Raw genomic sequence first — 72,089 nt, 5'->3', positions numbered from 1 at the left:
CTGATTAGCGTATCGCTAATCAGCATTGGTACTTTTATAGTATCTGTAAGTGATCAGAACTGATCACAGTCAGATCTATAATAGTATTAGTGTCACCTTAGCTCGCCCTCCACCCAAAACGCAGTGTTTGCCCGATCAGGCCTGATCGGTCGTCCACACGTGCGTTCACCCACGCCCGCCCCGCCGCAGTGACAAAATTATTATTTTTTTTTTATCACTGCACAATCACTTCACAAGCGCTGCGGCGATAAAAAAAATCAGTTTTGATATTTTTTTATCAATCGCATCGGCTTCCTGTACTTCGCTAGCCTCCCATTTGTAAAACAGGCTTGCTTTTTTTCTTGGGTAGTCTCAGGGAATACCCCCTAAATTTAGTTGACCAAATGGCAAATAAGGGGTATTCTTCTGAAGAGGCCTACAGGATTCTGACCCAGTCGGATGAGGAATGGGAACCCTCATCTGACGAATCCAACGGGTCAGAATACAAACCTGTAGAATGCAGTGGCAGTCTGACCCAAAGTTCGGACGATGAGGTTGAGGTCCCTGATACCACCAGGCGTACCCGGCCCCGTGTTGCTAGACCACAGGTTGCGCAGGATCCGCTTCAAGGGCAGCAGAGTGGGGCTGGAGCTGTCGGATTACGTGGTGAGGCATACACCAGCAGCGCAGCCCATCCTGGACCTAGTACCAGCACTGCCATAGAACATGGTGGAGTGGCGAGCACCAGAAGGGCAGTTTAAGCTGGTACGGTGGCACGTGCAGTAGTTCCCCCGTCGCAGCCACCGCACAGACAGGCCCGTAGAGCCCCTAGAGTCCCTGAGGTGCTGGCAAACCCTGATTGGCAGCCCCCAACTTCAGCCGCCCAGTCTGGAGTTCGGGTTGAGACAGCTCAGATCGGATCGGCACTGGGGTTTTTTGAGCTGTTCTTGACTGTGGAGCTCTTGGACTTAGTCGTGGCAGAAACAAATCGGTATGCCACTCAATTTATAGCCGCCAACCCGGGAAGCTTTTATGCCCAGTCTTTCCGGTGGAAACCCGTCCAAGTTTCCGAATTTAAAACTTTTCTGGGCCTTCTCCTCAACATGGGCCTGACAAAAAACATGAATTGCGGTCATATTGGTCCACGAACCCAATTCATCACATGCCCATGTTCTCTGCTGCCATGTCCAGGACAAGATTTGAGACCATCCTGCGTTTCCTGCACTTTAGTGACAACAGCACCTCTCGTCCCAGAGGCCACCCAGCTTTTGACCGGCTCCACAAAATTCGGCCCCTCATAGACCACTTTAACACCAAATTTGCAGATTTGTATACCCCTAAGCAAAACATCTGCATAGACGAGTCCCTGATACATTTTACCGGGCGCCTTGGCTTCAAACAATGCATCCCAAGCAAGCGCGCCCGGTATGAGGTCAAATTGTATAAGCTCTGTGAAAGGGCCACAGGCTATACGCACAAATTTCGAGTCTATGAGGGTAAAGATCAGACCCTGGAGTCGGTCGGTTGCCCTGACTACCTGGGGAGCAGTGGGAAGACAATCTGGGACTTGGTGTCACCCTTATTTGGCAAGGGGTACCACCTTTATGTGGTCAATTTCTACACAAGTGTGCCCCTCTTCAGGCATTTGTTTATAGAACAGATTGGCTGCTGTGGCACTGCGCGACCTAGTCGCCGGGGCTTCCCCCAACGGCTCGTTATCACCCGTCTTGCAAGGGGTGAGAGGGCTGCCTTGTGTAACGAGGAACTGCTTGCGGTGAAATGGAGAGACAAGCGTGACGTTTACATGCTCTCCTCTATTCACGCAGACACGACAATCCAAATAGAACGAGCAACCAGTGTCATTGAAAAGCCCCTCTCGGTCCACGACTATAATTTTCTCATGGTAGGGGTGGACTTCAATGACCAGATGTTGGTTTCTTTTTAGTGTCCCGCCGCACCAGACGCTGGTATAAGAAGGTGTCTGTATATTTATTTCAATTGGCTATGTACAATAGTTTTGTTCTCTACAGTAAGCCTGGGAGAACAGGATCCTTCCTCAAATTTCAGGAAGAGATCATGCAGAACCTCCTGTATCCAGGAGGTTCCGTGGCCCCATCCACCAGTGTAGTGAGCCGTCTACACGAGCGACATTTCCCCAATGTCGTTGCTGGTACCTCAACCCAAGCGCCACCCCGAAAAAGATGTCGTGTCTGTAGCAGGAGTGGAATATGGCGTGACACCCGCTATTTCTGTCCTGACTGCCCTGACCACCCTGCCCTATGCTTAGGGGAGTGTTTCCGGAAGTACCACACACAGGTACACTATTAGCATAGGGATTGCGTGACACAGGGCAGGCACACAGGGGTCTTAGGGCCCTTTCACTCACAGCTGCTGCAAACCTCTCCTTTCACCTGGGACAAAGTGCATAATGTACTTCGCCACATCTCTGGGCGATTTGCGCTTTGCACATTGTCCCATGGGGAAGGAGAGGTTTGTCCTATAAAGGTAAAAAAAAAATCAAAAAAATCACAGGTAAGCAAAAAAGTTAATGTTCCAAAAGTTCAATAAAGGTAAAAAAAATAAAATAATCACAGGTAAGCAAAAAAGTTAATGTTCCAAAAGTTTAATAAAGTTTATAAAAGTTAATGTTCTGTTTCAAATGTTATATAAAGTTAATGTTAATAAATTGATTGCGTTGCGGCCTGTTTTTTTTGTTTTTGTTTAGTTTTTTTACCTTCTAGGTGGACTAACCGATGAACCAGCTGCAGCACTGATGTGCATTCTGACAGAAGCATTGCGCTGCTGTCAGATTGCACAAAAGTCGGTGTATGCGGCGCTGCAAGACGAGATTTCTCCTCTGCAGTAAAAAAGATACGTTTGCCGAGGCTTATGAGCTGAGGGGCGGTGTTCATATGCTTTGGCAAACACTTTGTATATAAAAAAATAAATAAAAAAATCCCGGCAATGATTTATTCATCCACATCGATTGATGTGAATGGAGAAATCGGGTTTGCCAGGGCATACGGGCTGAGTGGGTTTGGATGTTGGGCGGAGCTACTATGTCCTGGCAGACGCCTTTCCCCTCCTTTTTTTTTTTTGGCAGAGATTTTTTCATCCACATTGATTGATGCGAATGAAGAAATCTGTGCCGTTCATTTTTTCTTTCAGCCCAGAGGCTGAATGGAAAAAAAAATCTCATTACCCGTATGCTCAATATAAGGAGAATAGCAGAAACTCCTAATGCTGGCCATACATGTAATGATTGCGGAGACCCTCAAATGCCAGGGAAGTACAAACACCCCACAAATGACCCTATTTTGGAAAGAAGACACCCCAAGGTATTCGCTGAGGGGCATATTGAGTCCATGAAAGATTGAACTTTTTGTCCCAAGTTAGCGGAAAGGGAGACTTTGTGGGAAAATTAAAATAAAAATCAATTTCCGCTAACTTGTGCCCAAAAAAAAAATCTTCTATGAACTCGCCATGCCCCTCACGGAATACCTTGGGGTGTCTTCTTTCCAAAATGGGGTCACATGTGGGGTATTTATACTGCCCTAGCATTTTAGGGGCCCTAAAGCGTGAGAAGAAGTCTGGAATCCAAATGTCTAAAAATGCCCTCCTAAAAGATACTCATTGGAATTTGGGCCCCTTTGCGCACCTAGGCTGCAAAAAAGTGTCACACATGTGGTATCGCCGTACTCAGGAGAAGTTGGTCAATGTGTTTTGGGGTGTCTTTTTACATATACCCATGCTGGGTGAGAGAAATATCTCTGTAAAATTACAACTTTGTATAAAAAATGGGAAAAGTTGTCTTTTACAGAGATATTTCTCTCACCCAGTATGGGTATATGTAAAAATACACCCCAAAACACATTGCCCTACTTCTTCTGAGTACGGCGATACCACATGTGTGACATTTTTTTGCAGCCTAGGTGCGCAAAGGGGCCCAAATTCTAAAGAGCACCTTTAGGATTTCACAGGGCATTTTTTACGCATTTGGATTTCAAACTACTTCTCACGCTTTAGGGCGCCTAAAATGCCAGGGCAGTATAAATACCCCACAAGTGACCCCATTTTGGAAAGAAGACACCCCAAGGTATTTTGTGAGGGGCATGGCGAGTTCATGTAAAATTTTAATTCTTTGTCACAAGTTAGTGGAATATGAGACTTTGTAAGAAAAAAAATTAAAATTAAAAAATCATTTTCCGCTAACTTGTGCCAAAAAAAAAAAAATTCTAGGAACTCGCCATGCCTCTCACGGAATACCTTGGGGTGTCTTCTTTCCAAAATGGGGTCACTTGTGGGGTATTTATACTGCCCTGGCATTTTAGGGGCCCTAAAGCATGAGAAGTAATTTGGAATCCAAATGCATAAAAAATGTCCTGTGAAATCCAAAAGGTACTCTTTAGAATTTGGGCCCCTTTGCGCACCTAGGCTGCAAAAAAGTGTCACACATGTGGTATCAACGTACTCAGGAGAAGTTGGGCAATGTGTTTTGGGGTGTCTTTTTATATATACCCATGCTGGGTGAGAGAAATATCTCTCTAAAATGACATAAAAAAATGGGAAAAGTTGACTTTTACAGAGATATTTCTCTCAGTCAGCATGGGTATATGTAAAAATACACCCCAAAACACATTGCCCTACTTCTTCTGAGTACGGCGATACCACATGTGTGACACTTTTTTGCAGCCTAGGTGCGCAAAGGGGCCCAAATTTCAAAGAGTATCTTTACGATTTCACAGGGCATTTTTTACGCATTTGGATTCCAGACTTCTTCTCACGCTTTAGGGTCCCTAAAATGCAAGGGCAGTATAAATACCCCACAAGTGACCCCATTTTGGAAAGAAGACACCCCAAGGTATTCCGTGAGGGGTATGGTGAGTTCATGTAAAATTTTATTTTTTGTCACAAGTTAGTGGAATCTGAGACTTTGTAAGAAAAAAAAAATCATTTTCCGCTAACTTGTGACAAAAAATAAAAACTTCCATGAACTTACTATGCCCATCAGCGAATACCTTAGGGTGTCTACTCTCCGAAATGGGGTCATTTGTGGGGTGTTTCTACTGTCTGGGCATTGTAGAACCTCAGGAAACATGACAGGTGCTTAGAAAGTCAGAGCTGCTTCAAAATGCGGAAATTCACATTTTTGTACAATAGTTTGTAAACGCTATAACTTTTGCGCAAACCAATAAATATACACTTATTGTATTTTTTTTAATCAAAGACATGTAGAACAATAAATTTAGAGAATTTTTTATAGAAATGTAGTTTTATTTGAAAAATTTTACAACAGAAAGTGAAAAATGTCATTTTTTTGCAAAAATTTCGGTCAATTTCGATTAATAACAAAAAATTTTTAAATGTCAGCAGCAATGAAATACCACCAAATGAAAGCTCTATTAGTGAGAAGAAAAGGAGGTAAAATTATTTTGGGTGGTAAGTTGTATGACCGTGAAAGTAGTGTAGTGCAGAAGTGTAAAAAGTGGTCTGGGGGTTTAAGGGGGTTTAAGCTAGGGGAGCTGAGGTGGTTAATCCCAGCCCAGATCAGCGCTGGGATTAAAGTGTTGCCTGACCGTTTATATATGTACAAATAGGACGTATATATCCAGTGGGCAGTCAGAATGGGGTTAAACACCAATTAACTAACCACATACTCCGCAAAAGCTTTAAAGGGGTTGTTTCACTTCAGCAAATAACATTTATTATGTAAAGTTAATACAAGCCACTTACTAATCTATTGTTATTATCCATATTTCTCCCTTTGCTGGCTGGATTTAATTTTCTATCATGTCATACACTGCTTATTTCCATGGTTACGACCCCCCTTCAATTCATTACTGGTGGCCGTGCTTGCACACTATAGGAAGAAGCACGAGCCTATGTCCACTCCCATGGTCCTGGCTAACAGAGAGGTCAGTGCTTTTTCCTATAATTTGCAAGCATGACCACCACTGATAAATTACAGGGTGGTCGTAACCATGGAAGTGAGCAGTGTATAATTTGATGGAAAAATTAATCCAGCCAACAAAGGAAGCAATATGGATAATAACTATACATTAGTAAGTGGCTTGTGTTAACTTTCTCTAAGTGATAAATGCCACTTGCTGAAATGAGACAACTTCTTTAATTCCTAGACTCTGAAAAGAAAAAGATGTTAAAGATTGGTTTCTGGAATTTTTTCAAAATCCACAACCAATGAGATGGTCTAGGTATAGAAGGTTTATTCTTATCTGAAAATCTGGTACAAATGGATCTTCTTTGCAAACTCACATATATTACTTCAATTTCTTGAATGACACACATGTCGTTTTGATTGTTACGCTACTTTCACACTAGTGTTTTTACTGGATCCGGCAGGGTTCAGCAAAAACGCTTCCGTTACTGATAATACAACCATCTGCATCTGTTATGAATGGATCCGGTTGTATTATCTTTAACATAACCAAGACGGATCCGTCATGAACTCCATTGAAAGTCAATGGGGGACGGATCAGTTTTGTATTGTGTCAGATAGTGTCAGAGAAAACGGATCTGTCTTGCTCTGCATCCCATGACGGAAAGCAAACCACAGCATGCTGCGGTTTGCTCTCCGGTATGGGAACGCAACCAAACAGAACGGAATGCATTTTGGCGCATTCTGCTCTGTTCAGTTACGTTTTGTCACCATTGACAATGAATGGGGACAAAACAGAAGCGTTTTTGTCCGGTATTGAGACCCTATGACGGATCTCAATACCGGAAAATATTAACGCTGGTGTGAAAGTAGCCTTACTAAGATACCTGATATCTGTTTCTATCCCTTTCCTTATTTCGTTCCCTTTCACTCCTTATCCCTGTTGTACAATAAATATGAAGCACCATATTATCCAGTAATGTTGAGATTAAGCATTATAAATTCCTGTAACTGGATATCAACATTTGCCTGGGATAAACCCTATGTATGTTTGTATTAAGTGTAAACAATGACATTTGTATGAGTTGTTTGCTTGAAAAATCTTAAAACAAAAAATGAGACTTTTCGAATGCACTGGAGTTCTTGAGGCATACAAGAATTTTGGTGCCATGTCTTGGCTATCATTATGAGGAGTTTTTCAGACAAAAACTGGTCGTACATCCAAGTATGAGATGGGGCCTCTGGCTCAACCTCATATTGCTACAGAGGTTTCTGCACATATTTAAACAACAACCTGCTAATATGGCATATGGTGGTAATTTTCGTAAAGGTCTATGCCTTGCCTTTAATGATGGCTCTCTAATTGCAAATTCTTATCAAAGAGCATTGATGAAAATGAAGCTCTTAAGCTTTGCTTGTTAGAAATTTATATCAACAAGCTGAAAGCAGAGCTCATTAGGTCTGGCTTTATTCAAGGCTTTTATGTACCTGAGTTTAATGGTTCAGGGTGTACAGTACATGTGTTGTAAATCTATTGATGTGTATGCTGATATCATTAGAAGTAAAATTGATAAGGACCAACCATTTTATAACTAGGCTGTCCCCGTTATCCGAGGTCAAGTATGCTTCTTTTCAATCAGCTGTATTGCTTTAGAGCAGTGATGCCGAACCTACGGCTCGCGGCTGTGTCATATGGCCCGTGGGACTCCCTGGAAAAAGTCTAAGGCGTACCAATATGCCTTAGACTTTTCCCCCACATTCATCAGCGCAGTAAGCACTGTGAACGACACAGGCAGCGCAGCGATAACCAATAGCAGAGCTCCTTACAGCAAGTATGGTTGATATAGGCGAGCGCCGGAGCGATATAGGTCAAGTCAGGCTGGGGAAGGAGGAGGGGCCGGCTCCAGGGGTGGCTGTTGCAAGGAGAGCGGGGCACGCTGTCTGAGGAACTTTGGAAACATAACAGGGCAGCTGGAGAGGTAAGGAGCCGTGGACTCATGTGAATGGTCCCCGGTGACCCTGCTCCCCCCTCCTCCTGTCACCCCACTAGTGACCCTGCTCCCCCGTCCTCCTGTCACCTCACTAGTGACCCTGCGTCCACCTCCTCCTGTCACCCCACTAGTGACCCTGCTCCCCCCTCCTCTTGTCACCTCACTAGTGACCCTGCTCCCCCCTCCTCTTGTCACCCCACTAGTGACCCTGCTCCCCCCTCCTCTTGTCACCCCACTAGTGACCCTGCTCCCTCCTCCTATCACCCCACTAGTGACCCTGCTCCCTCCTCCTATCACCCCACTAGTGACCCTGCTCCCTCCTCCTATCACCCCACTAGTGACCCTGCTCCCCCCTCCTCCTGTCACCCCACTAGTGACCCTGCTCCCCCTTCTCCTTTTACCGCACTAGTGACCCTACTCCCCCTCCTCCTGTCACCCCACTAGTGACCCTGCTCCCCCTCCTCCTGTCACCCCACTAGTGACCCTGCTCCCCCTCCTCCTGTCACCCCACTAGTGACCCTGCTCCCCCTCCTCCTGTCACCCCACTAGTGACCCTGCTCCCCCTCCTCCTGTCACCCCACTAGTGACCCTGCTCCCCCTCCTCCTGTCACCCCACTAGTGACCCTGCTCCCCCTCCTCCTGTCACCTCACTAGTGACCCTGCTCCCCCTTCTCCTTTCACCCCACTAGTGACCCTGCTCCCCCCTCCTCCTGTCACCCCACTAGTGACCCTGCCCCCCCTTCTCCTTTTACCGCACTAGTGACCCTGCTCCCCCTTCTCCTTTTACCGCACTAGTGACACTGCTCCCCCCTTCTCTTGTCACCTCACTAGTGACCCTGCTCCCCCTCCTCCTGTCACCTCACTAGTGACCCTGCTCCCCCCTTCTCTTGTCACCTCACTAGTGACCCTGCTCCCCCCTCCTCCTGTCACCTCACTAGTGACCCTGCTCCCCCTCCTCCTGTCACCTCACTAGTGACCCTGCTCCCCCTTCTCCTTTCACCCCACTAGTGACCCTGCTCCCCCCTCCTCCTGTCACCTCACTAGTGACCCTGCTTCCCCCTCCTCCTGTCACCTCCCTAGTGACCCTGCTCCCCCTTCTCCTTTCATCCCACTAGTGACCCTGCTCCCCCCTCCTCCTGTCACCCCACTAGTGACCCTGCTCCCCCCTCCTCATGTCACCTCACTAGTGACCCTGCTCCCCCTCCTCCTGTCACCCCACTAGTGACCCTGCTTACTCTTCCTCCTGTCACCCCACTAGTGACCCTGCTCCCCCTTCTCCTGTCACCCCACTAGTGACCCTGCTCCCCCCTCCTCATGTCACCTCACTAGTGACCCTGCTCCCCCTCCTCCTGTCACCCCACTAGTGACCCTGCTCCCCCTCCTCCTGTCACCCCACTAGTGACCCTGCTCCCCCTCCTCCTGTCACCCCACTAGTGACCCTGCTCCCCCTCCTCCTGTCACCCCACTAGTGACCCTGCTCCCTCCTCCTATCACCCCACTAGTGACCCTGCTCCCCCCTCCTCCTGTCACCCCACTAGTGACCCTGCTCCCCCTTCTCCTTTTACCGCACTAGTGACCCTGCTCCCCCTCCTCCTGTCACCCCACTAGTGACCCTGCTCCCCCTCCACCTGTCACCTCACTAGTGACCCTGCTCCCCCTTCTCCTTTCACCCCACTAGTGACCCTGCTCCCCCCTCCTCCTGTCACCTCACTAGTGACCTTGCTTCCCCCTCCTCTTGTCACCTCCCTAGTGACCCTGCTCCCCCTTCTCCTTTCACCCCACTAGTGACCCTGCTCCCCCTCCTCCTGTCACCCCACTAGTGACCCTGCTCCCCCTTCTCCTTTTACCGCACTAGTGACCCTGCTCCCCCCTCCTCCTGTTACCCCACAAGTGACCCTGCTCCCCCTCCTCCTGTCACCTCACTAGTGACCCTGCTCCCCCCTTCTCTTGTCACCTCACTAGTGACCCTGCTCCCCCTCCTCCTGTCACCTCACTAGTGACCCTGCTCCCCCTCCTCCTGTCACCTCACTAGTGACCCTGCTTCCCCCTCCTCCTGTCACCTCCCTAGTGACCCTGCTCCCCCTTCTCCTTTCACCCCACTAGTGACCCTGCTCCCCCTCCTCCTGTCACCCCACTAGTTAACCTGCTTTCCCCTTCTCCTGTCACCCCACTAGTGACCCTGCTCCCCCTCCTCCTGTCACCCCACTAGTGACCCTGCTCCCCCTCCTCCTGTCACCTCACTAGTTAACCTGCTTTCCCCTTCTCCTGTCACCTCACTAGTGACCATGCTTCCCCCTCCTCCTGTCACCTCCCTAGTGACCCTGCTCCCCCTTCTCCTTTCACCCCACTAGTGACCCTGCTCCCCCCTCCTCCTGCCACCTCACTAGTGACCCTGCTTCCCCCTCCTCCTGTCACCTTACTAGTGACCCTGCTCCCCCTTCTCCTTTCACCCCACTATTGACCCTGTTCCCCCTCCTCCTGTCACCCCACTAGTTAACCTGCTTTCCCCTTCTCCTGTAGCCCCACTAGTGACCTTGCTCCCTACTCCTGTCACCTCCCTAGTGACCCTGCTCCCCCCTCCTCCTGTCACCTCCCTAGTGACCCTGCTCCCCCTCCTCCTGTCACCCCACTAGTGACCCTGCTCCCCCCTCCTCCTGTCACCTCACTAGTTAACCTGCTTCCCCCTTCTCCTGTCACCCCACTAGTGACCATGCTCCCCCCTCCTCCTGTCATCCCTAAATAGAAGAAGCTGAACAGACTCCACCGACTATGATGGAATCCGTTCAGGTTCCGTTTGGGATCCTGTCTTTTTACCGGACACAAGTGCTGCATACAAGGCTTTTTTGTCTGGTCTTTCGACAGAATCTTCAACAGGGGCTCCAAAAGCAGATTTGAAGGCCTACGTATTATGTATTTTAGTAATGCTCACACGTGCCCCCTCACAGTGTTTGCATTTCTTTCTGGCAAAGCTACCTGGTTCTGGCCCACAAAATTTATACCATGTCCATTGCGGCCCTCAGACGAAAAATGATTGGGCACCACTGCTTTAGAGAGAGTTTGGTCAGAAGCAAAAATCTATGTAAAGTCTGTCTTCAGGATCCTCCGCGTTTCTCCAACAGGGTTTAATTAATTGGGTTTTCAATTTCAAGGAAAATATTTGTTTAATAAGTGTATCCTAATGGGATGCACCCTAAGCTTTTTTTAAGTGTTTTGTGATTTTTATATAGTGGCCATAAAGAACAAGAAGCTCCGGCAGAAGGTATTTTGCACTATTTAGATGACTCTCTTTTTGTCAGGTATGAAGATTCATCTGAATGCCTTTCTATGTTGAACACTTCTTCAGAACTTACTAATTTTTTCAGTTTTCCCTTGGCCAAAGAATAGACAGTTTCCCCAAGCACATGTTTGGAAATTCTTGTATTCGATACTGATGCCTAAAGAGAAATTGGTTAGGGCTCGTTCACATCACCACCGTTATGTATTCTGTTATGGCTTTCCGTTATAACCATGTTAAATCGTTGAAATAACGGAAACCATAAGACGGAAATCAAAACGGAAACCTTTAGAGGCCTTCTGTTTTGATCAGTCATAATAGAAGTATATGGGCAAGCATAACGGATTCATCTAGTTTCTGTTATGCTAGACGGAAAACAAAGCTCTGCACTATCTTGCCGGTCAGCCTGAAGTCAAGGGGGCAGAGGCCTCCTTGCTTTAAGTCAAGGTAAGCATGCCCCCTAACCGCCCCCCCCTTGTGTGTAATTAACATCCTGCATGCGTAAGTCTCATGCATGCACGGTGCGCTCCTTGTTACTGCGCGATCCGGCTCCCGTAGTTAGCTAGGTTTCATCAGCACACAGCACATGCGCGAGACTTGCGCGATCCCACGCTGCACGGCAGGATGTCAATCACACACAAGAGGGGACGGTTAGGGGGCGTGCATATCTTGACTTGAAGCAAGGAGGCCGCTGCCCCCTTGACTTCAGGCTGACCGGCAAAATAGCGCTGATGGCACTTAAAACATAGTTTTTGTCATGTATGGAGCATCAGATTACCGGATCAAACACATGATTAATAACAAACTGGGGGCTACTATAAGGTAATGCTGGCGGTTTTATATTCGTTTTTGAGGTGACAGGTTCCCTTTAAGATATCTCCTCACTCACAATCAGAGCTGCCATCTAAGTAAATATGTTATACTTTAAAATAAAATAAAAAAGAAATAATTAAAAAGTAAAAAAAAAAAAAAAAATTAAATAAAAGAGTCTCAAACCGCGAATGTCTTTTGAGCGCAGCTGGCTCTTGAAGTGGGGTTCTGGTCACACTCAGTCTTAAAATATATAAACGAAACTGCGCAGCTCTGGTACCAGCAGTGAAGATTAGGCCCCTCAAGGCACACAGCAAGTTTTTTTCTGATACGATCGATCACTGGATTACACGTAACCTGGGCTCTAACAAAAGTCACAGTTCTTATCTTCCTAAATGGTAGAGAGAACGGCTCGACATAGTGAAGTACTGCAAGTCCTTAATTCATCAGATTTTTTTTATTGTATACAGGATTCCAAGTAAAACAGTCATATTGAATATAGTTAATCCGTTCATTTGCCCGACCTGGGTTTCGCCTCTGCTTTGTCAGGGGCATCTACATATCCTCCTAAATCACTTCCTTTTGTAGTGATATGGGTGTTACCCCTAAAGGTCTGCTTACAAATAGTGATGAGCGGCAAGGGCAATATTCGAATTTGTGATATTTTGCAAATATTTGGGCGAATATTCGCCATATATTCACGAATTCGAGAATTCGTTATCTCAGTCATTATTTTCTTGATTGCGTAAATCGGCAATTGAAAAATTTGTGATAAAAATTTGCAATCAACACTACTCCTAAAGTCAAAGTAATTGCAGCCTTCTCATTGGCCCACAAGTTAGAAGCAGGGAGGGATCATGTGTACTGTTTAAAAAAAAATCTTAAATATTCGAAATTTAGAATATATATCACTATATTCTAAATATTCACGAATTCTCGAAGTGCCGATATTCGCGATAAAAATTTGCAATTCGAATATTAGTGATCAACACTACTTACAAATACAGCATATAAAATACATGGAAATCAATAAATAAAATATCTCAAATATTACATAATATTACGTAAAAATACAAAGATCCGTATACTTTATACACTTCATCTCATTTTATAAAAGTATTATGTAAAATCCATAATCACCTCTTAGAAACTGTTCCCTTGATTGAATGTTTGGAATTTTGTTTGTGCCACAATTATTTTTGGTTCAGTGGTTGTTTCTATTTACAGTGCACTGGGACGGCGATGGGGGCAAAATTCGCCCCCAGGTTCGCCAATTTATTTATGGCAGTATGGGAAGAGGAATACATAGACCCAATACTTCATACAGGCAATAAGAATGGAGACTTAGTTTTCTGGAAAAGATATATAGATGATTGCCTGCATATTTGGAGAGGAGACCTCTTAGGATTAGAGGGTTTTGTAAAACATCTGAATCAAAATGAATGGAATTTGCATTTTACTGGAACTATTAGCCATGAATCTTTGAACTTTCTATATCTAACTATCTTTTAAGAGGGAGAAAAATTTAAGACCAAAACGTACTTCTAACCCACAGATGTAAACACATATATAGTCAGTTCAAAAGGGTTCACCATAACTGTACTGATTTACAAGATTACGAGGAGCAAAGTGTATTGAGTTAAAAAAGAGAAAGTAAAGAAAGGAAGGGAGAACTTGGAAAATAAATATATCCCCAAGAAAGAGAAAGATTTTAGACTAGCCTTCGTCACACAATATAGCAGTAATGCCGGTTTGATAAAAAATGCTATAATTAAAGTGTAACTGTCATTTTTTTATTTTATTTGCTAGTTTATTATAGCTAGGCATGTATATCTGAGTTAGTCTGTCAATGATTGTCAAAAGATCTGTAATTACCTTATAATAACAGCTTTCATTAATGTCCTCTGTCCTTTTCCACTGCTTCCTTAAAAGACAGTTGCTATTGCATTTCTGTCTCTGGCTAAGAAGACAGGAAGACGGAGGGGCGGTCCTTCACATTGCATGCCTGCATTAGGCTTCAGAGTGAGGAGGTGTGTCTCTCAGTAATCCAATCTGATTGGCTGGCAGGATGCTGCTGGCTACAGCAAGTGTGTATGGGAAGTGAGGGAAAGCAGTTTTGGCCTCAGAGAACTGGCAGAGGAGCCATCTTGAGAAGGTCCTCATATTGTAAATGTTTAAACAGCCGTAACTAAGGGAAAAACCTCAAGGAAAACAGTGGAATGTGAAGAAACTAAAGACTGCTTTATGCATAATGCTGCTGCAGCAGTAAAATATGCTAAAATTTGTGTTTTGGATGAAAACATGACAGTTACCCTTTAAGAATTAGTCTTTTCTCAAAAATGACCCTGTTTTGGGTGAGTTAATACCTGAAAAACCTGGCATTATCTTTAAAAAAGTTCCTAATATTAAAGACAAATTGGTACATAGCCATTTACCTGTGATAAAACAGAAGACTAAGAAGCACCAATTTACATGGTGCGGTTTTTGCATACCATGTAAAAAACACACAAAAAAGAACAAACAAACTAGAACTGAAGAGGTGGTGTCTGAAAGTACTGGAGCACAATGTCAAATAGAAGGAGATCTTACCTGTGAACATATGGGGGTTGTGTCTACATGCTAGAGTGCCCATGAGGCCTCTAGTATGTAGGAAGGACAATGAGGAAATTAAAAACTAGGGTACAGGAGCATATCCGTAATATTAAAAAAGGTTTGGAAACTCATAGTTTATCAGCAGACTTTAAAAAAAAAAAAACACAATAAAAATCCAGAATGTTTGAGCTTTGTGGGATTTGAATTTGTACGCACAAGGTGGAGAGGGGAGGATCCAGTAGCGAAAGTAAACAAAAAGGAAGTGGAATGGATCTATAGGCTAGGCACGTTACAACAAGCCGGAATGAATGTGGAATTTGATATTAAAGCCTGTCTAACATAGAATCAATAGATTGAGTGCTGTTTAGCATAAGGCAGTATGTATATTTACTAGAGTTTATTTACCTATATGAGATGGTTGCGGATGCACACTTAAGGAATTGGTCGCAGGACTGCGAGATCTGAAATGTATGTGATCATTGTCCCATTCATAAATAGAAGAGAAAATGGTGATTGGAGGAACTACACCACGTGATCGTGGGATACTAGGTGCATGAGATTGTTGTTCCATTCATAAATTAGAGAAAGAGTGGTGATTGGAGGGACTACACCATGTGATCGGAAAAGAAATAGAAAAAAGAAAGAAAGAGGTTGGGAGGTTCAGACCGATTATTTGATATCAGAATGAGGAAGAGATATAATTCTATGAATCTCAGTGAAAGATTGGATATGTTAAAGTATAACTTGTTTAAATTTAGTGCAGTATAGTGTGAATATGTTAATTTCTGGGTCTGGAGATCGCTGTTTTAGAGAAGGGTGTGAGAAGTGAATGTTAATTGGAAGAGTCATACCATGTAATGGATGAGTAACGGAACAGTTTCTAAGAGGTATTTTTATGTAATATTATGTGATATTTGAGGTATTTTATTCATTGAATTCCATGTATTTTATATGATGTATTTGTAAGCAGACCTTTAGGGGTAACGCCCATATCACTACAATAGGATGTGATTTAGGAGGATATGTAGATGCCCCTGACAAAGCCGAGGCAAAACCCGGGTCGGGCAAATGAAAGGATTGACTATATTTTATATGACTGTTTTACTTGGAATCCTGTAAGTACAATAAAAAAAAAATCGGATGAATTAGGGACAAGTGATGAGCGGCAGGGCAATATTCGAATTTGCAATATTTTGCGAATATTTGGGCAAATATTCGTCATATATTCGAGAATTCGTGATCTCGTCATTATTTTCTTGATTGCGGAAATCGGAAAAACACTACTCCTAAAGTCAAAGATATTGCAGCCTTCTCATTGGCCCACAAGCAAGAAGCAGTGAGGGATCATGGGAACTGATGAAAAAAAATCTAGAATATTCGCACTTACGAAGATATAGCACTATATTCTAGATATTCTCGATAAAAATTTGCGATTAGAATATTCGCGATCAACACTATTAAGGACTTGCGGTACTTCACTATGTCGAGCTGTTCTCTCTACCATTTAGGAAGATAAGAACTTTGACTTTTGTTGGAGCCCAGGATTAATTTAATCCAGTGATCGATCGTATCAGAAAAAACTTGCTCTGTGCCTTGAGAGGCCTAATCTTCACTGCTGGTACCAGAGCTGCGCGGTTTTGTTTATATATTTTAAGTAGATATTTTATTGATGCAGTAATTCAGCATATTCGAAGCTGGCAATCTAATAGTTTTAAAATTAGGCCTGATTTAACTGTGGTTTGATTTATTTTAGATTCCCAGAAGATGTGCATTTGGACAGTTGAACATTCTAAAGCTATCTCCATTCTCTGCGGCACTCCTCTGGTACGTCTACTGCTGTTTGTTTTCAAACCTCCACTCGTGCTATTGGTAGCATAGCTGGAGGGCAGTCTCACATCCTAGCGTTCTATTCGCTGGGCCGCACTAGTGCCGGGGCACTGCCTCCAGATGTGTGAGGGAGGGGTGCGCGATGTTACCGCTGCATTGCTAACTACGCTCCTATACGTGTTGAACCAATATAGAACCTGAGCAATGAGATAGGCAATGTCTTAGACACATTATCGGCAATAATTGTTACTGTTAGCTCAGTGAATAGAACGCTGGGATCTGAGCAATGTTACCAGTAGCACGAGTGGAAGATCAGCTGGTTAGATCAAACGGACTGTGATTGTTACAGTGTATTTGTCACTCCAATATACATCTCAACCACTCTGAGCTAAATCAATCTAGGCTCCTAATACCCCTTGGTTCAGAGTGTGAAAAATCTGATACCTACATTGGACCTGGTCTAGTGATGCACCATGGTCAACCATTGACGCCATAGACCAGGGATGGCCAACCTGAGGCTCTCCAGCTATTGCAAAACTATAAATTCCATCATGCCCGGACAGTCTACAGCTGCGATCAGCCTACAGCAGGGCATGGTGGGAGTTGTAGTTTTACAACAGCTGGAGAGCCGCAGGTTGGCCATGCCTGCCATAGACGCTTGGATAGCCTAAGGTTTATTATTAAGTGTTGTGGTTTGTGTTGTGGGTTGGAGTATGTGTGTATGCATCGCAACATCAGGAATTTTATGGATTTATGTAGATCCCTCTCCTGGATAGTAATTATTAATTAAGATATTTTCAATAAAGATTTTTTTCTTTTCATTTTTAGAGCCCCTTACAGGCAGTGAATCAATACTAGATAAGACTAAATGTTACTGGTTACCTACACCAGATAAATCCTGGATCAATCTCAAAGAAGAAATTATAGCAACTCCTAACTTAAAGGGAACCTGTCACCGGGATTTTGGGTATAGAGCTGAGGACATGAGTTGCTAGATGGCCGCTAGCACATCCGCAATACCCAGTCCCCATAGCTCTGTGTACTTTTATTGTGAAAAAAAAAAACAGATTTGATACATATGCAAATTAACCTGAAATGAGTCCTGTCCCTGACTCATCTCAGGGACAGGACTCAACTTTATTTGCTTATTGAAATTTATACATGTTTCCGTTTTTTGCGGATACGCAAAAAACGGATGACATACGGATGACATACGGAAACATTTTCAGGAACAACGGATCCGCAAAAAACGGACCGAAAATCGGGATATAGAAAAATACTGACGTGTGAATGTAGCCTTAGTTAAATAAATTCCTGGGTAGATTTTATAGACAGCATAAGGTCCACTTATTGAATGGAGCTTTAAATATATTTAACCCGGAGTTGCAAAGTATTATAGAGAAGGCTGAGGTATATGGGACCATGGCAAGTTTAACGTGCCCTTGCTTGTGGGCTTGTCGCCCATTTAAATATGGGTGGACTGCTTATATTTGTGCTGAGTATTTTAATTGGGCTATTTGGCTTGAGTCTTTTGGACTAAGCCCTTTGCATTTGGTTATTTATTTATTTATTTGAATTATATTGTGATTTTATGATACAGTCAGGACCATAAATATTGGGACATCGACACAATTCTAACATTTTTGGCTCTATACACCACCACAAAGGATTTGAAATAAAAAGAACAAGATGTGCTTTAACTGCCGACTGTCAGCTTTAATTTGAGGGTATTTACATGCAAATCAGGTGAACGGTGTAGGAATTACAACAGTTTGCATATGTGCCTCCCACTTGTTAAGGAACCAAAAGTAATGGGACAGAATAATAATCATAAATCAAACTTTCACTTTTTAATACTTGGTTGCAAATCCTTTACAGTCAATTACAGCCTGAAATCTGGAACGCATAGACATCACCAGATGCTGGGTTTCATCCCTGGTGATGCTCTACCAGGCCTCTACTGCAACTGTCTTCATTTCCTGCTTGTTCTTGGGGCATTTTCCCTTCAGTTTTGTCTTCAGCAAGTGAAATGCATGCTCAATCTGATTCAGGTCAGGTGATTAACTTGGCCATTGCATAACATTCCACTTCTTTCCCTTAAAAAACTCTTTGGTTGCTTTTGCAGTATGCTTTGGGTCATTGTCCATCTGCACTGTGAAGCGCCGTCTAATGAGTTCTGAAGCATTTGGCTGAATATGAGCAGATAATATTGCCCGAAACACTTCAGAATTCATCCTGCTGCTTTTGTGAGCAGTCACATCATCAATAAATACAAGAGAACCAGTTCCATTGGCAGCCATACATGCCCACGCCATGACACTACCACCACTACATGCTTCGCTGACTAGGTGGTATGCTTAGGATCATAAGCAGTTCCTTTTCTTCTCCATACTCTTCTCTTCCCATCACTCTGGTACAAGTTGATCTTGGTCTTATCTGTCCATAGGATGTTCCAGAACTGTGAAGGCTTTTTTAGATGTCGTTTGGCAAACTTTAATCTGGCCTTCCTGTTTTTGAGGCTCACCAATGATTTACATCTTGTGGTGAACCCTCTGTATTCACTCTGGTGAAGTCTTCTCTTGATTGTTGACTTTGACACACATACACCTACCTCCTGGAGAGTGTTCTTGATCTGGCCAACTGTTGTGAAGGGTGTTTTCTTCACCAGGGAAAGAATTCTTTGGTCATCCACCATAGTTGTTTTCCGTGGTCTTCCGGGTCTTTTGGTGTTGCTGACTTGCTGAGCTCACCGGTGCGTTCCTTCTTTTTAAGAATGTTCCAAACAGTTGTTTTGACCACGCCTAATGTTTTTGCTATCTCTCTGATGGGTTTATTTTGTTTTTTCAGCCTAATGATGGCTTGCTTCACTGATAGTGACAGCTCTTTGGATCTCATCTTGAGAGTTGACAGCAACAGATTCCAAATGCAAATAGCACACTTGAAATGAACTCTGGACCTTTTATCTGCTCGTTGTAATTGGGATAATGAGGGAATAACACACACCTGGCCATGGAACAGCTGAGAAGCCAATTGTCCCAATACTTTTGGTTCCTTAACAAGTGGGAGGCATATATGCAAACTGTTGTAATTCCTACACCATCCACCTGATTTGGATGTAAATACCTTCAAATTAAAGCTGACAGTCTGCAGTTAAAGCACATCTTGATCGTTTCATTTCAAATCCATTGTAGTGGTGTATAGAGCCAAAAATGTTACAATTGTGTCGATGTCCCAATATTTGTGGACCTGACTGTATACTTATATTGTTATTGGTGACCCATAATGAATACAGCAGACTTTATAAATTCAAATATTATCTCCCATTTATTGTCACAGTTTATGCATATTCATTATGCATCCTTCAGGTTTGCTCTGTTGGCGGGATGTGTAGCCATAATCTCTGAACAGCTGTCAGGAGTTCACAGGTAAGGGCTACAGATCAAGTCATCAGAACAGCTCCCTGACAGATTCAGGGTGAAGAAAAACTCCATCTGAAAAAATTATTTTAAGCCTAAAATGCAATAATAACAAAAAAAAAAAAAAAAGACCTGTCGCTAAGGGTGTCCCTCTATAGCCTTTAACACTGAACACTGCCCGGACTCAATGAATCCAAACCAAGAGCTAAAGAATAACCTGGGAGAAAGGGATCTGAAATAATTGAGAGGTCTGGCCTGTGGTCTGGATTAATTTTAGGATCTGATTTGGGGTCTGGAATTACTTTGGGCTTTGGTCTGAGGTCTGGATTAATTTTAGGATCTGATTTGGGATCTGAAATTACTTTGGCTTCCACTCTTCAGTTTGCATTCATTTTAGGTTCTATTCTGAGTTTTGGTTCTGTTAGGGTCTGGAGCAATTTTAGGGTGTCAGATTATTTTAAAGGTCTGGCTTGGAGTTTGAATTTATTTGTGTTGCTGTAGAGGCTGGTGTAGGCTATAGAAGGTAGGGGCCATCAATGCCCAGACAGCAAACTCTGCAGTGGTCAACAGAAGTCTTTTTGGTGGTTGTAATAGCAGTTACTGTCTGCTGATGTTCCCCTGCTTACTGCTGCAGTCCGGGGCTCCGTGTTCGGTGGTGATCCGCTGCCATTGTTTCCCCAATCACCACCGCAGTCCTGGGCTCTGTCCTTGCAGGCATTGTCAGTTCTGGAATCCGCTCCTCTGTTTCCTTCCAGCCCTGGGCAAGGCATACTTTCAGCTTGTTCCCTGTAGCACTTCCTTAAGGGCACTCGTCACTTCCTATTAGCACATGTGACCATGCTGATCAATCCTAGTCCTCCTGCACGTATATAAGTGGTTCATCCCCCTTTCCAGGTGCTTGAGCGTCAGGGTCCTTGTGTCCTGCAACGGTTGTTATTATCTCTACTTGTGCTCCTGCTTACCTGATCTGTGCTTGTATTTCTGGACTCCGCTACCAGTTTGATCTTTGTCTGCTTTGCCTCAACTCTCCTGTTGCCAATCTGGATTGCCTGACCTGCGTTTGTGCCACCTGCCCTGACCCATTGCTTCTTTGACTTCACCTCTGCCTCATCCTTCGGTCCTTTGCTCCTGGTTACGACTTGGCCTGCTCACTTTGACTGTACTTCTGGTACCTTGCACTGATACCCCCTGGTTCACCTGGACCAGCTGCCTCATGTGCCAGTCCTCCTCAAGAGGTAGCGTCCTGGTGTTCCCTACGAGGGGTACTGCGAAGAACGAGGAGTTTACTTAGACAACGCCTTTAGAGGAGGTTGGTCACGTGGCACAGTGGGCTGTGCTGGAGAGAGATGTAATGGAAAGAGAAAGCTCCTGAAAAGACATTACCTGTGACTTGCTCGATGTAATTGTTATGTATTCTGCAGTGATAATGTGGCTAAGGCTCACATCAGTGTTCAGCCTTTCCGTTCTACTCCGTTATAGGAATAGAAGAACAGAAATTATGGATTCGGCACATAACTGAGCCAAATGGAGCCTATGGACCACATAGACTATAATGGGGTCTGAGGTTTTCACTCAGAGGTAGATTTTGAAGCAGAGACAAAAGCCGTGCATGCAGGTGCAAGTACATGCCTATACAGTGACACTGGTCAAAGTTAGAGGTATGTCAGGAAATACTCCTAATGTATTCTTCTGATGGAAGGCTTAAATGCAGTGTGTCGTGGTAGCCAGGTCCCCTTACAGAAAACTGGAGGATCTTTTCAGCCGAGTGGTGTGTGTGGCTCCCCATTCTCAGATGGTGGAAGGAATCCACAAAGTGGTGTTTAGTTGACTCACGTGGGTAACAAGATCACGGTTACAATAGTCTTTGACAGACAACAAGCTTAGTGGTTACTGTATCTCAATGAGGGCACAGGATAAATTGGTACACTGTCTCTTTAAGTGCCAACAAATGTTACTTTCCCTCCAAGAAGTAATAACCTACACTCCCTGGGCTTGCATTCTACTCAATTACCCGACATCAACATTCTGGCCCTGATTTATCATACATTAACTCCACAATTCTGGTGACAAAAAGTCACAAAAATAGGGCTTTTGAGACTTTTTGCACTCACTTTCCCAAAAGCTTGTGACATTTTGCATTTTTACACCACCCACTCCAGTTTTGTAAAGTGGGTGGAAAGTGGGCGCAGTTAACTGTGTTAATGAGTTTCACTTCAAATTTATCATTGAGACTTTTTCTTTTTTTTAAACTCGCAATCTCACTCCAGGAGGAAGGTGGAGTAGGAAAACTGGAGTAGCTTCTCTAGATGAAAGTGTTAGGTTTAAGGATAAGACAAATGTATTAATTAACATGTGACACTTGACAAATATAGCATAAAGTACTTCAATGCAGACTCAAGAAAAACTGACTTCGAATTTTCCCCTCATGATAAATCTCCCCCATTGCCTGTAGCCTTTTCAGAGTGGCAGCAATGTATATGGCTTGATCGGCACTTATCACCACGGATACCTTTCCACGTGGTGCAGCATTGCACAACCACTAGCAGGCATTCCCAAGTTGTGGCATCACTAACAAGCACTCCCAGGTTGAGGTATCTCTAACAGGAGCTCCTAAGTTGTGGCATCTCCAAACAGGTGCTCCCAGGTTGTGTTATTTCGCTTTAAAACCACTGCGCACACACTAAACCATCATGTTATCTGTGACTTGTGACACACACAGTCCCAGGTTGCAAAATATCACTTCGGAAATATCGCGCACACGCACACACTTATTTGTTGTGGGTAGCTTTGCTTCATGACAAACAATATTGTACACTGTCTCTGCCATGAAATGGTAGGGAACAGTGCAGCCCTGTGCTCCACCTGTACCACTGTCCCTATCTACTCCCATGATTCGTCCTAAGTGACGGCCCACAACTGGACGTCAGTCCCTTTAAAGCTAACTGAAGGGGCCTGGGAAAAGAATAGTGAGGCAGAAAGATGTGAAAACCAGACAGGCAAAACCAGACTTTCTCTAGTTACACACAGGAATAAACACTGGATCTATCTCCAGCAGCAGCCACCAGCTCACTCTTCCCTGTCTTAACACACTTAACATGGCTGCCAGGCACTGGTATTTATCCTTTCATGCTATGAGCTTCAACTACATACCCAAGTACCTTTATGCAGGGACCCTAGCCAAGACCTATCTTCAGCATGGGACCTTAGATGCTAATTAGGTCAGCTGATGAGAAGGTTCTGCATCATCCTATGTAATTATCCATCTGTGAAGATACAATTGCTCAATAGATGGCAGCAAACCTAAGTGGTGTTCCAAACAGACATGCAGTGGCTGGGTTTGAGGTGGCCCTCAACACTATGCTGGGTCACCTGGACACTCAAGGTGCCACCACTTGTTACAACTCCTTGGAGGGGATGGTAAAGCGTTGTGCACCCCAATAGCAAATATGTCCAGAGAGTCAGGGTTTGCAGTAAATCAGTGTGCTTCTTTACTAGAGGAACTCAAGTGCAAAACAATACAGGCAATGCATTGAGCTGGCCTCTCTAACAGAAACAATGTTGAGGTTCACAGCTGCCATAGATTTATATTGTGCCTCAATACAAGTCAATGGGAATGACTAAGCAGTTTCCAGACATAAACAACCATCTGACAGAGCTAAACCAGGTGGTCAAAAGTTCACTGTCTGTTTTTTCCCTCCAAAACTTAGCTCTGCATAGTACCTTATGGTAACTGTGAAAAATGACAGCTTCTCAGTGCACAGGCTAGAAAGTCCCAAAGTCTCTTAGTATTAGCTAGCTTTGCATTAAATGGGTTATCTGTAACCCTGAATCGCCCAGGTCCCTCATACAGAACATACTTACCTGGTCCCCCACGCCTGCGTCCCACCAGATCCCTGCATGGCCACTGTTGCATTACCCCACCGAAAAATATGTGTGACTTGTCTGTAACTTGCTGTTATGTGGCTATTTTAGAACTGTGATTTGGCAGTGTCGCTCGTGAATTACAGTAAAGTAAATGGAATAAAAGATCTGCTCGACCTGCAACTGGTCTGTATTTTTTACAGCTTGTCACATCATGTCGCACTGCAACACCATTTATAAGTATTATGTTCATTTGCCCGTTTAACCATACCCTTGCAATTAGAGGTGAGGCTGACCGGAAAAAAAATTGCAGAGGTGTGCTACAAGCTCCATGGCTGTTGTGCTTTCAATAGTTAACTTGGGAGGTATGTGTCTAGCCCATTTGGATACCATTTTTTACAATATTGAAAAGATTGGGCTGCTATGTTTAAATAAACAGCAGTAAGCCACATAGGGGGAGATTTATCAAACTGGTGTAAAGTGGAACCTAGCAACCAATCAGATGCTACCTTTCATTTTCAAAAGGAGCTCTGAAAAATGAAAGGTGGAATCTAATTGGTTGCTATTAGCAACTAAGCCACTTCTACTTTACACCAGTTTGATAAATTCCCCCATAAAGTACACATTTCACAATAGAAATCACTGATAGATTGATCCTTGGTATCCAGCTGAAGAAAATAAAATCAAATAAATAAAAACTACTACATCTGAGAATCTCATACAGCTTTCATAATTGATGGTAGATATATTATTTCGATTATTTTTTTTGTATATACACAATCAGAATGTTTATATCCAGTCATTGGAAGTGGAATGCCGACCATCCGCCAGCAGGGGGCGCGGCTGCGCTGTTATATGCCTAGTTGAGAAGCCGCTGAAGTCCTGCAGGCGCTGACCAATCAGGGAGCGCGTTACATGTGAGTTGTGAGCGGCGGCGGGGAGGAAGAGGAGGGCTCGCACTTTGTCACTTGTGGTGTCCAGGGACCGGTGTTCAGTTTTCTATGGCTGCGTCTTTATTTCTGGCCCAAAGCTCCTTGCGGCTCTCGTTTCCTAGAGCATTTAGGTGAGCGCGGACCTGTATGTGGCATATGGGAGTGTGGGAGGAATTCTCCTCAGCCTGCGGACGCCCCCTATTCATTTACATTAGGGAACTGCCCCCCACCAAGTGTGTGACCTTTGTGGGAATGGAGTGTGGAGCCAGTGACAGATAGGACACTTGTCTCTAGGAAAATGGCTGACTTCTGGACTCCAGACATCCCAGTCACTCACTGTCACCCTCTAGTGTCACCTTCCTTCTGTTCTCTGCCTCCATTTTTGCAACTTCTCTCAAAATGTCACATTTCTTAAAAAATAATAACCGACCTCTCTCCTTTTCTCAAACTCGCCATATCTTTTTCCATCCCCCATTATTTATTGGGGTTGCATGTCGGAGGTATAACGCGGGAGGATTTTCTGATGTATTCCCCCCCCCCCCCCCCCCCCCCCCCATGGATCCCACTGTTTTTGTACACGGCATCCATCTTGCCTGACTCCCATTCCGCACAGGGGGTAATTTCTTTTTTAATTTCAGGCGCTATTGTATGGCACATAGATAATGATGCATCTCTGCCTCTGTAGGGTGTATGGGGGGGCCTATGGAGGCGCCCCGTTTTTTGGGGGGAAATTCATTGTGAAGTAGCATTATATAATGTCATGTATCCCTCAGATATTCTCATTGCACTCATCAGTCCCTGTCCCCAGTGGAGCTCACAGTCTCATAGGGACAATCTTGTAAGTTTGTAGTTTACCTCTAAGTCCCCTTGCACACGGGCGTCACTGTTTTTGTCTGGATGCATTGCGGGAAACTCGTGCGAGTAGGCACGCAGTTTCAGTCAGTTTTGTCTGCGATTGCGTTCCGTTGTTCAGTTTTTTCCACGCGAGTGCAATGCGTTTTGCACACGCGTGATAAAAAAACTGAATGTGGTACTCAGACCCCAACTTCTTCACTGAAGTTCGGGTTTGGGTTAGGTGTTCTGTTGATTTTATTATTTTCCCTTCTAACATGGTGCAGCATGCTCTATATTGTGCGTTTTCCACGCAACGCAGGCCCCATAGAAGTGAATGGGACTGCGTAAAAAATCGCAAGCAAGTGGGGATGCGGTGCGATTTTCACGCACGGTTGCTAGGAGACGATCGGGATGGAGACCCGATCATTATTATTTTCCCTTATAACATGGTTATAAGGGAAAATAATAGCATTCTGAATACAGAATGCATAGTAAAATAGCGCTGGAGGGGTTAAAAAAAATTAAAAATAATTTACCTCACCTTAATCCACTTGCTCGCGCAGCCGGCATCTCTTCTGTCTTCATCTTAGCTGTGTGCAGGAACAGGACCTGTGGTGACGTCACTCCGGTCATCACATGATCCATCACCATGGTAAAAGATCATGTGACGGACCATGTGATGACCGGAGTGACGTCACCACAGGTCCTGTTCCTCCACACAGCTAAGATGAAGACAGAAGGAGATGCCGGCTCCACGATCAAGTGGATTAAGGTGAGTTAAACATTTTTTTAATTTTTTTTTAACCCCTCCAGCCCTATTGAACTATGCATTCTGTATTCAGAATGCTATTATTTTCCCTTATAACCATGTTATAAGGGGAAATAATAATGATCGGGTCTCCTAGCAACCGTGCCTGAAAATCGCACCGCATCCGCACTTGCTTGCGGATGCTTGCGATTTTCACGCAACCCCATTTATTTCTATGGGGCCTGCGTTACGTGAAAAACGCACAAAGAGGAGCATGCTGCGATTTTCACGTAACGCACAAGTGATGCGTGAAAATCACTGCTCGTGTGCACAGCCCCATAGAAATGAATGGGTCAGGATTCAGTGCGGGTGGAATGCGTTCACCTCACGCATTGCACCCGCGCGGAATACTCGCCCGTGTGAAAGAGGCCTAACTGTGATATACTGATATCTCTATCAATTTTCCCACCATTTAAAGGGGTTGTCCGGGTTCAGAGCTGAACCCGGGCATACCCATATTTTTACCCAGGCAGCCCCCTGACAAGTTCATGCTCCGATGCACTCCTTTGCCCTGCGCTGAATTGCGCAGGACAAAGGCATTTTGTGGAGTTTTGGTGACGAACCGGGCTCTCCTTCGGGCTGCCAGGCGAAGGCTTCCGCCCAGCAGTGTGTTCGGTGACGTCACCTCACCAGCACTGATGGGCTGGCTTTAACGTTGCCCTAGCCTGTAAAATGGCTAGGGCAGCACTAAAGCCCGCCCATCAGAGCTGGTGACGTCAACTAACACGCTGCTGGGCGGAAGCCTCCGCCCAGCAGTGTGTTATAGTAAATAAAAGAGCCCTTACCCTGCGCGATCCTGTGCAGGGCAAGGGAGAGCATCGGAGCATGAACTGCTCCGATGCTCAAGTCAGAGGGGCTGCCTGGTTGAAATTATGGGTATGTCCGAGTTCAGTCTGAACCCGGACAACCCCTTTAAATTAGCCCCTTAACACCTAAAGCTATACATGTATAGCATTATGTGCAGGGAATTGTATGGTGTGGGCTGCCATAGTGAGCCCACTCCATACACAGCGGGTGCTGGCTGTATATTACAGCAGGCACTCGGCAGCAATGACTGGGAATGGTGCTGGACCCCTTTGTTTAACCCCTCGAATGCTGCAATCAATAATGATTGTGGCATCTGTGAGGTAAGACAGAAGGATGCTGCTCCCTCTGACTTCCGACCAGAGCCCCCAGAGAGAAATATTGGGGCTCTGATCAGTTTCCATGACAGCCTGAGGCCTGCTGGAGGTTGTCAGGACTGTCATAGTAACCTCTCTGCTAATCTGTGCACGAGGCACAGCTCAGCAGTGAGCGCGTCAAAAATCCTATTAACCATAATAGATCTCTAATAGGGTGAATAGGACAAGAGATCAAAAGATCCCAGGTTCTAACCCCCTAGGGGGGTTAAAAGTTACGAAGTTAAAAGTAAAAAAAAAAAAAAGTTTCAATTTAAAATCAAAAATATTACAAATTGAAATCAACCCCCTTTCCAAATTTTAGATATAATAATATATAAACAATAAAAATTAAACATATTAGGTTTCTCCATGTTAAAAAATATTTCAGCTATAAAAAAAATTGCATAAGGCTACTTTCACACCTGCGTTAGGTGCGGATCTGTCTGGTATCTGCACAGATGGATCCGCACCTATAATGCAAACGCTTGTATCCGTTCAGAACGGATCCGTTTGCATTACGTTTTGCGGCGTTTTGGTGTCCGCCTCCAGAGCGGAATGGAGGCTGAACGGAGGCAAACTGATGCATTCTGAACGGATCATTTTCCATTCAGAATGCATTGGGGCTAAACTGATCCGTTTTGGGCCGCTTGTGAGAGCCCTGAAACGAATCTCACAAGCGGACCCAGAAACGCCAGTTTTAAAGGAGCCTAACACTGATCAAAATGCCGTACGTCCCACAAAAGTGGTACCAATAAAAACTACAATTTGTTCTGCAAAAAACAAGCCTACAGCTTTTTTTTTCAAAAGTTTACTTCTTTTTTTTTAAGTAATAAAACAAAATAAAAGATATACACGTTTGGTTTGGCCGTAATCATATTGAGCCACAGAACAGTGAACGCCATGATGTCAAAATCTTGGAGGAATTTTTTTATTTTTTTTTTATTTTTTTTGTACCCCACAAAAAGTTTATTTTTTCCCCATTTTCCAGTACAAGACATGGTGAATGAAAGGGTGCCATTAAAAATGCATCTTGTCCTTGTGAATAGAAAAATAAAAAAAGTTATGGCTATTGGAACGATCAAAATTGGAAAAATCAAAATTGCAAAAATCAAAATAGGTTTGGTCTTTAACCACCCCCATAGCTTAAACACCCTGAAAGACCAGGCCACTTTTTACACTTCTGACCTACCCTAATTTCACCGTTTATTGCTCGGTCATGCAACTTACCACCCAAATGAATTTTACCTCCTTTTCTTCTCACTAATAGAGCTTTCATTTGGTGGTATTTCATTGCTGCTGACATTTTTACTTTTTTTGTTATTAATCGAAATTTAACGATTTTTTTGCAAAAAAAATGACATTTTTCACTTTCAGTTGTAAAATTTTGCAAAAAAAAACGACATCCATATATAAATTTTGCTCTAAATTTATTGTTCTACATGTCTTTGATTAAAAAAAAATGTTTGGGTAAAAAAAAAATGGTTTGGGTAAAAGTTATAGCGTTTACAATCTATGGTACAAAAATGTGAATTTCCGCTTTTTGAAGCAGCTCTGACTTTCTGAGCACCTGTCATGTTTCCTGAGGTTCTACAATGGCCAGACAGTACAAACACCCCACAAATGACCCCATTTCGGAAAGTAGACACCCTAAGGTATTCGCTGATGGGCATAGTGAGTTCATAGAACTTTTTATTTTTTGTCACAAGTTAGTGGAAAATGATTATTTATTTATTTATTTTCTTACAAAGTCTCATATTCCACTAACTTGTGACAAAAAATAAAAACTTCTATGAACTCACTATGCCCATCAGCGAATACCTTGGGGTGTCTTCTTTCCAAAATGGGGTCACTTGTGGGGTAGTTATACTGTCCTGGCATTCTATGGGCCCTAATGTGTGGTAAGTAGTTTGAAATCAAAATGTGTAAAAAATGACCTGTGAAATCCAAAAGGTGCTTTTTGGAATGTGGGCCCCTTTGCCCACCTAGGCTGCAAAAAAGTGCCACACATGTGGTATCGCCGTACTCAGGAGAAGTTGGGGAATGTGTTTTGGGGTGTCATTTTACATATACCCATGCTGGGTGAGATAAATATCTTGGTCAAATGCCAACTTTGTATAAAAAAAATGGGAAAAGTTGTCTTTTGCCAAGATATTTCTCTCACCCAGCATGGGTATATGTAAAATGACACCCCAAAACACATTGCCCAACTTCTCCTGAATACGGAGATACCACATGTGTGACACTTTTTTGCAGCCTAGGTGGGCAAAGGCGCCCATATTCCAAAGAACACCTTTCGGATTTCACCGGCCATTTTTTACACATTTTGATTTCAAACCACTTCTCACGCATTCGGGCCCCTAAAATGCCAGGGCAGTATAACTACCCCACAAGTGACCCCATTTTGGAAAGAAGACACCCCAAGGTATTTCGTGATGGGCATAGTGAGTTCATGGAAGTTTTTATTTTTTGTCACAAGTTAGTGGAATATGAGACTTTGTAAGAAAAAAATAAATAAATAATAAATCATTTTCCGCTAACTTGTGACAAGAAATATAAAATTCTAGGAACTCGCCATGCCCCTCACGGAATACCTTGGGGTGTCTTCTTTCCAAAATGGGGTCACTTGTGGGGTAGTTATACTGCCCTGGCATTTTCCAGGGGCCCTAATGTGTGGTAAGTAGGTAAATGACCTGTGAAATCCTAAAGGTGCTCTTTGGAATGTGGGCCCCTTTGCCCACCTAGGCTGCAAAAAAGTGTCACACATGTGGTATCGCCGTATTCAGGAGAAGTTGGGCAATGTGTTTTGGGGTGTCTTTTTACATATACTCATGCTGGGTGAGAGAAATATCTCGGCAAAAGACAACTTTTCCCATTTTTTTATACAAAGTTGGCATTTGACCAAGATATTTATCTCACCCAGCATGGGTATATGTAAAATGACACCCCAAAACACATTGCCCAACTTCTCCTGAGTACGGCGATACCAGATGTGTGACACTTTTTTGCAGCCTAGATGCGCAAAGGGGACCACATTCCTTTTATGAGGGCATTTTTAGACATTTGGATCCCAGACTTCTTCTCACGCTTTAGGGCCCCTAAAATGCCAGGGCAGTATAAATACCCCACATGTGACCCCATTTTGGAAAGAAGACACCCCAAGGTATTCAATGAGGGGCATGGCGAGTTCATAGAAATTTTTATTTTTTGGCACAAGTTAGCGGAAATTGATTTTATTTATTTTTTTCTCACAAAGTCTCCCTTTCCGCTAACTTGGGACAAAAATTTCAATCTTTCATGGACTCAATATGCCCCTCACGGAATACCTGGGGGTGTCTTCTTTCCGAAATGGGTCACATGTGGGGTATTTATACTGCCCTGGCATTCTAGGGGCCCCAAAGCGTGAGAAGAAGTCTGGAATATAAATGTCTAAAAAATTTTACGCATTTGGATTCCGTGAGGGGTATGGTGAGTTCATGTGAGATTTTATTTTTTGACACAAGTTAGTGGAATATGAGACTTTGTAAGAAAAAAAAAAAAATTCCGCTAACTTGGGCCAAAAAAAATTCTGAATGGAGCCTTACAGGGGGGTGATCAATGACAGGGGGGTGATCAGGGAGTCTATATGGGGTGATCACCCCCCTGTCATTGATCACCCCCCTATAAGGCTCCATTCAGATATCCGTATGTGTTTTGCGGATCCGATCCATGTATCCGTGGATCCGTAAAAATCATACGGACATCTGAATGCAGCCTGACAGGGGGGTGATCAATGACAGGGGGGGTGATCATGGACCTGACAGGGGGGGTGATCAGGGAGTCTATATGGGGTGATCACCCACCCTGGAAGGCTCCAGGGAGACGCCTGTATGTGTTTTGCGGATCCGATCCATCTATCAGTGGATCCGTAAAAATCATGCGGACGTCTGAATGGAGCTTTACAGGGGGGTGATCAATGACAGGGGGGTAATCAATGACAGGGGGGTGATCAGGGAGTCTATATGGGGTGATCACCACAGTCCTTGATCACGCCCCTGTAAGGCTCCATTCAGACGTCCGTATGCGTTTTGCGGATCCGATCCATCTATCAGTGGATCCGGAAAAATCATGCGGACATCTGAATGGAGCTTTACAGGGGGGTGATCAATGACAGGGGGGTGATCAGGGAGTCTATATGGGAAAAAACGCGTATAGCAGCACAACGAAAAATTAAAGTCTTATCTTGTGGTGGTGCCAGCCGTGTTGGGAGCCAGTCAGAAGTTCCCCCTTGGATGCGTCATATAGAAGAAACCGCAGCACTCTCCTGTCTTCAATTCAGTGGAATTTATTTCACCAGCAAAAAAATGCATTTTTTTGCTGGTGAAATAAATTCCACTGAATTGAAGACAGGAGAGTGCTGCGGTTTCTTCTATAGGAGTCTATATGGGGTGATCACCACAGTCATTGATCACGCCCCTGTAAGGCTCCATTCAGACGTCCGTATGCGTTTTGCGGATCCGATCCATCTATCAGTGGATCCGTAAAAATCATGCGGACATCTGAATGGAGCTTTACAGGGGGGTGATCAATGACAGGGGGGTGATCAGGGAGTCTATATGGGGTGATCAGGGGCTAATAAGGGGTTAATAAGTGACGGGGGGGTGTAGTGTAGTGTAGTGGTGTTTGGTGCTACTTTACTGAGCTGCCTGTGTCCTCTGGTGGTCGATCCAAACAAAGGGGACCACCAGAGGACCAGGTAGCAGGTATATTAGACGCTGTTATCAAAACAGCATCTAATATACCTGTTAGGGGTTAAAAAAATCACATCTCCAGCCTGCCAGCGAACGATCGCCGCTGGCAGGCTGGAGATCCACTCGCTTACCTTCCGATCCTGTGAACGCGCGCGCGTTCACAGAAAATCTTGCGTCTCGCGAGATGACGCATATATGCGTGACTCTGCGCAGGGCTGCCGCCTCCGGAACGCGATCCTGCGTTAGGCGGTCCGGAGGCGGTTAAGGGCAGCCTTGGTGCCAACAACCCCTTTGATCCAGACCTGTGCCCCGTACTCCAATCCCTGGAAGCATGTTTTACACAGAAAGTGACTTAGACCCAATAATACAGCTGCAGCCTCTGCCCCACAGTTCGATGCATTAGAATCACGCAGGATCTTGGTGTTGTGGCCACATTGGAATAATCATAAGAAAAGTGAAAAATCATGGAGAAATGTCTCATTTACTTGATCTAGAAGAAAATGTATAACCTACACGTGCAGAATTATTAGGCAAATGAGTATTTTGACCACATCATCCTCTTTATGCATGTTGTCTTACTCCAAGCTGTATAGGCTCGAAAGCCTACTACCAATTAAGCATATTAGGTGATGTGCATCTCTGTAATGAGAAGGGGTGTGGTCTAATGACATCAACACCCTATATCAGGTGTGCATAATTATTAGGCAAAATGGGTCAAAAGAAGGACTTGACAGGCTCAGAAAAGTCAAAAATAGTGAGATATCTTGCAGAGGGATGCAGCACCCTTAAAATTGCAAAGCTTCTGAAGCGTGATCATCGAACAATCAAGCGTTTCATTCAAAATAGTCAACAGGGTCGCAAGAAGCGTGTGGAAAAACCAAGGCGCAAAATAACTGCCCATGAACTGAGAAAAGTCAAGCGTGCAGCTGCCAAGATGCCACTTGCCACCAGTTTGGCCATATTTCAGAGCTGCAACATCACTGGAGTGCCCAAAAGCACAAGGTGTGCAATACTCAGAGACATGGCCAAGGTAAGAAAGGCTGAAAGACGACCACCACTGAACAAGACACACAAGCTGAAATGTCAAGACTCGGCCAAGAAATATCTCAAGACTGATTTTTCTAAGGTTTTATGGACTAATGAAATGAGAGTGAGTCTTGATGGGCCAGATGGATGGGCCCGTGGCTGGATTGGTAAATGGCAGAGAGCTCCAGTCCGACTCAGACGCCAGCAAGGTGGAGGTGGAGTACTGGTTTGGGCTGGTATCATCAAAGATGAGCTTGTGGGGCCTTTTCGGGTTGAGGATGGAGTCAAGCTCAACTCCCAGTCCTACTGCCAGTTTCTGGAAGACACCTTCTTTAAGCAGTGGTACAGGAAGAAGTCTGCATCCTTCAAGAAAAACATGATTTTCATGCAGGACAATGCTCCATCACACGCGTCCAAGTACTCCACAGCGTGGCTGGCAAGAAAGGGTATAAAAGAAGAAAATCTAATGACATGGCCTCCTTGTTCACCTGATCTGAACCCCATTGAGAACCTGTGGTCCATCATCAAATGTGAGATTTACAAGGAGGGAAAACAGTACACCTCTCTGAACAGTGTCTGGGAGGCTGTGGTTGCTGCTGCACGCAATGTTGATGGTGAACAGATCAAAACACTGACAGAATCCATGGATGGCAGGCTTTTGAGTGTCCTTGCAAAGAAAGGTGGCTATATTGGTCACTGATTTGTTTTTGTTTTGTTTTTGAATGTCAGAAATGTATATTTGTGAATGTTGAGATGTTATATTGGTTTCACTGGTAAAATTAAATAATTGAAATGGGTATATATTTGTTTTTTGTTAAGTTGCCTAATAATTATGCACAGTAATAGTCACCTGCACACACAGATATCCCCCTAAAATAGCTAAAACTAAAAACAAACTAAAAACTACTTCCAAAAATATTCAGCTTTGATATTAATGAGTTTTTTGGGTTCATTGAGAACATGGTTGTTGTTCAATAATAAAATTAATCCTCAAAAATACAACTTGCCTAATAATTCTGCACTCCCTGTATAAAGAAGATAATACTGTAAAAATGAAATAAAGCAAGCGAAACTGGAGAGATGGTCGTAATATATCGTATGTACTATAATATAGTTTTATTGTAAATGCCTGCCTATTCTGTGTAGAAATCTAGTGACCAGTGTAGGGTATGGTCTGGTGTAGGGTTGTCACGATACCAAAATTTTGATTCCATTTCGATACCATAAAAAAGTATTGCGATACTCGACACCATTTGATACCACGCAAAAAAAATTAAACACCAAAAAAGCTGTGTGCATTCTGCATTTTATGGAACATCCAGCCCATAATAGAACAGTCCTATCTTATTTTTTGGCGGGACAAGGTAGCTAAAAATGGCGAATCGCGCAGTTACGGCATTCACCACATAAGAAATATTTTTTTATATTTCAATAGTTTGCACTTTTTCGGGTGTGGCGATATCTAATAATTTTATTATTATTATTACTTTTTTTTTTATATATATATATATATATATATATATATATATATATATATAAAAAAAAAGTATATATATATTTTTTTTTTTTTATTTGCCATTATAGGATGAGCCCTTAGTGGTGCTCCATGTCATCTTGTGTGCTCTCTATTCACCATCATATTGTTTTCTATGTATATTTTACCGCTTTTTGTCTCGTATGGAGACGCTAATAAAGTTTATATATAATATTACTGTGTGCTAGCCCTGTCTTTCTTTTTTGGTGTATAACTGTACGTGTTGGCTTTGCACGGGTACTCGCTACTGTGAGTCATTTACTATTGGTGTTTATTACATTAATTCAAGTGTAGGCAGCGGGTGCCGGCGGCGGTATCGCATACCTGGCCTCAATAACAGGACACGGCGATCCACCGAACTGCATCAGTTAACCCCTCAGGTGCGGTACCCTAGGGGTTAATTGCAGTGGATCGCCCTGTCCTGTCATAGAGGCCTGGTATGTGATACTGCTGCTGGCCTCCGCTCTCTCCTCTGCAGTGCTATCTCCCCATTGGTGGCAGCGGCAGCCGTGTCACAGTGGGGAGGGACTCCACTGTGCTGCTAAGGGAACATGGAGCGGTCTGAGAGCGGATTGCCATCTTCTCTAATTGATACTAGGCTGCGCAGCCTAGTATCGTTAAATAGTAAGACCTGTTATCGTATCGATTGGGTATCGATACCTCATGCAGCTCTAGTCTGATGTCAATATTATGTACCATTATCATTATGCCCCTGTTTATAAAGATTGTGCTGGCACAGGCATGTATGCCAGTCTTCATAAACCTGCCCCAAACTGTGGAGAAGAGCAAAGCCAGGCAGAAGATGTTGCCTAGCAGTAGTGCAGCCGCGAATATCTTCATACAGTGCTAGTAAAATCAGGTCTGACAGATATCTGCAATATGATTTAAATGCACGCTACATGTCAATTTATGTGCGGATTCTGATGCAGATACTCTCTGTTCAGATTTGTTAAGATGTCATCCACTCTGATACTACTGTAAATGCTGCTGAATTTATGCTCCATGTGGCCATATTCTAATTGTACACAAAAGGACCTTTTCCATATTGGGGTACTTTCACACTAGCGTTTTTCTTTTCCGGTGTTGCGTTCCGTCCTCTGGGCTCAATACCGGAAAAAAAAACTGATCAGTTCTATCCTAATGCATTCTGAATGGAGAGCATTCCGTTCAGGATCCATCAGTTCAGTCCCTCTTACGTTTTTTGGCCGGAGAAAATATCGCAGCATGCTGCAGTTTTTTTTCTGGCCAAAAATCCTGAACACTGCCTGCCGGAATCCTCTGCCGCAAGTGTGAAAGTACCCTTACATTTTGTAAGCCTTCTTTGAAGAAAAGCAGCAGATATACCCGGTCCTAAAATGTGACTGTTTGCTATAGAATCATAACCTTTATGTAATGAATAACTTTCATTTAACTAACTAGGAAATGTATCTTGTTGATGTCTGTGCTCTAGAACCGGTAAATGGTGTCGCGTTCCAGCGCCTGGTATGCACACAACAGCAGCAGCACGTAGTCAAGTCAATCAGCAAGACTTTGAAAAGGCACAGAATGACTTGAAGACTCTGAAAAAGGACCCCGGCAATGACATAAAATTGAAACTGTATGCACTGTTTAAGCAGGTAATAGAGTGCTAAATGTATTAAAGGTGCCGTCTGTTTTTTTTTTATATTTGATATGTCGTCAATATCAGATCGGCCGGGGGCCAACTCCCAGTACTCTTGCCATCTAGCTGTTTGAATAGAAAGGAGCTGCCTCATTGAAGTGAATGGGGACGGCTGAGATGTAATTACACTTGCTCACTGCTGCAGCTAAACAATGAAGAAAAGGCAGCACTCGTACAAGCGCTGCGGTCTCTTCAAACAACTGATCGGCAGGGGTGCCAGGATTCAGCCTCTGCCGATCTGAAATTGGATAGGTCATCAATCTAGAAAGTGAACAACTCCTTTAATGTTATACATACAAGGCTGTCACTTTAGTAAGACTACGTCTACGAATTTGCATGCGCTGCTATACAAGTTCCAGCACATAATTTGCACATGCGCTGATACTGGCAGTAATAGCGCATGCACAAGATTATCATGCTGCACGAGATGTGCGACCCTGTTAATCCGCCAGCAGAGAAGGGAATCACCTGTAGAGGGACAGTCCCTCACAGACGGAGAATTCGCTCAGATGAATGAACTGATTCGCTCATGACTAGATCAGATCCCTTAGGCCTCTTTCACACGGGCGTCATGTTTTTGATAAGATGCGTGTGCGTCACGGGAAAATGTGCGATTTTTCTGCGCGAGTGCAAAACATTTTAATGCGTTTTGAAAGCGCGTGAGAAAAATCGGCATGTTTGGTACCCGAACTTCTTCACAGAAGTTCGGGTTTGGGTTAGGTGTTGTGTAGATTGTATTATTTTCCCTTATAACATAGTTAGAAGGGAAAATAATAGCATTCTTAATACAGAATGCATAGTACAATAGGGCTGGAGGGGGTTAAAAATGAATAAATAAATAATTTAACTCTAATCCACTTGTTCGCGCAGCCCGGCTTCTCTTCTGCCTTCATCTGTGAGGAAAAGGACCGGTGGTGACGTTACTGCTCTCATCACATGATCCATCATGGGGCTGGATCATGTGATGGACCATGTGATTAGCGCAGTGACGTCACCACAGGTCCTTTTCCTCACAGATGAAGGCAGAAGAGAAGTCGGGCTGCGCGAACAAGTGGATTAAGGTGAGTTAAATTTTTATTTTTTAACCCCTCCAGCCCTATTGTACTATGCATTCTGTTTTAAGAATGCTATTTTCCCTTATAACCATGTTATAAGGGAAAATAATAATGATCGGGTCCCCATCCCGATCGTCTCCTAGCAACCGTGCGTGAAAATCGCACCGCATCCGCACTTGCTTGCAGATGCTTGCGATTTTCACGCTGCCCCATTCACTTCTATGGGGCCTGCGTTGCGTGAAAAATGCACAAAATAGAGCTTGCTGCGATTTTCACGCAACGCACAAGTGATGCGTGAAAATCGCCGCTCTTGTGCACAGCCCCTTGCACCCACGGATTCAGTGTGGGTGCAAGGGGTTCACCTCACGCATTGCACCAGCGCGGAAAACTCGCCCGTGTGAAAGGAGCCTTAAGGTATGATCACACAGGGCAGAAATTCCTTTGTGGGTTTGCCACCTTTCCGCAAGTGGGTATGCTGTGGATTTCACCCGATGGATACACACAGCATAAATTAGCATACTGCAGGTTTTAAAATCTGAGTTGTATGTCAATTCACGCTACAGATGGTTTTTTTTTCACAGCATGTGGATGAGGTAAATCCACAGCGTAAGGCTGCGTTCACACGGGCGAGATTTCCGCGCGGGTGCAATGCGGTAGGTGAACGTATTGCACCCGCACTGAATCCCGACCAATTCATTTCAATGGGGCTGTTCAGATGAGCGGTGATTTTCAGGCATCACTTGTGCGTTGCGTGAAAATCACAGCATGCTCTATATTCTGCGTTTTTCTGCGTGTATGGGGTTGCGTGAAAATCGCAAGCATCCGCAAGCAAGTGCAGATGCGGTGCGATTTTCACGCATGGTTGCTAGGAGACAGTCTATTCATAATAGCATTCTGAAAACAGAATGCTTAGTAGGTGATCAATTGAGGGTTAAAAAAAATTAAATAATTAACTCACCTTCTCCTCTTGATCGCGTAGTTGCCGGTCTCTTCTTTACTTTAATGATGAGCTGTGGGCTAAAGGATCTGTGGTGACGTCAGATCACATGCTCCAATCACATGGTCCATCACTGTGGTGATGGACCATGTGATTGGAGCATGTGATCTGACGTCACCACAGGTCCTTTAGCCCACAGCTCATCATTAAAGAAGAGACCGGCAACTACGCGATCAAGAGGAGAAGGTGAGTTAATTATTTTTTTTTTTTTAAACCCTCAATTGATCACCTACTAAGCATTCTGTTTTCAGAATGCTATTATTTTCCCTTATAACCATGTTATAAGGGAAAATAATACAATCTACACTACAACTAACCCAAACCTGAACTTCTGTGAAGAAGTTCGGGTCTTGGTACCACAGTCGGTTTTTTATCACGCGCGTGCAAAACACATTGCACCCGCCCGATAAAAACTGAACATCGGAACGCAATCGCAGTCAAAACTGACTGCAATTGCGTTCCTACTCGCGCGGGTTTGCCGCAATACACCGGGACGCATCCGGACACGCTCATGTGAACCCAGCCTAACTCATGTTTATGAACATATTCTAAATGTAAGGGACTCTTTCATATAATAGTGAGACAGCATTGTTACTTTTTTTTTTTTCTCCCAATAAATACAGTTATAGGCATGGGGAAAATCGAAATGATTTAATTATTTTTAGCTAGCTAAAATCAAAAACTGCATTGTGAATGTATGTTTGTGTGCCTGCACCCTGAGAGAAATCTAAGGGTCCATTCACACGTCCGTAGTGTATTGCGGATCTGCAATACACCCAGCCGGCACCCCCATAGAACTGCCTATTCTTGTCCGCAATTGCGGACAAGAATAGGACATGTTCATTTTTTTTCCGGACTTCACATCCGGGCCATTTGCCCCCCTCCCAACCAGGCCTAATTTTGCAAATCTGACGTGAGTCACTTTGTGGTAATAATTTTGAAATGCTTTTACTTATCCAAGCCATTCTGAGATTGTTTTCTTGTGACACATTGTACTTCATGACAGTGGTAAATTTGAGTCGATCTATTTCACCTCTTTTTAAAAAATAATCCAAAATTGACCAAACATTTTGAAAAACTCGCAATTTTCACAATTTCAATTTCTCTGCTTTTAAAACATAAAGTGATACCTCATAAAATATTTATTACTTAACATTCCCCATATGTCTACTTTATGTTGGCATCATTTTGTAAATGTCATTTTATTTTTTTAGGTCATTAGAAGGCTTAGAATTTTAGAAGCAATTCTTAAAAAAATTTTTAAAAAATCTAAAACCCACTTTTTAAGGACCAGTTCAGGTCTGAAGTCACTTTGTGGGGCTTACATAGTAGAAATCCCCCATAAATGACCCCATTGTAGAAACTATACCCCTCAAGTTACTCAAAACTAATTTTACAAACTTTGTTAACCCTTTAGGTGTTCCACAAGAATTAAAGAAAAATTGAGATGACATTTCTAAATTTTCACTTTTTTGGCATATTTTCCATTTTAATAAATTTTTTTCTTTAACACATCGAGGGTTAACAGCCAAACAAAACTCCATATTTATTACTCTGATTCTGCAGTTTATCCCACATGTGGTCGTAAACTGATATAAGGGCACATGGCATGGCGCAGAAGAAAAGGAACGCCATATGGTTTTTGGAAGGCAGATTTTGCTGGACTGGTTTTTAGATGCCATGACCCATTTGAAGCCCCCCTGATGCACTCTTACAGTAGAAACTCCCAAAAAGTGACCCCATTTTGGAAACTATGGGATAAGGTGCCAGTTTTATTGGTACTATTTTGGGGTACATATGATTTTTAATTGCTCAATATTCCGTTTTTTGTGAGGCAAGGAAAAAAGAAATGGCTGTTTTGGCACTGTTTATTTTTAATTTTTTTACAACATTCATCTGACAGGGTAAATCGTGTGCTATTTTTATAGAGCAGGTTGTTACGGACGCAATATTATCAAATATGTCTACTTTCTTTGTTTCAGTTTTACATAATAAAGCATTTAAAAAAAAATATATGTTTTTGTGTCTCCATTTTCTGAACGCTATATTTATTTTTTCTGCCGATCGTCTTGTGCAGTGGCTCTTTTTTTTCAGGAAGAGTTGACGTTGTTATTGGTACCGTTTTTCAGGACATATGATTTTTTGATCATTCATTATTACACTTTATAGGGCAAGGTGACCAAATAATTGGTTGTTTTAGCACAGTTTTTATTTATTTATTTTTACAGCATTCACCTGAGGGGTGAGGTCATGTGACATTTTCATAGAGCAGATCGTTACGGACGTGGCAATAGCCAATATGTATACTTTTTCTTATTTATTTAAGTTTTACACAATAATAGCATTTTTTAAACCAAAAAAGATGTTTTAGTGTCTCCATAGTCTGAGAGCCATAGCTTTTTAATTTTTTTGACCGATTGTCTTAGTTAGGTTCTAATTTTTTGCAGTATGAGGTGACGGTTTGATTGGTACTATATTGGGGGGCATATGTCTTTTTGATCGCTTGGTGTTGCACTTTATGTGATGTTAGGTGACAAAAAATAGTTTTTTTGGCACTGTTTTATTTTAATTTTTTTACGGTGTTCACCTGAGGGCTTAGGTCATGTGATATTTTTATAGATCTGGTTGTTACGGATGCGGCGATACCTAATATGTCTACTTTTATTTATTTCACTTTAACTCAATAATAGCAGTTTTGAAGCAAAAAAAAAACATATTTCCGTGTCTCCATTGTCTGAGAGTCAGTTTTTTTTTTTTGTTTTTTTTTACCGATTGTCTTAGTTCGGATCTCATTTTTTGCGGGATGAGGTTACGGCTTGATTGGTACTATTTTGGGGGTATACACCTTTTTGATCGCTTGGTGTTAAAAATAACTTTTTTGGGCACGGTTTTTGTTTTTTTGTTTTTTATGGTGTTTAGCGGACAGGGTGGATCATGTGATATATTTATAGAGCCGGTCGTTACGGATGCGGCAATACCAAATATGTCTATTTTATATATATATATTTTTTTCTATTTTTAACAATTTTATTTTATTACTTACTTGGGGAATATAATTTTTTTTTTTACATGTGAAACTTTTATTTTATTTTTTTAAACACTTTATTTTATTTTTTATTTTTCACTTTGCGTCCCCCATAAGGTCATACAAGACCTCTGGGGGACATTTAACTTCACTTTTTTTTCACTATTGATTTCTCCTGTAACTGGGGCTGACAGAGAGGCTGTACAGCAGAATACAACGCTGTACAGCCTCAGTGCAGAGCTGATCGTGGTATATGGAAGACCCGACAGCCACATGACCACCGGGCTTGCGCTTCATGATCTGTATACACATCGCTCGTTGAGCGCTGTGTTTACAGCTATCTAGAAGGCAGGGACACCCGCTCGGCAGATGCACAACTAGCGTGCAACTGCCATCTCTGAATGGACATTCCAGAACGTCCATTCAGAGATAAACATCCACCCATAGGACATTTATATTCTATGGGTGGATGTGAGGCAGTTAATAAACTGTATAAATATACCACAGTGGGATAGTCTTATGATGTTGTTCAATGACTGTACACATTTTTCCTAGGCAACACAAGGGTCTTGCAGTACTCCTAAGCCTGGCATGCTGGACTTTGTGAATAAGGCAAAGTGGGATGCGTGGAAGTCACTTGAAAGTTTATCAAAGGTAAGAAATGTCTTCAGCATCAGACCCAGTCCCTGTGGATCCATACTACAGAGCCCTAGGCACTCACCTTGCCGCAATATGGTGATTAGTGTACCTTTTGAGTTAAGAGTTTGAGTGCTAACCCTGCTACATCTGCAGCTCTGTATTAGGCTCCATTCACACGTCTGCAATTCCGTTCCGCATTTTGCGGAACGGAATTGCGGACCCATTCATTTCTATGGGGCCGCACAATGTGCGGCCCGGATCCGGAAATGCAGACCCGCAATTCCGGGTCCGCAATTCCGATCCAGAAAAAAATAGAACATGTCCTATTCTTGTCCGCAATTGCGGACAAGAATAGGCATTTTCTATTAAGTGCCGGCGATATGCGGTCCGCAAAATGCGGAACGCACATTGCCGGTGTCCATGTTTGGCGGATCCGCAAAACACACACACGGATGTGTGAATGGACCCTTACACGTTATTTATCCCCTGAACCACTGTTTTATAAGGAATCCAACAGAAGAAAACCTCTACATGCCTCAGAGGGAAATGTCCTCATATGACTTATAGACTCGGCTTGTCTTGCAAGCCATTAATGAATTTTTTCTAAAAATGATTTTTTTTTATCTTCATTAAATAATGAGGATTGTTCACACCCCAGTTAAGCCCTTAGACCTAAGAACTGAGGCTTTGAAAAACTCTGAAGAATTGTTTATAGAAAATTCTAGGATGAGCGTTAATTCCTCCTGCAAGTTGAAAGTCTACAGCAGCTCCAGTTTCTTGAGGCCATTGTTTAATTATTATGGGTGCTATGCCATGGATGAGAAACTCAGTTTTTAATAAGCTTAAGTATTGTTGATAGAATATTAAGTCCAGAAATTACTGACATAATACTTAAATTGTATCATTAACTTAATATAATATTGTCAGATGAATGATTCCAGGTTTTACACTGTGTGGTAATCTTTATTAACGCATTCATCATAGTTTTTGTTTCAATTGGGCAATGTCTTGTATAATCTTTGCAATTCTTAGAGATTCTGCCACCATAAAATTCACTGTTAGACCAGGTACAATGCCTTGTAGGGCTATTTAACCTGAATGCAATGATGTCTTTCACTTATCAATCCTTGAAAAAAGAATACTTTTAATAATTATGCAAATTGGCAGTTAAGTGCACTGAGGGCAGACCCAAGCCACTCTGTGCACCTTGGCTCCTCCTGCTTCCTCTGCCAGCCCCTCCCTGTCCTCTTTGATTGACGGGTTTCTGCAAAGTCACTTTGTATGGCTCTGTTAAAAGGCGAGGGGCTGGTTGAGGAAGTGCACGGTTGCTTACAGTGGTTTAGGTGCACCGAGGGCGGACCCAAAACAGGTTTTGCATTTGGATAAAAAAAAAAAAAAAAAATTCTCCCAAATGAATCATCATGTGAAAGGTATCACTACATTCAACTGAGCTAGCCCTACAAGGCATTGTGCCTGATTTAAAAGTGAATTTCCTGGTGACAGGCTGACTACACAATAAACAAAAATCATATTCATAGCAATTCATAGTTTATTGTTTGAAAAAAGACCTAAGTCCATCCAGTTCATCAGTTTATCTAGAGGAGGACCCAAATCGCCATAATGACCCTGTTGGCAACTGGACAGATCTTTTATCAACATTCTACATTACTACCAGTAAGCTTGTATATTGTCTTTCACAAGGAAGATGCTTACCTTTTTAAAGGCTACAGACATTTTTTACATGAAAAAATAATTTATATATATCAGGTCTGACAATTTTAGGGTATGGCGATGGGTAGTGTATCTGAGGAAATCCACAGCAGTAAATTCTGCATCAGATAGTAGTAGGTTTTGCTGTGGTTTTTCAAGTGCAGAAATACTGCAGATTTGACAGTGATTTCACTCTTTGCATTGGAGATATCTGCAATAAGATTTAAAATGCACACTACAAGTTGTGTGGATTCTGATGCAGATACTCTCCGTAGTGTGTGGTTCAGATTTGTTCATATCTCATACACTCTGATACTACTAATAAACGAATTCCCTACTGGGATTATCTCTACAGCAAGTAGTTGAGGAGCCAACCCGGAAGGAGGCCATTTTAGATTTAGTATTCACAAATGGGAATTTGGTATATGATATTACTGTAGGGGAAAGCTTGGGATCTAGTGATCACCAGTCAGTGTGGTTTACTTATAAGTACAGTGACTAAGTCACACCACACAAAAACAAAAGTTTTAGATTTTAGAAAAACTGACTTTTCTAAAATTAGATTAGTGGTATATGAATCCCTATCAGATTGGAACAGTTTCAATGGAGTCCAGGAGAAATGGGACTACTTAAAAGTGGCACTATTGAAGGCAACAGAAAATTGCATTAGGCTTGTCAGTAAAAGGAAAAAAAGGAAGAGACCACTGTGGTACTCAGCAGAAGTGGCCAAAATCATTAAAAACAAAAAGATAGCATTTAGGAATTATAAAAAAAACTAAACGAGGATGACAGGCAAATTTATAAGATTAGGCAGAGAGAGGCCAAACAAGTTCTAAGAGCTTCTAAAGCACAGGCAGAAGAGAAATTAGCTCAGTCAGGGAAAAAAGGCGATAAGGCATTCTTCAGATACATAAATGAAAAAAGGAAACTAAAACGAGGAATTACCAAATTAAAAACAAAAGAAGAAAGGTATATGGAAGAAGATAAAGAACTAGCTGACTGCCTCAATGAATACTTCTGTTCAGTTTTTACAAAGGAAAATGAAGGAAAGGGACCTCAGTTAGGAAAGAAGACTAATGAATCTTTTGATGCATGTGTCTTTACAGAGGAAGAGGTTCTAAGTCAGCTGTCTAAAATTAATACAAATAAGTCACAGGGGCCTGATGGGATACACCAAAAGCTATTAAAAGAGCTCAGCGGTGAACTAGCAAAACCATTAACAGATTTATTTAACCAATCACTGGCAACAGGAGTCGTCACAGAGGATTGGAAATTGGCAAATTTTGTGCCCATACACAAGAAAGGTAGTAGGGAGGAATCGGGCAACTATAGGCCAGTAAGCCTGACATCAATAGTGGGGAAACTAATGGAAACCATACTCAAGGAGAGGATTGTGGAACATCTAAAATCTCATGGATTGAAAGATGAAAAACAGCATGGGTTTACTTCAGGGAGATCATGTCAAACTAATCTTATTGATTTTTTTGATTGGGTGACTAAAATAATAGATGGAGGAGGTGCAGTAGACATAGCTTATCTAGACTTTAGTAAGGCTTTTGATACTGTCCCACATAGAAGGCTTATCAATAAATTGCAGTCTTTGGGCTTGGACTCCCATATTGTTGAATGGATTAGGCAGTGGCTGAGGGACAGGCAACAGAGGGTTGTAGTCAATGGAGTATATTCAGACCATGGTCTTGTTACCAGTGGGGTACCTCAGGGATCTGTTCTGGGACCCATATTGTTTAATATCTTTATCAGCGAAATTGCAGAAGGCCTCGATGGTAAGGTGACACAAAGATTTGTAACAGGGTTGATGTTCCTGGAGGGATACACCAAATGGAAAAGGATTTAGGAAAACTAGAGGAATGGTCAAAAATCTGGCAACTAAAATTTAATGTTGATAAGTGCAAGATAATGCACCTGGGGTGTAAAAACCCAAGAGCAGAATATAAAATCAGTGATACCGTCCTAACCTCAGTATCTGAGGAAAGGGATTTAGGGATCATTATTTCAGAAGAATTAAAGGTAGGCAGACAATGTCACAGAGCAGCAGGAAATGCTAGCAGAATGCTTGGGTGTATAGGGAGAGGCATTACCAGTAGAAAGAGGGAGGTGCTCATGCCGCTCTACAGAGCACTAGTGAGACCTCATTTGGAGTATTGTGCTTAGTACTGGAGACCATATCTCCAGAAGGATATTGATACTTTGGAGAGAGTTCAGAGAAGAGCTACTAAACTGGTACAAAGGACCTTAACATGTATAGCTTGGAAGAAAGACGAGACAGAGGGGATATGATAGAAACTTTTAAATACATAAAGGGAATCAACAAGGTAAAAGAGGAGAGAATATTTAAAAGAAGAAAAACTGCTACAAGAGGACATAGTTTTAAATTAGAGGGGCAAAGGTTTAAAAGTAATATCAGGAAGTATTACTTTACTGAGAGAGTAGTGGAAGCATGGAATAGCCTTCCTGCAGAAGTGGTAGCTGCAAATACAGTGAAGGGGTTTAAGCATGCATGGGATAGGCATAAGGCCATCCTTCATATAAGATAGGGCCAGGGGCTATCCATAGTATACAGTATATTGGGCAGACTAGATGGGCCAAATGGTTCTTATCTGCCGACACATTCTATGTTTCTATGTTACTCTAAATGCTGCAGAATTTTGCATGCAGTTCTCAGAATTTGTTCCTTGTGGCCATACTCTAAATGTACTATACATGAAAGGACCTTCTCCATATTACATTTTGTAGGCCTTCTTTGAAGAAAAGCAGGAGATATACCCGTCCTAAAATGTGACTGTTCGCTATTAAATCACAATCTTTATGTAATGAATAACTTTCATTTAACTAACTAGGAAATGTATCTTGTTGATGTCTGTGCTCTAGAACCGGTAAATGGTGTCGCGTTCCAGCGCCTGGTATGCACACAACAGCAGCACGTAGTCAAGTCAATCAGCAAGACTTTGAAAAGGCACAGATGACTTGAAGACCCTAAAAAAGGACCCTGGCAATAAAATAAAATTTCATTGCCATGGGTACCTGCTTTAAAAATTAATTTCCTGGTGACAGGCTTACTTTAAAAATGCTGACTACACAATGAACAAAATCTAAGTCATAGCAATTCATAGTTTGTTGTTTGAAAAAAGACCTAAGTTCATCAGTTTATCTAGAGTGGGCAAAAATTAATCCTTAACCCCTTAACGTATAATGACTTACATTTGCGTCATTATATGCCTGAAATTGTATGGAGTGGGCTGCTGCGGTGAGCCTGCTCCATACATGGTGGGTGCCGGCTGTATCGTACAGCAGACACCTGGTGCAATGATGCCTTAACCCCTCTAATGCCTCGATCAACACTTTAACGGCATCTGTGAGGTAAAACCTCTGCCTTCTGATCGGAGCCCCCACAGTGAAATCCCGGGGCTCCGATCGGTTACCATGGCAGCCTGGATGCTTCTGAAGCTTACCAGGCCTGCCATGGTAAGCTCCCTGCTGCGTTGTGCACAAGACGCAGCTTAGCAAGGAGTGTCAGAATCCTCTTCCCCCTACTAAATCTTTATTAGGGTAAATAGGAGAAGGGATCAAAAGATTCTAGCCCCCTAAGGGGGCTAATAGTTATTAAATAATAATAATTAAAAAAATATATTTTTTTTTTAAAGAGGACCTGTCACCGCTCCTGACATGTCTGTTTTAATAGCTTCATGCATTCCCCATGTAATAACAGTTCTGGAACATCTATTCTTATGGCTCTATGTTGTGTCATTCCTTTATTATTTCTACTAGTAGTTGTGAATTACTAGCAGTCTGCAATAAGGGTACAGAGGGGAGGTAACCAGTTGGGGGGGGGGGGTGTACCTGCACAGACTCACTCTATCCAATCAGTGCTGCCAAGTTGTACTCTCTTGCTCTTTCTGGTTTTTTTTTTGTGTGTATTTTCAGGATGAAGCCAGAAAATCCTATGTAGAACTTGTTAGCAGTTTGATCTCTTCTGAAGCTCCTGTAAAAGATTCTGCATCATTAAGCAGTGGTCAGAAATATGATACTTTACAAGTTGTTAATGAAGATAATATCACAAAGATATTCCTAAACAGACCAGAAAAGAAAAATGCCATCACGTTACAGGTGCCAAAAATGATTTGCTTGTGTCACAATTTTTTTTTAAACGTTTTTATGTCTCTCTATGTGTATTAAAGTGAAAGAGGGTGTTCTAAGATTGAAAGCTGTGACTAAGGGCTCATGCACATGAACGTATTTTCTTTCCGTGTCAGTTCCTTTTTTTTGCGGACCGTATGTGGAACCATTTCAATGGGTCAGCAAAAAAAAGGTACTCTGTGTGCATTCCGTTTCTGCATGTCCATATTTCCGTTCCGCAAAATAATAGAACATATCCTATTATTGTCCGCATTACGGACAAGGATAGTACTGTTCTATTAGGGGCCAGCTGTTCTGTTCCGCAAAATATGGAATGCACACGGACGTGATCCGTATTTTTTGCGGACCGTAAAATTCATACGGTCATGTGCATGAGGCCTTAGTGGTAAGTGTGTGATCGGTGGCGTACAAGTGCTAGGACTGCTTCCGATCACAACAACGGGGTAGGTCATATGTCCCCTGTTTGAATGGATGGGTGATTAATCGCACGCACTACCGCTCCATTCTTACTCTATGGGATTGCCAGAGTGAGCCAGCAGTCCAATTAGATTTTGAATTAATCTGGTATCTATCAGCAGGTTTGTACCTGTGAAACTGGCTGACATGTTGCATGTGCGCTTGGCAGCTGAAGGCATCTGAGTTGGTCCCATGTTTATATGTGCCCGTATTGCTGAGAAAAATTATGTTTTAAAATTTGCAAATGAGCCTCTAGGAGCAAAGGGGGCGTTGCAGTTACTCCTAGAGACTCTTTGACAGGGCTAACAATGGTGGTTGGTCAACCCTTTTTCAGATTGTGAGTCTGCCTTATGAAAGGTCACTAGCAGCTGTAAGTTTTACGTATATGCTCATTTTTCCTACAGCTTCACTGCATGAAAAATGAGGCATTTTTATTGGCCCAAAAGAATTGAAAATAAGGCTATAAAATGTATTGTCTTTTAAGTACTACGTCATTCATTTGCACTGGCCTGATTACACAAGCCGATGCAAACTTTGAATGAGGGAGGAATGATTGCTACAGCAGTCATTTCTCCTTCATTCTTTTCTATAAGTGATGGGTAACTCATCCCTGATTACTCATTAAAGATGGCCATAAGCCTGTGAACGAGCAAATGCTTGTTCATTGGCTGCACAATTGCACGGGCCATTTTTTAGGAAGGAGCATTCGTATTCCCAATAATTGGCCCCAAATTATGCAGTCTTATAGGGCCTTTACCCTGCCACGATTGGTCTCATCTTGGTAATTACCCCCTACCTCATTCTAAGCTACACCAATGCTTTTTTTTGTGGTTGATAATTTGTATTTTTTTTAAACATTTGATAAACCTTTAATAGACCTATCATTTTAGCAAGCTTTTGACTTTACATCCTTTGATTAAAACGTCTGACGTCAAGAGTTTGTTTTTATGTTAGGTACACTTAACTATTGTAGGTCTCTAATTCATTTTATTAAAATTTTTGCAGATGTACAAGGAAGTCGGTCTGGCTTTAGATGAAGCTGCCAACGATGACTCTGTTATTACTGTATTGAGCGGTATGTTCATCCCTCCTTATTGAATTTGTTTAACCCGTATTTCAGTATCAGTAGTGTTGAGTAGTAAAACAGAAATGTTTTCATAGGCTTAACATTACTCCTCTTTTTATGTGTGTTAACTTTTGGTCTTTAGTGTCAATAGGTGACTACTACTATAAGGGTTCTTTCACACCTGCGTTCTTTTCTTCCGGCATAGAGTTCCGTCGTCGGGGCTCTATGCCGGAAAAATCCTGATCAGTTTTATCCTAATGCATTCTGAATGGAGAGAAATCCGTTCAGGATGCATCAGGATGTCTTCAGTTTCGGAACGGAACGTTTTTTTGGCCGGAGAAAATACCGCAGCATGCTGCGCTTTTTGCTCCGGCCAAAAATCCTGAAGACTTGCCGCAAGGCCGGATCTGGAATTAATGCCCATTGAAAGGCATTGATCTGGATCCGGCCTTAAGCTAAACGTCGTTTCGGCGCATTGCCGGACCCGACATTTAGCTTTTTCAGAGTGGTTACCATGGCTGCCGGGACGCTAAAGTCCTGGCAGCCATGGTAAAGGGGAGCGGGGGAGCAGCATGCTTACCGTCCGTGCGGCTCCCCAGGCGCTCCAGAGTGACGTCAGGGCGCCCCAAGAGCATGGATCACATGATCACATGGATCACGTCATCCATGCGCATGGGGCGCTCTGACGTCATTCTGGAGCGCCCCGGGAGCCGCACGGACTGTAAGTATACTGCTTCCCCGCTCCTACTATGGCAACCAGGACTTTAATAGCGTCCTGGCTGCCATAGTAACACTGAAAGCATTTTGAAGACGGCTCCGTCTTCAAATGCTTTCAGTACACTTGCGTTTTTCCGGATACCGCGGGCACCTCCGGCAACGGAAGTGCACACCGGATCCCAACAACGCAAGTGTGAAAGAGGCCTAAATCAAAGAAATAAAAGTCCTTTTATTTTCTTCACTACAATACAAAATGTTGACTTTTTTAGTGCGTGTCCTCCAGAGCAAGAGTGGCCTCTTTCCAGTAGCTGTATGCTTTAGCTAACCTCTGTATATAATTTCAGTGTACGATAAGTATGAAACTGTCTTGTTTTCCTCTTTTAGCTGGTTTCTCCCCCCTGTTATGAAAACTATTCTCTGAATTTTGTAATGAATCCATCTTCTTTAAACCAAGACAGGCTCGCTGATGGATCAGATCACATCATCCCATAGAATTATCACATCATCCCATAGAATTCTTTGGAGAGGACAGGGGAAGGTACAGGGAGTAGCAGCATGAGACTGACACAGCTCAGGCATGATTTAGCAGCAAATAATTTTAGATGTAATATCTCAAGTGCTTTTTCCATTTCGTCCACCATGACGGCTTAACCATGAGAGATTGACCCCTTGACCTCTGTAGGGGCAGGAACACATAGAGTTTAAAAGGCCACCACCCACTCTCACCCTCAGTGTTTCCTGTCCCTTGGGGCACCTCACGGAGAGACCTCCTGTGGGAGGTGAAGATTTTTTTAATTTTAATACCTGTGTGAAGGTCTTTTCCCTTTTTCCTCTGCCCTCCTGCGGTCTATTCTAAAGCTAAGCAGAGGAGGACATTCTGGGGTAGATCTCTTCCCTGTACAGCAGGGCCTGTTATCTCTCCGCATGCGCAGGGTCCTCCTTCCCCTTCTCGGTGGAGGCTGACCACGCAATACAGAACAACGCTGCACGTCGATCTCAGCGCGAAGCCGCAGCGCTGTACTCTGTTCTTGGCCTGCAGGGGGGGGGCGGAGCCTGGTACCCACGTGCGCTGATGACGTCAGACGCGGCGCCGGCTGTAAAAGTGGCAGATTCAAACAAGACACCGCTGCTTCCTGAGTGGTGTTCCTCCTACAGAATTAGATGTCAGCTCCTGATTCCCCTGCAGTCCAGATGGATCCTACAGACACCCCCTCGGCGACTCCAACCGTGAGTTCCCCTCTGGAGAGAATATGTATCACTCTGACATGCTTTATGTGTATGGTCTCCTGATACCTGGTTGCTCCTCTCTTATAGGGAGTGAAAGAGTCCAGAATTAAACCCAAAGTCTCTAGATGTGCAACTTGTACCAAGAGACTTCCTGAAAATCATAAAAAGAAGCTCTGTCAATCTTGCATTAATGAGCTTGTAAAAGAAGAGCAACCATCGATCCTTATGGGAGTTAAATCCATGATCCAGAACGAGATAAAATCCTCCCTGGCCTCCCTCAAATTCGTTCCTCCTGCTCCACCTGCGAAAAGGTCTAAGATGTCCGTTCCATCCTTCTCTGAAGCAGAGGACATGGACGAGGAGACTTCCACCTCTAGACAGAACATTGATATTGATGTTCTATCAGAGGAAGAAATTGCGGAAGATAGTAAAAAATATTTTTTCTCTTCTGAGGATATGGAGGAATTATTGGGAGCTGTGAGAACTACCATGGGCATTGAGGACATACAAAAGTCCTGGTTAGTCCAGGATGAGATGTTTGGTGGACTTAGAACAAAGAAATCCAAAGTGTTCCCAGTAAATTAAAATATTAAAGAGATGATTCTGGACGAGTGGACGATTAGGTGTCTCTAGGGAGTTTAGGAACAGACTGCTGTTTGATCAAGCTGAAGTAAAGATCTTTAATGAAACATCAAAGATTGATGTCCAGGTTGCAAAGGTTGTCAAAAAGACCTCCCTTCCTTTCGAGGATTCCTCTCAACTAGAGGATCCAATGGAAAGAAAGGCTGATGCTCTACTGAAAAAATCCTGGGAAGCATCCATGTTTGGAATAAAAACGAACATAGCGGCAACATCAGTGGCTAGATCCATGTATTTTTGCATCATTAGAAAACCATATTAAAAACAGGACTCCTAGAGAGGAAATCCTAAACTCTATTCCCCTTCTCAGGTCAGCCACAGCATTTTTGGCGGATGCCTCAGCTGAATCCGTTAGGTTCGCCGCAAAAGATGCATCTCTCTTTAATTCAGCGAGAAGAGCATTGTGGATGAAGGCCTGGGGGGGAGATAGAACATCTAAAGCTAAGTTATGCTCTATTGCTTTTTCTGGAGAATACGTGTTCAGTCCGGTCTTAGACTCTATTCTCGAAAAAGCAGCTGATAAAAAGAAAGGGTTCCCTAAAGAGAGTAAAAAGAAGCCCTTTCGTGCCTTTAACCCTCAGTCTAGATCCTACAGCAGCAAAGGGAAATCGAGGAGGTGGAGCTATGAAAAAGGGGGGAAGGGCAGGGGTTTCCGCCTCAATCCCCAAAATAAACAGTCCGATAAACAATGACGCCAAGGTTGGGGGAAGGTTGAGAAGTTTTCTATCCCAGTGGAAATCCATGACCCGGAACCCCTGGGCCTTGGACATCATAGAAAACTGTTACAGGATAGAATTCTCCTCAACTCCTGCAAAGAAATTCCAGGTAACCTCACACAGCCAGAGCGTGTTAGGAAAAATTTGGCAGGGAGTCTTGGATTTAATAGACTCAAAAGTGGTAACCGAAGTCCCCGTACTAGAAAAGGGAAAAGGTTATTATTCAAACCTTTTTCTAGTCCAAAAACCAGATGGGTCTTCCCGTACCATTATAAATCTAAAAGAGTTAAACAAAGCCATTACCTACAGAAAATTCTAAATTGAGTCTATTTCTTCCATTATCCCTTTAATCAAAAACTGAGCCTTCATGACATCCATAGATCTAAAGGAGGCCTATTACCACGTCCCCATACACAAAAATTCACAAAGATACCTCAGATTTGCATTAATAGACAACGCCGGTGTGGTAAATCATTTTCAGTTCTCTGCTCTACCCTTCGGGATATCTTCCGCCCCAAGGGTCTTCACAAAATTGGTGGTGGAAATGATCTCCCCTCTCAGGTCAGAGGGATTAAAAATGTTTCCATACCTAGATGACTTCCTTATTATAGGCAACTTAGAACTAGAAACATCCAGTCAGACAGATTACCTGATTCACAAATTTACAGATTTGGGCTGGTTAATAAATGTGAAAAAATCTTGTCTAGCACCATCTACTCAAATGAAATTCCTAGGGGTGATGCTAAATTCTATTACCCAGATGTCATCTTTACCACAAGACAAGTTGGTATCATTCAAGGGAAAGATAAAGAGTTTCCAATCCCAAAGTCTGTGTTCTATCAGGAGTGCCATGAGCCTCCTGGGAATAATGGCCTCGTGCATCACTGCAGTGGCATGGTGCCAGGCCCATACCAGGATAACTCAATACTAGATATTAGGGAAGTGGGACAGAAAACAGTCTTCCCTAGAGAAAAAGATAGCGTCCGTCCTTCGCATAAAATCAGTTTTAAACTGGTGGACGGAAAAGCAGAATCTGTCGAGGGGCGTAACCTGGTTGAGAAATCCAGAAGTCCAGATCATTACAGATGCAAGCGTTATGGGATGGGGAGCAAAGATACACTCCTCAAACTACCAAGGAAGATGGTCAAACGAGTTAAGACAAAGATCATCAAACTACTGAGAATTGAGAGCTGTCTGGGAGACTCTAAAAGTATCCCAAGAACTATTGTCAGGAAAACATCTAAAAATATTCTCCGACAATCTTAACAGCTGTGGCCTACCTAAAACACCAGGGGGGCACAAGATCTCCAATCCTAAGGGGTCTGGCGGAAACCATATTCTTCTAGGCTGAAAGAAATGTACTTTCAGTCACAGCGACCAATCTAAAAGGTTCAGAAAACATAGAAGCCAACTACCTCAGCAGAAAAATTTTAGACCCAGGGGAGTGGTCCCTAAATCAAGAAATTTTTCTGAGAATTTCCAAAAGATGGTGAGTTCCTCAAATGGACCTATTCGCGTAAAAAAACAACGCAAAAGTGGGGCGTTTTTGTTCTCTAAACCCCAGATAAGAGCCATGGGCAGTCGACTCCTTTCAGTCAGGTGGACCTGGAACCTCGCTTACGCTTTTCCTCCCTGGGCCCTAATCCCTCGGGTACTGCAGAAAATAATAACCGATTCTGTAACAGTAATACTGGTGGTTCCCTATTGGCCGAAGAGAAATTGATTCCCCGTCCTGAAAGAGTTTCTACCACCAGAAATACTGTTATGTAGCTGACTGACATTAGCGATGCGCTAATGTCAGCACTACATAACAGTATGTTTCTAACGTTAGTCCCTGTAGCCGTTTTTGTTAAAAAAAAAACACTTTTATTATATGCTAATGAGCCTCTAGGTGCTATGTGGGCGTAAAATCAGCACCTAGAGGCTCCGTCCACTCACCCTTTATGCTGCCCAGGTCCAGTGTTGTGCCCGCCCAGCTCCTCTTGATTGATGGCACGGTCCGCCGGCCTCGCTGCCGAAATCCCGCGCCTGCGCCGTTCACTTCTGTCTTCGGCGCAGGCGCAGTGAGTGAAGGCCGCTCTCCTGATGCTTGCTTCCTCACTGTGACGTAGTCGGCGCAGTTAGGAATCCGACACCAGGATCGCACAGCGTGCAGCAATCTTCTTACTGTCTAAGCTGTGTAAACCACAATGGAACCCTAATGGACCCCATTGTTATTGGCTCCATGGTGCGCTATTGGCATCAAAGGACAGATCGGCACTGCATTGTGGCCTCTATTATCAATGGGATCCAAGACCTATATGTAGTCAGAACTGATGGCTGCTAAATTATAGAGGTTCATGCTCAGGTGGACTTGGCACAACCATGTACTATTACATGGTCACCCATTTATTTCATGTGTTCGGGTGAAACCTGCACTGGGATAACAGCTGATTGGGCAGCAGTCCAGGGACCTTTGTGTTTGGAGAACAGGAAGTTGTCCTGACAAGACAACCCCTCTAAATTCAATTAGTTTTTTTTATTTACCTTTTTAGGGTATGGTGATTACTTTTGCAGTGGTAATGACTTGAATAATTTTACGAATATTCCACCTGAAGGGAAAGAGAAAATGGCGAGTGATTCTGCAGTAATTTTAGAGTGAGTAGAAACGTATCACTTGCCTTGTTTTAGTGTAACAGTCATTTAATTTTTTAGGTTTAGAGACAGTCATGTTATGTATAGTTTGTAATGCACTTTATTAGGGAAAAGGTACACTTTTTATTAGAAAACTGTCAGTAACTGAGCATTGCTAATGTAATGAAATTTTTAGTGTCTACTGGACGACAAACATAGCAAACTACAACTTTGTAAGCCAGGGTGCTCACTAAGGCCTCTTTCACACGGGCGTCATGTTTTTTGCCCGGATAAGATGCGGGTGCGTTGTGGGAAAATGCGCGATTTTTCCACGCGAGTGCAAAACATTGTAATGCGTTTTGCACGCGCGTGAGAAAAATCAGCATGTTTGGTACCCAGACCCGAACTTCTTCACAGAAGTTCGGGTTTGGGTTAGGTGTTCTGTAGATTGTATTATTTTCCCTTATAACATGGTTATAAGGGAAAATAATAGCATTCTTAATACAGAATGCATAGTACAATAGGGCTGGAGGGGTTAAAAAAATAAAAATAAAATTTAACTCTTCTCTTCTGTCTTCTTTCTTCAGGACCTGGGTAAAGGACCTGTGATGATGTCACTGCGCTCATCACATGGTCCATCACATGATCTTTTACCATGGTGATTGGATCATGTGACGGACCATGTGATGAGCGCAGTGACGTCATCACAGGTCCTTTACCCAGGTCCTGAAGAAAGACAGAAGAGAAGCCGGGCTGCGCGATCAAGTGGATTAAGGTGAGTTAAAAATTATTATTTTTTAACCCCTCCAGCCCTATTGTACTATGCATTCTGTATTAAGAATGCTATTATTTTCCCTTATAACCATATTATAAGGGAAAATAATACTGATCGGGTCCCCATCCCGATAGTCTCCTAGCAACCGTGCGTGAAAATCGCACCGCATCCGCACTTGCTTGCGGATGCTTGCGATTTTCACGCAGTCCCATTCACTTCTATGGGGCCTGCGTTGCGTGATAAACGCACAAAATAGAGTTTGCTGCGATTTTCACGCAACGCACAAGTGATGCGTGAAAATCACCGCTCATGTGCACAGCCCCATAGAAATGAATAGGTCCGGATTCAGTGCGGGTGCAATGCGTTCACCTCACGCATTGCACCTGCGCGGAAAACTCGCCCGTGTGAAAGGGGCCTAAATAAGCAGGGAAGCACTGGGCAGATAGAGGAGAATGGAGACGCAACTATCAGCTCTGGTAGCAAGACAGATAGGCAGAGAACTTTGTAAAATAGTTAAATTTTTTACAATAATGTATCATGGTCACAAGTAGGGAGGCAGGGACTGGGGCACTGAGAGCAGAGGCAAGCTGACAATCCTGCCTCTGCATCTCTCTGCACCGTTTTCAAGATGTAATAAAATGCTAAAGACTGATTCTTCTTAGCAACACTCAGGGGGTTGCAAAAGGGATTTTTACTGACAGTTTTCTAATAAAAGTGTGAATTTTTCCCTAATAAAATTACAAAAACACTTAACATCACTGTGTGTACACACAAATAAAAATGTGATACAGAATAGTTATGCTTTCAAAATGTTAATGTTCAGAGTGAATTGCATAAAGAAATGACACTAGCAAATAACAGTATATGTTGTCTCAACAATTTCTAGAATACATTTTGTTAGAAGTTTGTTAACAGTTTCCAAACCACCCATAGACTATAAACATTCCGGGGGTCGGGATTTACCTTTTGAATGGACGTTTTAGATTGTGCAGCTGCTGAGCTGGGGGTCTGCTTTCAGTGACAGCAGGGCACCCCATAAAGAAGGCAGGGATCGTTCCTCCCTTTCCCTGCCTTGTAGATTGCTGAATACACGGCGCTTAATGAGCTCTGTGTACTCAGCTAAGAAAGTGCTTTGCCGCTTCCTGCGCTGGGACCAGTAGACTGCAGGAGCTGCCAGGTCTTCCTTAGACCTCAGTCAGCCTTGCAGTGAGGCTGTACAGCATAGTATACTGCTGTATAGCCTCTCTGAGGGCTGTATTCCCACTGTAACTGGGGCTATTATGTCAGGCCCAGTTACAGGTGAAATCAATAGTAAAGAAAAAAATGTGATGTAGTTATAGCGAGGCTGTGCCCACAATGGGCATCGCAGTGGGCATGGCCCGGCAAGGCAGTGGGCATGCGCGGGATCTCAGCCGGACTGAAGGATGACGCAAGGGAATAGAAGGACGGGCATAGACTGGGGCGGGGAAACAGTGAAAAAAGGCAGAACAGCCTGGGCTTCAACACAGTGAACGCCGCCCCTGGGCACTTGCAAATGCTCATTTGCATATGAATTAAACTTTGTTTTTCCAGCTTATGCAAGTGTAAAGAAAAATACAAAGGTACCATTACATTCATGTACAGGTGTACATTTTAGGATAAATTCTAGTTCAAGACTTTGATAGACTACTAATAAATAAATTGTGGATTACATTAAAGAGGACCTATCACCTCTCCTGACATGTCTGTTTTAATAGCTTCATGTGTTCCCCATGTAATAACAATTCTGGAGCATCTATTCTTATGGCTCTGTGTTGTGCCGTTTCTTTATTATTTGTACTAGACGTTATGAATGAATTCCTAGCAGTCTGCAGTAAGGGTACAGAGGGGAGGTAACAAGTTGGGGGTGTGTACCTGCACAGTCTGACAATGCCAGCACTGATTGGATAGAGTGAGTCTGTGCAGGTACACACCCCCAACTGGTTACCTCCCCTCTGTACCCTTACTGCAGAATTACAGCAATTAATTAATAACTTCTTGTAGATATAATAAAGGAATGGCACAACATAGAGCCATAAGAATAGATGCTCCAGAATTGTTATTACATGGGGAATGCATGTACCTGTTAAAACAGACATGTCAGGAGTAGTGAAAGGTCCTCTTCAAAGAGCACAGACTATTAAAAATGTATTTTGTGCAAGAACTATTATGTTATCTGTAAATTGTATTTTATTCCATTCATCATTTGTAGGACTTTTGTCAGCAAATTTATTGATTTTCCTAAGCCTCTCATTGCTGTTGTAAATGGACCTGCAGTCGGTATCTCAGTGACTATTTTGGGATTGTTTGACATTGTCTACACCACAGACAGGGTAAGTTTCATATGTTTTATGATGGGGCAGAAGTAAACAAAAACATTTAAAATATATATTTTAGGATACATCCACAGTGACTGTAAATACAAGAGGAAAATTCTGCTGCGGATATTAACGCGGAAATGAATTCAAAAGGTGAAAACTCACGGTGGAGATCCACAACATAATTTGACCGCACTGCGGGTCAATTTATGCTGCTTATTTTTATGCAGCATGTGGAAGAGAAACCCGTTTGAGGAATGCAGAAGCCATTTGAGACAGCATTATGTGTTGGTTCCTATTGGTCTGTGCATCTGGTGATATCATTACATTTTTATTTTTTGGATATTTCGCTCTTGTGTATTACCGTATTTTTCACCCTATAAGACGCACCGGCCCATAAGACGCACCTAGGTTTTTGAGGAGGAAAATAAGAAAAAAAAATTTTTTTAACCAAAAGGTGTGCTTTTGGTGGGTTTGAACTAATGACGGTCTGTGCATGACACTATTATGGGGGATCTGTGGATGATGCACTGTTATGGGGTGGGGGATCTGTGGATGGCACTGTTATGGGGGGGAGCTGTGGATGGCATTATGATGGTGGGGGTCTGTGGATAGCATTATGATGGTGGGGGGATCTGTGGATGGCATTATGATGCCATCATAATGCCATCCACAGACCCCCCATCCACAGCCCATGTCACATCAGACACTGGTGTCCCCTTCCAGCGCTTCTATTGGCTGGAACAACGCTCCAGCCAATGGCAGCGCTATGCAGCTGAAAGAACAGTTGGCGCCTCTCTGTAGGCAGCCATTCTAGCTTTGTGACTGCTTGCAGATAGGACCTCTTCCCCCACTGTGCTGCTGGTTGTCAGCTGGAACTTGTGGTACTACCACATAAATTAGTGCTTTTCACTACTTTCACAAGAAGAACAACATCTGGAACAGCTGCAGTGATCTTTGGCTCATCTGCAGCAGTTTCAGATCCCCTGTCCCTCCACCCCAAAAAAAAAATATGGAAATTTGCCCGGTCATGAAAGGGTTAAACATATTAATCACATATTTGTCTTGTTTGGCAGGCCACTTTTTATACTCCGTTCAGCCAGCTAGGACAAAGCCCTGAGGGTTGTTCCTCCTATACATTCCCACGTATTATGGGCCTTAGTAAGGTGAGTATCGTGTGGATAATAACATAAGGAATTGTGCCGTCAAAGCTTGTCACTACAAGAAGACTATAAGATGCTAGTTGTGCATAGTCTGTAGTAAATATCCCTGGAGGGTAGAGTTTCAGTAAATATATATATTTATATATTGCAATGATATTGGAAGGTGTTGGCAACATGATCTTGGTCATAATCAGTTTATCTTCCTTACAAAATATTCTCAAGAACTAAATGATTGATCATTGTTGCCAAGATGGAGATTACTATAAAAAGCAGGATTCTACTGAACATAATCCTGTGTTTGCTTTTGCCCACTGGGAATTTTTCATTTGAGGCAATGTAAAGATTATGCATCAGTTAGAGGCAGTTCTTTTTATTAATTAAATATATTTCAGCATCTTTCTTATTCTTGCCAACTTCAAAGCATGTGCCAAAGGAACTAGTGCTTGGTTAGGACTGTGGAGACTGTTAACCTTCTACACCATATTTTAACCATTTACATAATGTGGAAAGCCTCAGATCTTGGCAAGATCCAGATGTTTCAGTGAATTAGGGGTGAAGATAAAATATAATAAATACAAATAAATCCTAGTTTTAGTGAGATTGACTAATAGCCATTTTTTTCTTTAAGTGTAAAAGGATGTTAAATCAGAAAACTAGTCTTTATCTTGAACTGTAGCATTTACTCCTTTTTAACCCTTTCATTGTCAGGGGTGTATGTATGTATTCTGCTCTGAATATAAACACGTGCGGACATCTGGAATGTTAGGCCTTGAACTATCAGTCGATAGTCTCTCTATTCTAGTTACCATATTTAGGGGTAGCAGGAAAACTTGTATTTCTTGGTTTTGTGTGTAAGAGAAAGCTGTGGGCCTATAGTGACATCAGGAAGAAACCTCACGATCTGTTACCGACATTTTTCCACCTGTACAATCTCCAGGATGGTACAGGAACTTTATTTCTGTTATCAGCCCCTTTACCAGTCAGGCACTATATATGTAGTTAGCACATTTGAAGGGGTGTCTGTTTTCTACTAGTAGTAGAGAGAAGTAGAGCAGTTGCATTTATAACTCTGCCACCTTATCGGGACATTTGTTGACTCTGAGACCAAGATTTTTACTGCCCTTGGGAGGATGGAGATTTTGTGTTCAGTTCTGTTAATTGTGTAAAGATATGTGCATGCAGCCATGATGGGGAATATATATGGAGTAGGGGTCTAAAATGATTTGAAGATTTTAGAATTAAGGCTTTGTTGGTGCATGAAAATTGCCCTGGCAGTGGAAGAGTTAAAGGTTCATCAACACGTTCTTGTCCATGATGATTAACTTTAAAGCATTTTAAACAAGAGCCACAATGCTTTACCTTCTTTTGCATTTTGGGGGTGTGCCAATCAAATAGGTAAATATCCTATTTGTAACATTAAAGGGGTATTCCGGCTATGTGAAGTTATCCCTGATCCATAGGATAGGGGTCCTACAGCTGGGACCCCCACTGATCATGGGAACTTGGGACTGTGGAATCTCCACCCCAAATGAACAGAGTGGACGGTTGGACATGCATGCAGCTGCCCCACTTATTTCTTTGGGAGCTCCAGAGATAGCCAGGTACAGCAATCGGCTATCTCCAAAACTCCCACCAATGGGGGATAACTTCACACAACTGTAATACCCCTTAAAGAGTACATAGAAGAGGAAGCGACACTTCAGAAGATGGAGTTGGAATTGAAGATGCCACAAGGCTTTACCCACCCATAGAACATAATAGCAGTGCTTTAACTCCACGAGTCATTCTCAAGCCAGGTTTGTCAAGAGTCGACCCTGACTGAAGCTGAGCACCCTCCATGGGAGAATGTATTCTCAATTCACAGTGCTGCCTTACCGCCTGTATTATTTTTTAACATAAGCATCCAATGTGTTTATAACAGGCTGTAGAAGTACTTCTTTTTAACAAGTTGCTGACCGCATATGACGCTTGCAAGCTTGGACTGGTTACTGAAGTTTTTCCTGATAGTACTTTCCAGAAGGAGGTTTGGGAGAGACTAAAGGCTTATGGTGAATTACCCAAAAATGTAAGTAAGAGCTCACTAGCTGACAGTCAAGGGATACATAATGGTTACACACGTTACTACTGTATACTGCTGCATCCAACCTAGATGATTGCGTGAAAGTCTGTTCTATCCCAAAAAGTTCAGTTAGAACATTAGAATGTGATGCAGAACAAAAAAAGGGCATAGTAGAAATGTATGCAGATGAGCATGCAAAGGTGTTTTCTGAGACATATATTTAGGACTTATTCTGAGGATAAGTAATCCGTATCAGATATGTGGGGTCCCAATCAGCTGAAACTGTACAGTGGACGGAGCTGGAAGCAGAAGGCCCCATCTACAGTGTAGTGCCTATCCAGGGTACTGCAGCCCAGCTTCCATTTTGAGCTGCAGTATTCTGTCGCCAGAAACTGCACAGTGGATGGAGCCTACCGTACACTGTATAGTTTCCAGTGTCAGCGGCTGCTTAAAACACTTGATTATGGTGGTGTCAGACAACGACTGAGAATAGGTCATCAATTTCTAAGTCCCAGAAAACCCCTTTTTGTACCTTTTTTGTAGTAATTATATAGTATAAAACTAAAATAGAATTTATATTTTTTTGCCATTATCCTTGTTCATCATTAACCCTTTCACACAGTTGGACGTAACTCTACAATCACAAGTAATTTAGAGCATTTGGATGTACATTGACGTTCAAACTGCTTACAGGGGCTGTGACACAGCCCCGGAGTCTCTGCTCTCTCAGAGAGCAGAGACAGCGGGGAAGCCGGCAAGGGACCAATCAGAGTGGTCCCTTGCTCGCAAGCGTTCCGATTGCTTAGTCTCTGCAGACTAACCAATGGGAGTGCTTCAGGGTGAAAATGCCGATTTCAGCCTGTGATCTCCACCAGGGCTGTGGAGTCGGTAGATAAATGTTCCGACTCCGACTCAGACTCCTCAGTTTTATGTACTTCCGACTCCGAATCCGACTCCCCGACTCCGACTCCTCTGTATTAATATGCGAATGTATTTTATACATTCCTTGAGGGAAAGAAACGCAACCTACCACAGGACTACTGGCTGGGAAGCCAACAGTCTACTGTATTGCACAGTTTAAGCAAAAGACAAACACAATGAAAACAAAGGAGGATCCAGGAAGGGGCATTTATTCTAAAACATGATTTCCCTAGTAGAATTACATAGTCATGTTTAAAGTTTAAGCTAACAATCGGAGTTTACAAGTTTTTATAGCCTTAGGCTACTTTCACACCTGCGTTCAGGTGTCCGCTCGTGAGCTCCGTTTGAAGGGGCTCACGAGCGGTCCTGAACGCAGCCGTCCAGCCCTGATGCATTCTCAATGGAGGCGGATCCACTGAGAATGCATCCGCCTGCCAGCGCTCAGCCTCCGCTCCGCTCAGTGAGCGGACACCTGAACGCTGGCCGTGCGGAGGCGAGCGGATCCGTCCAGACTTACAATGTAAGTCAATGGGGACGGATCCGCTTGAAGATGACACCATATGGCTCAATCTTCAAGCGGATCTGTCCCCCATTGTAAAGTCTGAACGGATCCGCTCAGGCTACTTTCAGACTTAGAAAATTTTCTAAGTTATAATGCAGACGGATCCGTTCTGAACGGATGCAAACGTCTGCATTATAGGAGCGGATCCGTCTGATGAAACATCAGACGGATCCGCTCCGAACGCTAGTGTCAAAGTAGCCTTAGCTAAATGACAGCAGTTTTTCCAATGGTTTACAGCTTCAGTCTTGAACTATTGGCCCTCCATTCCCTTCACTTATACAAGTGTCTCACTCTCTAGTCCTGCAAAAAACATATTTATTTAATCCCTTATCAGTGAGAGGCTAGGTTACACATGGACGCTGCGTTCCCTGTAAAAGCAGAACACAACACTATGGAAAGTAGAAGTATTGCAGCTCCTAATTGTGCGTTGCGTGCCATATAGTGAAGCACATGAAAAGCATGCTTCTTCACGGTCACTTAATGTGTTCGTTTTGCGGTTACGTTAGGCACTGCATGCATTGGTCTTTATTCTTACAGTAGAGAAGTCATTAATTATAACTTTTTGTGAATTGGGACATTTTAAACTTTATTTTTTTTATTTTTTATTCCAATCTAAATTTAGTCGGAGTCGGTGCATTGTTTGCCGACTCCGACTCCAGGTACCCAAAATTTACTCCGACTCCTCGACTCCGACTCCACAGCCCTGATCTCCACGCTCGAGATCACAGCCTGAAATCGGCAATGATCCCCTGTGTGCTGCCATGCCCCCAGTGATTTAGTGACCCCCAGTGCCCCTAATGATGCTGCGATTCTCCCCCACACCCCAATGTCCCCTGCTCCTCTGTGATGGCGGCAGCTCAGGAACGCAGCCACCGCCATCAGCAGAGTGTGTCAGCTGTAATTTACAGCTGACATTCTGCTGCTACGGCCAAAATCGGTGCTGGCACCGATCTCAGCCGTTTAACCCCTCAGATGCCGCGGTCAGTAGCTGCCCACAGAATCCATTGGGTTGAGAGGGAGCTCCCTCTCTCTTCCATCAGGCCGCTGCTGCTATGGCGATTGGTATCGCCGAGTCTGTAATGACCTGATCTATAAAAGTATCATGTTACTAATCCCGCGCAGTAAACGCCGTAAAAAAATAATGTAAAAAACAATGACCGAATTGCTGTTTTTGTTGCCTCGCCTCCACAAAAAAAAAAAAAGTGATCAAAAAGTCATATGTACCCCAAAATGACTAATAAAAACTACAGACCGTCACGCAAAAATCAAGCCCCTACACAGCTACGTTGGTGAAAAAAATAAAAAAGTTATGGACATTAGTATATGGCGATGCAAATTAGTATTCATTTTTAACAAAAAAGTAATTTTATGCTGGAAAAGTAGTTAAACATAAAATATTAATTTGGTATCGCCATAACCGTATCAACCCACAGAATAAAACTATCATATATTTACCACAAGAGGCATCCCATAAAAAACAGGGACATAATTGCCATTTTTTACCCAATTCACCTCTACAAAAAAGTTATAAAAAGTGATCAAAATGACTTATGTACCCCAAAATGATACCAATAAAAACTACAGCCTGTCCCACAAAAAAACAAGCTCTCACACCGCTACATTGGTGAAAAAATAAAAATGTTATGACCCCTAAAAACAATTTCATCAAATTACATTTAGAAAATCAGGATGTCGCTCCTTCCCTTCTGAATGCTGCCGTGCCCCCAAACAGCGGTTTACAACCACATAAATGGTGTTGCCATATTCAGAGAAAAATGCATAACAAGTTGTGGGGTACATTTTCTCCTGTTACGCTTTGTGAAAAAAAAAAATTGGGGGCTAACATTATATTGGAAAAAAAAATTAATTTATCATTTTCACAGCCATGCGTTTCTAAATTCTATGAAAGACTTGTTGGGTCAAAGCATTCATTTCACTCCTAGATTTATTCCTTGTGGGGTGTAGTTTCCAAAATGGGGTCATTTTTTGGGGGGTTTTCTTTCTAGGGGTATCCCAGGGTCTCTTCAAATGTGACATGGCACCAGAAAACCATTCCAGCTAAAATCTGCCCTCCGTTAACATTATAACGCTTCTTTCCTTCTGCGCCCTGCAATGTGCCCTTACAGCAGTTAACCACTGCAGAATCGGGGTAATAAATATTGACCTTTGCTTGGCTGTTAACCCTTACTGTGTAACAGGAAAAGTTTATGAAAATGGAAAATCTGCCCAAAAAAATGAAATTTCCTCCATTTTGCTTTAATTCTTGTGGAACACCTAGTTTGTAAACAAAGTTTGTAAAATCAGTTTTTAATAACTTGAGGGGTGTAGTTTCTAAAATGGGGTCATTTATGGGTGGTTTCTACTATGTAAGCCACACAATGTAACTGAACTGCTCCCTTAAAAAAGTGGGGTTTGGCAATTTTCTTAAAAAAATGTAAATTTGCTTCTAAGTCTTCTAACTTAGAGAAAATGAAATGACATTTACAAAATGATGCAAACATAAAGTAAACATATGAAGTATCACTATCTGTCTTAAAAGCGGAGAAATTCTAATCTTGAAAATAGCAAATTTATCTGCAATTTTTTTTTTTTATGCATAAAGGTAAATGTATAAACGCAAATTCACCACTAACATGAAGTATGATGTGTCACGAGAAAACAGACTCAGAATGGCTTGAATAAGTAAAAGCGTTCCAAAGTTATTACCACATAAACTGACACGTCAAATTTGAAAAATAGGGCTTCAGCATTTTGTCCAAACTGGCTGTCGCTTGAAGGGGTTAATCCTGTGACATGATGATAGCAGAAACATCACTTGAGGGGAAAAAAGTATTCACCTTATTCTTTATTTAATATCACATGATTACATTTACTCTGTTGTAGAGTTATGGAAATATACATTAGATGAGGGATGTGTGGCAGGTATGTACTTGATAATCTTCTCACTAGTGGTTTGTAGTTTATAATCATTCTGCACCTTTACTAGCACTGGTGAGACATCCGTTAACCATTCTCAATAGGTAATCACTATACTTTTATCTCTACGTGCTTTAATGAATTACTATTTATTTGATTATCCTAATGTGCTGCTATGTCTGACATTATCCTCTAGTCCTTGGCTTTCTCCAAGCAGCTGATTCGGAATACTGAAAAGGAAAAGCTACATGCCGTTAATGTTCAAGAGTGTGAACGACTCAAGGAACGCTGGGTATCAGAGGAGTGCATGAATGCAATTATTAGTTTCTTCCAAAAGAAAGCAAAGTTGTGATTTATACAATAATCTGTAGTTTCTTATAAATATTTCAGAACATAATTCAGAACATAATTTTCACAGTTTTTATTAAACTAATAAAATATCTATGGTCACTTTATCAAACATGTTTCTTTTGGCTCAGTTACTTTTATTGACATCCCCAGAAATCAGTAGAAAAAATTGATATCTCAAAGGCAATGGAGTAGTTCAAGAGGTTTTGGACTATATATAGTACATACACTCTTATTCTACTCACAGGAATGAGGAAAACAGGACATTGGTTTTCAAAACAGCAGAGGGGTTCAGGAATAGTATATGACTGAGAGAAGACTGTGCCTAAAATTGGTGAGGTGATCAGATTGTTAGTAAGTGCCAAGCCTCTAAGAGAATGCTTCTGATCAGTATCCTGCACCATCAGTTCCTTCACCTTCTTATTCATGGATGGGTAATTTCTAATGTTATTTTAAAAACGCTGTTTGACTAGAGAAGAAGTGACCTTTCTTTTGGGAGGAGATGGAACTGTGGAGTTGCATCAGGAAACCTGACCATGTGACTGTGCACTTACGATGGAGAACTACAGACATCCTCTGACAATGACATAACATATTATAACTATGAGTAAGAGCGTAAGCCCAGAACCAGGATGAAAGAATATGGTTAAATCTCTTACCTGAAAAACGTATCAATAGCTTCACTTTATAGTATGTTAGTGATACATTGGTCTGCTATAGTAACGATTGGGTCTTAAACGTATGGTCGTGCTTATTTACTCACATTAAGGTCTCACAGTGGGGGGGGGGGGTTTGTGGGGTTATATATGTCAATGTTCTTGTATATTGGCTATTCTACTTTGTACAATGATTATTTTTGCACTGTATTGAACAAAATATGTGAAGCAAGAAGTTTGTAATATGATGTTTATTTTTGCAAAACTAATAATAAAAACTTATCTGATTCAAAAAACGTATCAGTAGGGATAATCTGCTTTCCCCACACCCAAACCATGTAGCCATATAAAAGCAGTTGAATTGGGGGACACAAGGAATTGAAAGACATAATATATTTTATTATTAGGAAATTAATATAGCTGGACAATTGGTTATACTGAACCCGGGCACCCCTGGACTGGCCTCCAGGAAGCTGTTAATTGGGGATGCAAGAAGACTTAGAAAAAGTGACATGCCTATGGCCCCAAATTATTATTTCCATTTCGTCCACCATGACGGCTCTACTATGAGATTGACCCTTGACCTCTGTAGGGGCAGGAACACACAGAGTTTAAAAGGCCACCACCCACACTCACCCTCAGTGTTTCCTGTCCCTACGGGGTCAACCACACAGAGAGCCCTCCTGGTGGAGGTGAAGAAAAAGTTTATTATTTTATAAAATACCTGAGGATTCGTCCTCGTCCCCTGCCCTCCTGCGGTCTGGTCCAAAGCTGGGCAGGGGATTCATATGGAGCCGATCTCGCTTCTGTACCAGGAGCCTGTATCCCTCCCCACAGTGCGGTCCCCCTTCCCTATGTTGAGGAAGCTGACCGCAGGGAAGCAGCATGCTGAACGCCGACAGGAAGCCTCAGCATTACTCTCTGCTCCCGGCGGCTGGAGGCGAAAGGGGTGGAGCTTAGACCGGAAGGGGCGGGGCTTAGATCGGCAGTGACGTCAGACGCCGGACTGACTACTTTTGGCGGCAGATTCAAACAGGCAGTGGCACCGATCTTCCTCCTGGCGCATACAGCACTAATGTCTGCTCCTGAAGCCCCGGACGCCTCTACAGCCCAGATGGACTCTGAAACTCCCTCGGCTACTCCAACAGTGAGTTCCCCTGTGGGGAAAGACAAAATGATGTATCCTTTTTTGACTTACTTGCTGTTCGTCTAGTGATACCTGGCTGCTCCTCTCTTTTATAGGGAGTTAAAGAGCCCAGAACAAGGTCTAAAGTTCAAAGATGTGCAACTTGTAATAAGAAGCTTCCCGAGAATTATAAAAAGAAGCTCTGCCAGAGCTGCATAAAAGACCTTATAAAAGAGGAGCAGCCGTCAATTTTGTCTGAGGTCAAAACGCTTATTCAGAACGAAATTAAGTCCTCTTTGGCCTCCCTCAGATCAGCCCCGTCTACACCTCCTGCTGCAAAAAAACCTAGATTATCCGCCCCATCCTCCTCTGTTTCGGAGATTATGGACGAGGGGGCCTCCACCTCTGGACAGAATGTGGACTTTGACGTTCTATCAGAGGGGGAGATAATGGAAGATAATAAAAAATATTTCTTTTCTTCTGAGGATATGGAGGAGCTATTGGGAGCTGTCAGAGCAACCATGGGGATTGAGGAGGTGAAAAAACCAAGATCCGTCTTAGATGAGATGTTCGGGGGACTCAGAGCAAAAAAGTTAAAAGTTTTCCCAATGAATGAAAATTTAAAGGACATGATCTTAGACGAGTGGACTGACCCCGAGAGGAGACTAGGGGTATCTCGGGAATTCAGAAACCGGTTGTTGTTTGATCCAGCGGACGTCAAATTATTTAACGAGACCCCCAAAATTGATATCCAGGTGGCGAAAGTAGTTAAGAAGACTTCCCTCCCATTTGAGGACTCTTCACAACTACAGGACCCAATGGAAAGGAAAGCCGACTCTCTCCTAAAGAAATCCTGGGAGACGGCTATGTTTGGGGTCAAAACCAACATAGCCGCAACATCGGTCGCAAGATCTATGTGTTTTTGGCTTAACGAACTAGAAGAACATATCAAAAACAAGACTCCTAGGGAGGAAATATTGAGCTCTATCCCACTCCTCAAATCTGCCACGGCCTTCTTGGCGGATGCCTCGGCGGAATCGGTGAGGTTCGCCGCTAAGGATGCGGCCCTCACCAATTCCGCAAGGAGAGCTTTGTGGATGAAAGCCTGGGGAGGGGATAGAGCATCAAAAGCAAAACTATGCTCCATAGCGTTTTCTGGGGAATACGTTTTTGGACCCGTATTAGACTCTATCCTGGAAAAGGCTGCAGACAAAAAAAAGGGGTTCCCGGAAGAGACCAAAAAGAAGCCCTTTCGTTCCTCCAACTCCCAAACTAGACCCTATAGGGGCAAAGGAAAGGGGGGTAGGTTGAGTTACCAGAAGGGGGGAAAAGGCAGAGGTTTCCTTTTTAACCCCCAAAATAAAGATAAACAATGACGCCAGAGTAGGGGGAAGACTGCAGAATTTTCTGTCCCAGTGGGAGTCCATTACAAAAAATCCATGGGCCCTAAATATAATTCGGGATGGCTACCGGATAGAATTTTCCTCAGTCCCTCCAAAGAGGTTCAAAATAACCTCTCACAGCCCAAAAATAATAGAAAAAATCTGGCAGGGTATCCTGCAACTTATAGACTCAGGCGTTGTGACAGAAGTCCCAAGTACAGAAAGAGGAAGGGGTTATTATTCCAGTCTATTTCTGGTACAAAAACCAGATGGTACCTTCCGCACTATTATAAATCTAAAAGGATTAAACAAAGCGGTCGCATACAGGAAATTCAGGATGGAATCTGTAACATCCATCATTCCCCTGATCAGAACAGGAGACTTCATGACGTCCATAGATTTAAAAGACGCGTACTATCACGTCCCCATAAACAGATCATCGCAAAAATTCCTCAGGTTTGCCCTAGTGGACAGCTCAGGAGTTGTAAGACACTTCCAGTTCACCGTGTTACCCTTTGGAATCTCATCTGCTCCAAGGGTATTCACAAAACTAGTAGTAGAAATGATATCCCCTCTGAGAGCAGAAGGGATAAAAATTTTCCCATACTTGGACGACTTTCTGGTCCTGGGACCCTCGGAGCAGGAGACAACCAGCATTACCAGAGACCTGATGCACAGGTTTTCAGACCTGGGGTGGGTAATAAACATGAAAAAATCAAGTTTAGTCCCCTCAACCAAAATGAAATTTCTGGGGGTAATACTGGACTCGGTCTCTCAGGTGACATCCCTACCTCGGGAAAAAGTTACGTCGTTTATGGAAAAAACACAAAAATTCCGAAGTCAATCCCAGTGCTCCATTCGCAATGCCATGAGCCTCCTAGGCACAATGACCTCCTGCATAACAGCGGTGTCTTGGTCTCAGGCCCACACCAGGATTCTCCAATCTTGGATCCTGAGAATTTGGGACAAGAGACAGTGCTCTCTAGAGAAAAAAATCCCCATCCCGAGTCAGGTAAAAACAGATTTAAAATGGTGGATGAAAGAGGAAAACCTGCAAAAGGGTGTACCCTGGGTAAAAGATCCGGAGATTCAAATAAACACGGATGCAAGTGGTACAGGATGGGGAGCAAAAATAGGCTCGATAAATTACCAGGGCACTTGGTCGGACGCCATGAGAAAATGTTCCTCAAATCACAGAGAATTGAGGGCGATTTGGGAGGTGCTGAAGGTGTCACAGGACAGGGTCTCCGGAAAACACCTAAAAATCCTCTCGGACAACGTAACAGCCGTAGCATACCTGAAACATCAGGGGGGAACACGATCATCAGGCTTAAAGGAATTGGCGGAAAAAATATTCTCCTGGGCGGAAAAGAACGTTCTATCCATCACTGCTATCCATCTAAAGGGTACAGAAAACATACAGGCGGATTTTCTCAGCAGAGTAACCATAGATCCGGGGGAATGGGCCCTAAACTCAATCGTATTCGAGCAGATTACCAGGAGGTGGGGGACCCCCAAGATAGACCTGTTTGCATCAAAAAAGAACGCAAAGGTCCATCCCTTTTGCTCCCTAAACCCAAGAGACAACCCTTGGGCGACAGACGCATTTTCAGTCAGGTGGTCTTGGGATCTAGCCTATGCCTTCCCCCCTTGGCCATTAATACCCAGGGTGCTGCAGAAAATAATATCGGACCCAGTAACAGTAATACTGGTTGTCCCGTACTGGACAAAAAGGAATTGGTTCCCAGTGTTAAAAGAACTAGCTCTGGAAGAACCCTGGATAATCCCCCCACGGGAGGACATTATCTCTCAGGGTCCAATTCTTCACCAGAATCCAGGTCTTTTCAGACTATCGGTCTGGATCCTGAACGCGAAATCCTAAAAAGCAGAGGGATATCAGAGAAAGTCATAAACACCCTTAAGTCCAGCAGGAAAGAAGTTACTTCTGCAATATATCTTAAGATATGGAAAAAATATTGTAGTTGGCTTGGCCAGACTCCTCCCATAAACTCTTCTCCCAATATTAAAAAAGTGCTAGACTTCCTCCAACGAGGGTTAGATCTGGGCCTTAGACCAAGTACTCTCAAAGTACAGATCTCTGCTTTGGGGGCTTGTTATGATACGGACCTGGCCAGTCACAGGTGGATAAGGAGGTTCATAAAAGCTGCCTCAAGATTGAGACCTTCCCTAACCCCTAGGACGCCTCAATGGGATCTAAACTTGGTCCTAAAAAACCTTACGAATTCGCCTTTTTCTCCTACGCAGGATATATCTCTCAAACACCTATCTTTAAAAGCAGCCTTCCTAGTGGCAATCACTTCAGCCAGACGTCTGGGTGAAATCCAGGCGCTGTCCTGCAGGGAACCATACCTCACGATCTTCCCGGACAGAATAGTTTTACGTTTAGATCCAGGTTTTCTCCCAAAAGTGGTGTCGGACTTTCACAGAGACCAAGAGATCATCCTTCCATCTTTTCCCAAGGACGACCCATCACAAGATCAGT

At 43.0% G+C, this 72,089-nt stretch overlaps 1 protein-coding gene across 2 annotated transcripts; it reads left to right on the top strand.

Annotated features, from left to right (window-relative positions):
- The first annotated feature begins 24,561 nt into the window (after positions 1-24,561).
- Positions 24,562-67,292, top strand: ECI2 (enoyl-CoA delta isomerase 2). 2 transcript variants are annotated; one of them, XM_040432042.1, is made up of 11 exons: positions 24,562-24,709; positions 36,118-36,283; positions 41,960-42,058; positions 47,696-47,878; positions 49,370-49,439; positions 55,264-55,366; positions 58,348-58,468; positions 59,530-59,619; positions 61,538-61,681; positions 66,271-66,426; positions 66,505-67,292. In XM_040432042.1, the coding sequence occupies exons 1-10, from the start codon at positions 24,648-24,650 to the stop codon at positions 66,424-66,426; spliced, it is 1,194 nt and encodes a 397-aa protein (XP_040287976.1). In that variant the 5' UTR covers positions 24,562-24,647; the 3' UTR covers positions 66,505-67,292. The 2 variants fall into 2 exon arrangements, with proteins under 2 accessions (XP_040287976.1, XP_040287975.1); XM_040432041.1 differs by lacking the exon at positions 66,505-67,292 and having other exon boundaries at positions 66,271-66,427.
- The last annotated feature ends 4,797 nt before the right edge of the window (positions 67,293-72,089 follow it).

Source organism: Bufo bufo, chromosome 5 (assembly GCF_905171765.1).
Source record: "Bufo bufo chromosome 5, aBufBuf1.1, whole genome shotgun sequence".
In the NCBI taxonomy this organism is placed as follows: domain Eukaryota; kingdom Metazoa; phylum Chordata; class Amphibia; order Anura; family Bufonidae; genus Bufo; species Bufo bufo.
Note: the sequence above shows the minus strand (reverse complement) of the source record. Positions and strands in the feature narration are given on the sequence as shown.

Excerpts from the sequence above, each read along its gene's own strand:
- ECI2 (XM_040432042.1), top strand. The coding sequence starts at position 24,648 with ATGGCTGCGTCTTTATTTCTGGCCCAAAGCTCCTTGCGGCTCTCGTTT. Across the intron at positions 47,879-49,369 it reads AAAATGCCATCACGTTACAG|ATGTACAAGGAAGTCGGTCT; the intron begins GTGCCAAAAATG and ends AAATTTTTGCAG. Across the intron at positions 59,620-61,537 it reads GTATTATGGGCCTTAGTAAG|GCTGTAGAAGTACTTCTTTT; the intron begins GTGAGTATCGTG and ends TGTTTATAACAG.